Source organism: Alosa pseudoharengus, unplaced genomic scaffold (assembly GCF_046254945.1).
Source record: "Alosa pseudoharengus isolate Yale_2024_CS ecotype anadromous, Long Island Sound unplaced genomic scaffold, YU_APseudo_1.1 YU_APseudo_1.1_scf_24, whole genome shotgun sequence".
NCBI classification, from domain to species: Eukaryota; Metazoa; Chordata; class Actinopteri; order Clupeiformes; family Clupeidae; genus Alosa; species Alosa pseudoharengus.
Window position 1 is genome coordinate 5,806,835 of NW_027468689.1, and position 71,013 is coordinate 5,877,847.

The 71,013-nt window shown below is 42.4% G+C and overlaps 4 protein-coding genes across 7 annotated transcripts; 3 read left to right on the forward strand and 1 right to left on the reverse strand.

The window, feature by feature from the left end:
• The first annotated feature begins 289 nt into the window (after nucleotides 1-289).
• fhl2b (four and a half LIM domains 2b) lies at nucleotides 290-6,835 on the forward strand. Of its 2 annotated transcripts, none has more exons than XM_076302938.1 (7): nucleotides 290-376; nucleotides 2,223-2,285; nucleotides 2,522-2,713; nucleotides 4,285-4,459; nucleotides 5,103-5,272; nucleotides 5,727-5,913; nucleotides 6,199-6,835. In XM_076302938.1, the coding sequence occupies exons 3-7, from the start codon at nucleotides 2,558-2,560 to the stop codon at nucleotides 6,348-6,350; spliced, it is 840 nt and encodes a 279-aa protein (XP_076159053.1). In that variant the 5' UTR covers nucleotides 290-376; nucleotides 2,223-2,285; nucleotides 2,522-2,557; the 3' UTR covers nucleotides 6,351-6,835. The 2 variants fall into 2 exon arrangements, with proteins under 2 accessions (XP_076159053.1, XP_076159054.1); XM_076302939.1 differs by having other exon boundaries at nucleotides 2,526-2,713.
• A 1,150-nt stretch (nucleotides 6,836-7,985) lies between these two features.
• Nucleotides 7,986-27,692, forward strand: tgfbrap1 (transforming growth factor, beta receptor associated protein 1). Of its 2 annotated transcripts, none has more exons than XM_076302940.1 (12): nucleotides 7,986-8,070; nucleotides 9,272-9,981; nucleotides 10,592-10,786; nucleotides 12,219-12,373; nucleotides 12,882-12,964; nucleotides 13,369-13,710; nucleotides 15,116-15,173; nucleotides 15,597-15,740; nucleotides 16,557-16,706; nucleotides 19,256-19,415; nucleotides 23,426-23,862; nucleotides 25,247-27,692. In XM_076302940.1, the coding sequence occupies exons 2-12, from the start codon at nucleotides 9,294-9,296 to the stop codon at nucleotides 25,433-25,435; spliced, it is 2,601 nt and encodes an 866-aa protein (XP_076159055.1). In that variant the 5' UTR covers nucleotides 7,986-8,070; nucleotides 9,272-9,293; the 3' UTR covers nucleotides 25,436-27,692. The 2 variants fall into 2 exon arrangements, with proteins under 2 accessions (XP_076159055.1, XP_076159056.1); XM_076302941.1 differs by lacking the exon at nucleotides 7,986-8,070 and adding an exon at nucleotides 8,078-8,205.
• Nucleotides 27,693-35,011: 7,319 nt separating this feature from the next.
• Nucleotides 35,012-46,942, reverse strand: adh8a (alcohol dehydrogenase 8a). Of its 2 annotated transcripts, XM_076302943.1 has the most exons (9): nucleotides 46,880-46,942; nucleotides 44,844-44,945; nucleotides 44,316-44,457; nucleotides 37,312-37,399; nucleotides 37,007-37,226; nucleotides 36,579-36,839; nucleotides 36,072-36,204; nucleotides 35,541-35,679; nucleotides 35,012-35,449 (listed from the first exon to the last, which is right to left on the reverse strand). In XM_076302943.1, exons 1-9 carry the CDS (start codon nucleotides 46,895-46,897, stop codon nucleotides 35,416-35,418), a joined length of 1,137 nt encoding a protein of 378 aa, XP_076159058.1. In that variant the 5' UTR covers nucleotides 46,898-46,942; the 3' UTR covers nucleotides 35,012-35,415. The 2 variants fall into 2 exon arrangements, with proteins under 2 accessions (XP_076159058.1, XP_076159057.1); XM_076302942.1 differs by lacking the exon at nucleotides 46,880-46,942 and having other exon boundaries at nucleotides 44,844-46,186.
• A 14,190-nt stretch (nucleotides 46,943-61,132) lies between these two features.
• On the forward strand, nucleotides 61,133-62,442 carry LOC143142195 (thrombin inhibitor rhodniin-like). The gene is made up of 4 exons (XM_076302944.1): nucleotides 61,133-61,286; nucleotides 61,624-61,739; nucleotides 62,002-62,111; nucleotides 62,312-62,442. Exons 1-4 carry the CDS (start codon nucleotides 61,238-61,240, stop codon nucleotides 62,349-62,351), a joined length of 315 nt encoding a protein of 104 aa, XP_076159059.1. The 5' UTR covers nucleotides 61,133-61,237; the 3' UTR covers nucleotides 62,352-62,442.
• The last annotated feature ends 8,571 nt before the right edge of the window (nucleotides 62,443-71,013 follow it).

Sequence of the window (71,013 nt, forward strand, 5' to 3'; positions counted from 1 at the left end):
TGTGTGTGTGTGTGTGTGTGTGTGTGTGTGTGTGTGTGTGTGTGTCTATGTGTGTGGGCATCTATGTGTGTGTGTGTGTGTGTGTGTGTGTGTGTGTGTGTGTGTGTGTGTGTGTGTGTGTGTGTGTGTGTGAGAGTTCCACATAACAATGCAAGGCCATAAAAGGCCACTGACCATGTACCCGTGGAGCAAGGGGCCCCCAAGCACTTCAGAAGTGATTCTGTATTTATAGCGGTGATAAAGGGCCCAGCCCACCTATGGTCACCCCACCACACAAGCCTGAGGTGGACTAATCCAATAAAGAGAAAAAGGGCCGGCTCATCTGCCCCAGTCTCAGTCTGCGCTGACTCCTCTCAGGGACGCACACCACAACAAGGTAAGAGTGTGTGCTCTCCCCTTACACATCTCTACTGAGCATCTCTCTCACTCTCTCTTACTTGCTTTGATTGTCTCTCTCCCTGTCTCTCTCTCTCTCCCTATCTCTCTCTCTCTCTCTCTCACTCTCTCTCTCTCTCACTCTCTCTCTCACTCTCTCTCTCTTACTCGCTCTCTCTTACTTGCTGTAATTCTCTCTCTCTCTCTCTCTCTCTCTGTATCCGTCATTTCTTGAGTAACACTCAAGTAGGCCTGGCGGCACTAATTCAGACTCGAGACACTAGAAGTGCATCTTTGTTTTCAACTGTCGAGTGGGTTGCTCAAGTGCATATGACATACAAGTTGGAAAGTGGATTTAAAGTAAATCGTATTGAGTAATCACAAATGTCCTTGTATTATAGTAACATCATCTTATGAGATTGATTTAAAAATGCACAATAACATGCTGTTGAAAAGCAAGACAATTAATGTTTTCATTAAGTTTATCTCAAGCGTGCTAAATATCCGCTGATTTAACCAATGAAAAAGCCAGAAAAAAAGGTCATAACCTATTAGACCCTGTGACCCTACAGAATATCTTCCCTGCACGTATTAGTTCCTAACTGTAGAGCATGAATTTTGTCTTACTCGGAATTTAAACATAACATGTCACTTTCTAAATGTTTACTTTGCTTGTATCTGTATCTGAGAAATAAGACAGAAAAATTTCATAAAATATAATTTAAATTAGCTATTTATTTTCCTGCTTCTCGTGCCAACATAGTTGTCAGTTGTCAGTGTGATGATGTTTCCTGGTAGCCATTACCATGCTCAGATACCACTGCTGCAGATGTTATGTGCACTATATTCAAGCTTGGATGTGTTTTAGCAAAGATCCTTTAGAACACTTTCTCAACCGTCTCTGGTTGTAGTGTTGTAGTGTTTCATATCAATGCTTATGAATGGTAACTATAACAACCATAGTAGGACGATGTGTTGTAGTGTTCCATATCAATGCTTACGAATGGTAACTATAACAACCATAGTAGGACGATGTGTTGTAGTGTTGTAGTGTTCCATATCAATGCTTACGAATGGTAACTATAACAACCATAGTAGGACGATGTGTTGCAGTGTTGTAGTGTTGCATGCAGGACTGTAAGGTGGGCTGCGGCTCGGGATCACTGGGCCTTCCTATCTCCACGGCACTGGCCTGTTTAGACTCTACCCAGCGCTCAGGTTCCAACGCCATCCTCTCATTGTCTTTAATTAGCCTGGTGTGTCATCAGGACCCCCTGTGGCAGATGGGGAGGCTTGTGTCACAGTGCTGAGAGATGGCGAGGGCTGAGGAGACAGCTGGTCCTCTCTCGGCTCCCATCTCATCCCAGAAACACACGATGATGCCAGCATGAGACAAGATCAAACAGTGGCGGAGCTCAGACCAAACCATGCCACAGCACGGCCATATCGAGGGTCCACCCAACTGGCTCTAGATATAGAGATACTTTTACATAAAATGGCAGCTGTATTTAGTCTGGGGCGAGGAAGCTATTTAAGAAATGTTGAGCAGATTTCTAATTTTATCTAACCATTATCAGGCATCATTGCCAAATTGTTGACTTAGTTGTTAATTATTGTCCACAGTATTCTTTGAAACGCCCCTTTTATTTCCCTTCCTGTTTCTCTATTGGTCAAATTAAGTTGGGCATTGGGCTGTGGCTCACAGACTTCTTCACTGACCCTTCATTGGTACAGCGGTCACCTTCAGCACATCCAATATATCTGTAGATTCTTTTCCATACTGATATGATTTTTTATATGATTTTTATGTGCCGTACATCTGACAAGATTTGTCCTTTGTATTACAGGGACAACCTCTTTCTGAGAGGTTAGAAGGTCAGCACTTGGATCCGCAGTGGTGTTGGACAAAGGTAAGAGGGATGTTATGAGACCTCCCAAGGCTTTGGTCATCCTGGCCCAGTCATGCTGTGGGCTTAGAGTGGGTGTGGGAGCCAAGGGGATAGTGAGAGATTAGCCCTGGGACACATACAACAGCTGCATGTTGCCTGGGAGCCTAGCTAGCCTGCTTTTGGAAGCCTGCATCACCTCTCATGCCTCTCGTTCATGTATTAAATGCATTCACTTTGTCCCTCCATATCCATCGTAGAAAGGATATCAGCCAAGTCCACCAGACGGAAAGGAAATGGCGGAGCGCTACGACTGCCACTACTGCAAGGAGTCCCTGTTTGGGAAGAAGTATGTGTTGCGTGAAGAGAACCCATACTGCACCAAGTGCTACGAGAGCCTTTACTCCAACTCCTGTGAGGATTGCAAGAAGCCCATCGGCTGCAACAGCAGGGTAAACTCCTCCCACACCAACACCACATGAGGCGTCTGTGACGCTCCTGTTCTGAAGGCTGCCTCTAAACAGCATCCACACACAGAACAACCAAACCCAAATTCTGTGTGGTCATTTGTGACCAAATGACAGCGTCCTATCCCACACTGTAGTGTGTGTGTGTGTGTGTGTGGGGGGGGGGGGGTGGGGCAGCGGTATGTCCCCTGTGATTGCCAGTCCTGGGATAGATGGGAAGGGTTGTATCCAGGAAATACCTGTCGGGGACACACACGATCTAGAGACAAATGCAACCGCAGACAGGCTTCTATTTCAGGGCAATATCTCTTAATCCCGACCCTCAAGCTCTGGGGCACAAGGACCCCTGTACTTATACGCAAGGCAGACACCACATATGAACACTATATCTCACCAAACATTCGATGGATCAAAATACATATGCATAAAACTTTATGATGACACACTAGAGGTTGCAGAGGAAAAGCAGGGTATGCACATCTAACAACGTTACCAGGTGCTAGATCAAAACTCCAACTGAAGACAAAAATCAAAAGAAGGATCTGCACACTATTAGAAGCTTTAGGGGTTGCATGTGGTCATTGACTATATAACATAGACGAGAGAGACACTAATTGCCAGCAAACTCTTTACTTACAAACTCTTTACTAACAAAACCGCATGGATTACCTGGCTTCACTCAGTGTGCTCTTTAGTAACGACTTCATACATAAACTTCCCGTCTTACGATCACGAGAGCAAACTAACGTGTGCATGAACCTTTACACAAATCCCTATACAACATACACACTGTTATGAACCCAAGGCAGTGTTAACCCAATTAGTGTAAGTCAGTTTGCATAGGCTTCCTCTCAACAGCACGGTGGATTCCATTGAGGACACTTGAAGCATCTTCAAACTTTCTTCGCTCACCCGAACTACAAGGAAACCCGACTGTCCCTTTCAGTCATTTTAATTGGAGGCAACGTGTCTGCAAAACAGCTCTCTTCAATGAGCTCTGCATTTTTAAATTATTGCTTGTAGCAATAAGCATTTGTTTAATGTATGTGCAATATACATTCAAAGTAAGAGGGACTGGAGGGGACGTGACGTCAGGCAGAGAAGTTCAGTAGAATGCACAGTTATTAGTGTCATACTATATCATAATTAAGTCTGATCTAAGGGAGACTTCAGCCTTTAGTGAAAACCCCAGTGGAGGTTGAAACATAAACCTTATCCGTTCTCTCTCTCTTTCTTTCTCTCTCTCTCCCTCTCATTTCTCATCGTCTTCCATGGGTCATTTCCTGTTGTGCTGCACAGGCTCAGGGCAGGGTCTTAATCAGGGCTCGTGCTCATTTGCATGTTGAGCACTTCTTGAAAAAGAACTGATTTAGATCAGAGTCAATGGGAAACCATTTAATGGACAAAGACCATGTATGTAAACCAATTATTTTACCTAAGGATTCCTCAGCATTTACTTTTTTGTGAGAATTGGCAAAACAAAAAGCTTTATGCACTTTGAGTCAGCAAGGCATGTTGCATTTTTTTGTAGCAGATTTTCTCCTGCTTGTGTCCAGGATTTGTCCTACAAGGACCGCCACTGGCATGAGGACTGTTTCCACTGCTTCAAGTGCAACCGCTCCCTGATGGACAAGCCCTTCTCCACCAAAGACGAGCAGCTCTTATGCACAGAGTGCTACTCCAACGAGTACTCCTCCAAATGCCACGACTGCAAGAAGACCATCATGCCAGGTCAGTTCGGTTGAGCCTACTTTAAATGACTTTTATATCTATTTATTAATCTTATATATTTTTTATTTTGGTGACATTATCCATCTATCTATAGACATCAATCTATCTATAGAATATATATTTGTCTGTCTGTCTATCTATCTATCTATTTATCTATCTATCTATCTATCTATCTACAGTTGTGCTAGGTTTACACACCCTGTACATACAGTACACATGCTAAAGTTGACTTAAAAGAGGAATAAAAAGTCATCTTTTGGAAATTGATCTTAATGCCTTAATTAAAAAATGAGTAAAAATCCATAATTTAAGGACACCAATTTTCTTTGTTAATGAATAATGTATTGTAGATAAATAAATGTTCTTCCTTAAAATACAGGGTCCATAAGTGTACATACAACTATGTTTCCCATAGAGTCCTTAAAGGTTGGATTTTCCCTCATTTTTTAAATTAAGGCATTACTGTAAGATCAATTTCCAAAAGATGACATTTTTTATTCCTCTTTTTATTCAACTTTAGCATGTGTATGTACAGGGTATGTAAACTTATGAGCACAACTGTCAGTCTATCTATCATCTTTTTTACTCGAGTTCACTTTCTCTCTCTACTCTCGTGTTCACACACATTGTTTTCTTCACGCAGGCTCTCGGAAGATGGAGCATAAGGGCAACAGCTGGCATGAAACCTGCTTCACCTGCCAGCGCTGCCAGCAGCCGATTGGCACCAAGAGCTTCATCCCAAAGGAGAGCCACAACTACTGTGTCCCCTGCTACGAGAAGCAGTTCGCCATGCAGTGTGTGCAGTGCAAAAAGGTAGCGTTTCAGCACAGGCATGCAAAGGAATGTCAGAGCACATGCAATAACAAACTCCCTCTCTCATGTGACCTGAACAGCTCAGACACATTATTTTTATATGCATTAGAAATAATGTACATTCTGAAGAAGTTATCATTTCGAAGGCCACGCATTGATATCTATTTTATACGGTCTGGTTGATAGGCTACCTTTTGTGGTTTGAAACAATGCACTGCTATGGCACTCAGGCAGAGAATAATATATGGGATGCCCTGAAAACTGGACAGCAGACCTTAATGACACAGTCACATTATTCTTTTATAATGCATTAGAAATAATGTTTCTGAGGAAGGAATATCATTTTGGGGGTCAGCACTCAAGGCAGTGCATACATGGGAAGCCCAGAAACTCAGGCAGCAGATCTCATCAAAAAAAGTTAAAAGTTACATTATGTTGTCTTTGTCCTCCTCAGCCTATCACCACTGGTGGAGTGACCTATCGTGAGCAGCCATGGCATAAAGACTGCTTCCTGTGCACTGGCTGTAAGCAGCAGCTGTCGGGACAGCGGTTCACCTCCCGTGATGACTTTGCCTACTGCCTCAACTGCTTCTGCAGCCTGTATGCCAAGAAGTGTGCCTCCTGTACCACCCCCATCAGCGGTATGCAACTGACCATCCCCGACCACGCCTTAACACTAGAAGCGCCATCATTTCATAACTAGTAGAACTGCCGTAAGCGGTCATTTTGGTCTCAAATATGTGATTAGAATGTTTGCGAACCAAGAGTTCCACATTATGATGTTACAATTACCCTCAGAGATTTTCCCCATAGACTGTATAAGGAACACTGAAACTATAGATTGTTTGCGTAGAATTCTAGAAGGAACCAGGAAAATAATTCACTCCTCAACAGGTTAATATGAGGTGTATGTGGTCTTTTCACAGGTCTCGGTGGGAGTAAGTACATCTCCTTTGAGGAGCGACAGTGGCACAACGACTGCTTCAACTGCAAGAAGTGCTCAGTGTCCCTGGTTGGGCGCGGCTTTCTGACGGAGAGAGATGATATCCTGTGTCCAGAATGTGGCAAAGACATCTGATGACGGGCGGAGAGGTCCAGAGGGATGGATATATTCCAAAAAGCACCGACTGAATGCTTAGCACTCTCTGACAATCATGCTCGAAATGTTTAAAGCACATTTAAATGAAGGTTTTCAACAGCTTCTTTCAATTCACTAACAGGTTTATTGGGTGGATGAGTATTATTAAAATCGAATTTATGTTTGATGAGTTTTGATGATTAAGAGGGTTTTTCTGCATGCAAAGCCTCCGATGACTGAACTCTATGAAGAAATGTTACATTCACTGCACTATGCTGATAAAGATGTATTTGTCTGCTAAAATGTATACAATATTTTAAAGAGTGTATCTAATTGTGTGGTTTGCTTACTGGACTTGCCTGATTTAGTTGGGCTAATTTATTTGTTATGAGGTATATTACTAACACAACTTGTACTTGTAAGGAGTTGACACAAGTCAAATAGAAAATCAATGTGTGCTTTGTCAATAAATCATTTCCAAAATGCTCTTTTTTGTAGAAAAATATGTTGGACTAAATTAGCTATTCACAAACATGTATCATGAACAAAGCATATTGTGTCGTGACACAGTAAACTTTGACAATGCATTGTCCACTAAATTAACTGTAAAAAATCACAAACAACACCTTTATGGATCTTTTTCAGTCAGATAGAGGGAGCTTTAGGCCTCTAGAGAGAGAAATCAAGTCAATCAGCCAACTATTAAAAACTAGGTTGGTGTGCAGTTGTGAATTGTGTCCCTGTAAATGGGTTCCAACTAAAATTTGCACACAAAGAAAAGGATGAAGGCCTAAATTCTGGGTGTTCAATTGGGCTTCTATGATTGCTGATTTTGGTTTCATTGTGTAATCGCCATCATTCAAGAAAAAGCAGCTCATTTCCATCTTTCTATCTCAGCAAGATTGCAGCCTACTTAAGCTTTTACAACAACATATTTCAATCATTAGCAATAAACAGAACTGCAACTAATGGTTTAACTGGTTCGGTGTTTGTTTTAACTTCAAAGATTGAATGGTCTCGGCCTACTCAAACTACTTCAGCATCCCATTCCTGAAAAACAAACAAACAAACAAACAATTGGCTACATTAGTTGTCATTGTGTGTTTGTGTCACTCATTTGTTTAAGGTTACAGCTGAATATGAAAAAAGTTCACATACATAGATTAAATACTAGGGCTATAAGATTAACAAAGAACTGTTTCTGGAGTTGCAGGCTAGCTGCCTCTCAAAGCAAAAAACAACAACAATAACAAAAACATACATAGGCCTACATACAAACAAACAAACAAACAAACAAACAGTTGGTAGCCTAGGGCCTAGGCAAGATCTGTGAGCTACATTAAAAGGATAAAGCATTTGGCTCACTCGTGTGGTGTTTCAATGTAATTGCACATCATTGCCATACAGAAGAGTTTTTAGGCTTAGTTCTCCAATGGTTGGCTTGATTTCCCAATTTCTCAGGCCAGTAAACCCAAGCATAACTCGTTCACCATCATATGTTTTAAAGTATATCATGATTATTAGACTATTCTGTGGTTTTACCTGGTACCATAGAAATATTAAGCTGTTCATCCATGAGACCGGATGTACTTCCAATGTACCAGGAAACATTTGCTGTAGTGACTGGCAAGTGATAGGGGAGTGGAGAGAGAGTGAGGAAGCGGGGAGGCCGTGAAATGCTGCCGTCTCCTTAAACATAACCAATGTTTTCACGGATGGGGTATGGCATGTTCAACTTTACCAATTCACCAGTCGCACCACTTGACATGCCGCAAGATTTGCCATTATCATGAATGATGCGGCCTGGGTCACAGTCGCACACAGACAGCTAGCTAAATCAGCCGTCCATCAGAACGTAACCAAGTTATTTCATGTTGTGTGCTATGCTATGCTTTACTGTTCTGTGCAGTGATGTTAGGTGCTCACTCGAATACGTTGTCAATTACAGGAAAACTCATTAGATGTTGCCAATGAGCTGCAAGTAGTCCAGGAATCGTTTCGCAAGACTTGCTCTGTACCGAGAAGGATGAACTTAAGCTCGCTATATTCGCCATTCAGGGTTCTGTGTTATGCTAGCTTGTTAGCAAGGAATAACGTGCATGCTATCTTGACAGGGATAGTAGAATGTCTGATATAATGTTAAATTGTATCGCTGCAACAGTTAACTCAACAATGAATGTCATTATTTGCATGTGTGCCATACGACTGAACAGCAACGGGAATGATTTTAGCTTTTACCTACAGAGATACAACTGCTAACGTTGAGAGATAGCTAGTAGTTTGGTTCCAAATAGAAGGTTAGCTTAGTTGCTAGTGATGCACCTGCTGTTTCCTCAAATGATAATTCTGGCTAATACAGCTGATGACGTGTGCTCATAGAAATTTGAAGTATATGCAGTAGTCCTACCAACTATCAGATCACTTTAGTTCGGCTGCTCAGATGGCCTCATTTGGTTTCATTTCTCTGTTGTGATGTCACGAAGGCCAAAGGTTGACAAAATGAGATCTGAGTAACATCAGGAAAGTTTACACAGGAGGAAGATGACACTGTACACTATTAAACTGGATATTATCATTTTGGATAGAGGTTTGTCCTCAATGCTAGGAATACTTTCATCATAGGCTTCATTGACCACTGCTTTCTCAGCTCACTATTGTGTGGTTCTAACACAGAGTGCCCCTCGTGTGTGTGTGTGTGTCTGTCTGTCTGTCTGTCTGTGTGTGTGTGTGTGTGAATGTGCGTGCGCTTTGAGAAATGTGTGCTCTTGTGTGTTTTTATGCATGCTTGGTGCTTCTATTTCTTTGTGCTTCATTTCACTGTGCATTGATTCTAACAACTGTGTGCGTGCGTGTGTGTGCGTGCGTGCGTGCGTCTGTGTGTGTGTGTGTGCGTGTGTGTTGTGTTGTGTGCTGTCCTGTAGAGACCTGGAAGCGTGAGGCAGCATGAGTGTGAAGGCCTTTGAGCTGGTGCCGGTGGTGGAGCGCGAGCTCCTGATGGCAGACAAGGCGCGCATCAACATCGAGTGCCTGGAGTGCTGCGGCAAGTACCTGTACGTGGGCACCAACGACTGTTTCATCCACCACTTCCTGTTGGACGAGCAGACCAACGCCAAAGGCCACACGGTTTACTTGTCTCAGAAGCTTCAACAGAAACACCTGGGGCTGAAGAAGGCCGTGGCCGAGCTGAAGGCGGCGTCCGCCCTGGAGCGTCTCATCGTGCTCTGCGACGCCACGATCTACGTCCACGACATGCTCTCCCTGGAGGTGGTGCCGTCGGGCAGTGCCAAGATCAAGGGCGTGTTGTCCTTCTGCGTCAACGAGAACCCGGTGAGCGCCGACCCCTTCTGCGTGGAGCTGGGCGCCATCTCGTCGCGGCGGCGCGCCGTGCAGATCTACACGGTGCACGAGGACCGCGTGCAGCTGGTCAAGGAGCTGGGCACCACGCAGCAGCCGTGCGCCCTCAGCCTGGACGGCTACTTCCTGTGTCTGGCGCTCACCTCGCAGTACGTCATCCTCAACTACAGCACGGGCGCCTCGCAAGACCTGTTCCCCTACGACAGCGAGGAACGCAAGCCCATCATCAAGAGGATCGGGCGCGAGGAGTTCCTACTAGCTGCCCCTGGAGGACTGGGTGAGGCCATCAGGATGCTCTCCCGCTTAGTCAAATTAGTGGCCATCACAACACCAGCTTACATCGATATGGTCTATTTACATAAGCTATGGTCACCACTGTGAAATCACTAAAACTTTTCAACTTTTTAGCTGCAGCTCATTGAATCAGATTAGACCGTTAGCATCTCCTATAAGCTATTGGTCTAATCTGATTCAATGAGCTGGAGCTAAAAGTGTTACTGTCAGACTCAGAGAACGGCTGGATGAACTGGGGAAAGGTACAACTCAATTGTTTAACTCAAAGGGAGGTGGAACACGAGTGTATTTCCCCAAATGGTGGAATATCCCTTTAAACTTTTTTAAACTTATTTTTTTGTACATTTAGGTGTATTTACTGTATGGAACAGCGGTATATAATAGATTTTATTATTCTGCATTTATACAGATGTTTATGTGTTGAAAGCACAGCTAAAGCGAGATGCACCTTTTTAGGTTAAACAAGCGGACCGTTTAACCCCTAGAGTTAGTATCTTCATTACAGTCCATCCTGTCCTCAAACTAGGAAGTGATCTATCTTATCAAACCAGAGAATAACGCCACTGTAAACGATTTGCTGTTTTTGCTCTCAGGTATGTTTGCCAATGCGGAGGGCATGTCCCAGCGTGCCCCGGTGAACTGGTCGGAGAACGTCATCGGTGCGGCCGTGTGCTTTCCGTACGTGGTGGCGCTGGACGAAGGCTTTGTAACTGTTCATAGTATGCTGGACCAGCAGCTCAAGCAGACCCTTTCATTCAGGGATGGACACATACTGCAGGACTTTGAAGGTGATGGTTTAAAAAAAAAAAAGTTGATATCTTGGCCTTGGCTACTGGCCAGGAGTCTTATGTGCCGCTGGGTCCTATGCGAGTCCAGGTTTGATGCTCGTATGCTGGATGTAAACAGGCCCAGCTTATCCCTGTTTGGTTGTTGAAGATGACAGGCAAGGTTTGTCTGGTTCTTTCAGACCCCCAGTTTGGGTTTCACTCGAAGTTTGTAGCAAAGGTGTTTGGATCTATTGATTTATAAATAAATGAGTGAGTGAATGAATGAGAGACATCAGAAAGTCTCCTTTTATGCTGTTGATGATGATTCGGTCAGAGCTGCTATTTCAAAGATATGAGTGTGAACAAAAGTGTGAGGTGTAGATTCAAAGGAGTGATGCAGAGCTGTAAAGGGTTTGTATTTCTGTCTGGCCCTGCTAACCAAAGTCATCAACCGATTTTATCAGTCGTTTTCCAACAAATTAATGAACGAATGCAGATGAACAGGTCTTGTTATGGCGTGGTTGCATCGACCTCTAGACTGATACTGTTCAGATATGACTACTGTTTGAAAACAAGTATAGGTTGTTCTAGTAGTTTTGTGTTATGTTTTAAGCCAGATACCCATTCTGATTGTGTGAGACGTGAGGGTGCCCCTATAAGATAAGAAGAAATACTTTATTTATCCTGAGGGAAGTGTGACTGTCACAACAGCACTGTCTCATGCAAGTAAACAAACATTAACATAGAATATATATAAAATCTATAAATAAACAGCCACATCACTGTGGTAAAGAGGGGAAGAGTTATATAGTTTGAGGGTCATTGGAGCGGATAACCTTTAGAAGCTACAGTAGCTTTTGCTCAGAGTATTTTCGTATCGTTGAAGTGGCGCGTTTCTTCTCCCTCTGCATCTGTCTGGCATGTTGTGGTGCAGATGACTTCACTCCAGCTGAACGTCTGCTCTGTAGGAGGGGGGATCAGCTGAGTCATCCTCAGATTAGACACGGATGAGTCTGCCCATGATGGAGCCTGTTTCAATGGCTGTAAACAGAGACAATCTTAGGGTATCTTTCTTTATGTCCTACTGTTGCCTAACATTGTAGGAACAGAGCTCAAACTATGACGCTTTGTAAACACATCTCTCTCTCAGTGATGTTGGCTGTATACAGAGGCGATGTTGGGATGTCTTTCTTTATGTCCTACTGTTGCCTAACTGTAGAAGCAGAGCTCTTGAGAGATGAGAGCTCAAACTATGACGCTTTGTAAACACATCTCTCTCTCAGTGATGTTGGCTGTATACAGAGACGATGTTGGAATGTCTTTCTTTCTGTGCTGCTGTTGCCTAACTTTGTAGGAGCAGAGCCCTTTAGATGAGAGCTCAAACTATGGCTCTTAGTAAACACTTCTCTGTCAGTATCAGTGATGTAGCTTACACTCTTTCTCTGCTCTGAAGGCAAGCTGGTGTTGTCGTCCACGAAAGCTGTGTACATGTTGGTGCCGTTGCCCCTGGAGAGACAGATTCAGGGCCTGCTGGCGGGAAACCGAGTGGAGGAGGCGCTTACCCTGACAGAAGGAGCTCAGAGAAACATACCCAAAGACAGGTTCCAGGTACCCCTGTTTTTTTTTATAATTATCACTACCCATGAGAGAGGGGTTTCATCAACAAGTCAACTATTAAAATCACTATTTAAAAATCAACTATTAAAATCCGTGCTTTAAGCAGCAGTCAAGATAGATAGATAGATACTTTATTGATCCCCAGGGGAAATTCAACTAGCTGTGGACAAAATGACTAAAGGCTTAAACAGGCTGGACATTCCTATGTATGGAAGTGCTGTACTTAAGAGAAAATGAAACTTGTTCTATAGTGACATGTGCATTGTGTATAGCTTTATTAAAGTACAATAAAAACACGTCTGCTATGGATAACCATCTAATGAAATACCCGCTGCTAACAATTAGCACTAGCAGTAATGCTAACGACTAGTCAACAACTATTATGAAAAATGTGTCAACTAGTAAAAATCAGTAGTGGTGAAACCCTCCTCGATGAGACAGTCCCTGATTGCGACAAGAGCAGAGATATCTTTTTTATGGTCCCTCTCTTTTCTCTCAGATTTTGCACAAAAGAATTCTACAGCAAGCAGGATTCATCCAGTTTGGACAGCTTCAGTTTTTAGAAGCAAAAGAACATTTTAGGTAATGTGACCGCTGACCACCACTATTGACCCGTTTTTGTTACCGTTATGTTAAACTGAGCATTTCAGTAGAATAAGTAGTAAGTACATAGGATAATGCACAAGGATAACAGATATTCTCAGATTTCTCTGTTAAAGTGTATGTGTGTGTGTGTGTGCGTGCGTGCGTGCGTGCGCGTGTGTGTGTGTGTGTGTGTGCGTGTGTGTGTGTGTGTGTGTGCGTATGTGTGTGTGTGTGTGTGCAAGTCTGTGTGTGTGTGTGTGTGTGTGTGCGTGTGCGTGCGTGTGCGTGTGTGCGTGTGTGTGTGTGCGTGTGTGTGTGTGCGTGTGTGTGTGTGTGTGCGTGTGCGTGTGCGTGTGCGTGTGTGCGTGTGTGTGTGTGTGTGCGTGCGTGTGTGTCTGCAGAAAAGGTCAGCTGGACGTGCGGGAGCTCATCTCTCTGTACCCGATGCTGCTGCCCGCCTCGTCGTCCTTCACGCGCTGCCACCCGCCGCTGCACCCGTTCGCCGACCTCAACCAGCTGACGCAGGGCGACCAGGAGAAGGCGCATCGCTGCAAGCGCTTCCTCATCAGCTATCTGCACGAGGTGCGCAGCAGCGCCGGCACCAACGGCTTCCGCGAGGAGGTGGACACGGCGCTGCTCAAGCTCTACGCCGAGGCCGACCACGAGAGCCTCCTGGACCTACTGGCGTCCGACAACGCCTGTCTGCTCGCGGACAGCGCCCCCTGGCTAGAAAAACATCACAAGTGCGTAGCACGGCGTTTCATCTGAGGCACTACCCAGTGTTTCCCACAGAATTGAATTCCATTTGTGGTGGTTGGTTTGCAGAATTAACTTGAATTCAACAGTTTTTAACAATTAGCACACAGTGTGGTTATGATGCTAACCAGATTTAAGCACAATTTAGTACAACCTGGAAAATCATTGTGTGGTGGTCAAAGTTGATATTGTGGTGGGCCGCCAAAAATAAGTCAATGTATGGGAAACACTGCTACCTAATAACAGTACGGGTGTGTCTGGAGTTACGAGATGAGGGTTGCTCATTTAGACATACTGTCAGTCATGATCGATAGATAGATGGATAGATAGATAGAATACTTACTTACTTACTTACTTACTTACTTACTTACTTACTTACTTACTTACTTGCTTACTTACTTACTTACTTACTTACTTACTTACTTACTTGCTTGCTTGCTTGATCCCCAAGGGGTAAATTCAAGGTCTCAGTAGCATATAGACATCACACACAACATGCACTTACAGCAGAAAAAGTAATATAAGTAAAAGTAAGGACCAAGCACAGTGTTTCACTATGTTTTGTTTACACTATTGGAATTATCCTCCTTTTATCATTTACTGATCACATTGCACAGATTTTTTGCTTAGTGATATCGGGTTTGTTTGTCTTCAGGTAGCCGCTTACAGTGCTGGCTTAAAGCAATGCATGCTGGCTGGGACTCACACAATGCAAAAAATGCACTGATGCATTGTATCGTAACACCCCCAATTATCACCACTTTTGTTCGGAAATTCTAAAACAACAATGTTTTTTAACACTTCAAAATAACATTTGCTAAATGAACCTTACATTTTTCAGTAGCCATAGGTGTGTAGACTTGAACAAAATCTGGTTTGGTTCTTAACGGGAGCTTTTACTGCCTGAAATATCCGATTTTGTTTACCACGCTCGGAGTTATAGTGCTGGCCTGATGGGTCGCCTATTTACGCCGTGTCAACGGCACATTAACGCTTAGACCGAGAATTCTCGTCATGAAATTAAAATTCCACTGGAGCTCCAAGCGTATGTGTACACGCAGCCTTACAACATTGTTTACAGCTCTTCCGAGTCATGGTAAAATGCAATTTTTGGTACATAGATAATTTAGATACAGCTATGGTGTGGGTGCTTGCGTTTCTTTAGGAATCCGTCGTCTTGGTTTGTATAGAAATGGATATTAAGTGACACATACACGCAAGACGGCGGAAATACGGGACCGACGGTAATAGGGGGAGTTCCGATATGAAGTCCAGCATGCATTGCGTTAAAGTCATCCTTAGCTCTGTTCTTGAGGGCTAACATGGCTGACCTACAGTCCATATAATGTTTGCTGCTTTGTGATGTTAATGTCTCACTCTCTCCTTCCCCAGGTATTTTGCGTTGGGACTTCTGTATCACTACAATGGCCAGGACTCTTCAGCTGTACAGGTCAGACGGATTTCACTTTTACTTACTTTTTTTTGGCCACTTTATTTTTAATAGAGCAAAATATATATTTTATAGCATACACAATATGTTATAATACAGACTTAGATTTATATACAGTGCATTACTTTGTCCTACCGTAACCATTCACCTAGTAAAAGTGAGACCTTCACTTTTACTTACTTATTCATTATGCTTTTATCCCAAGTGACTTGCCTATGTCAATTATTACAAGGGCCAGTCAATGAATAAGTTCACATTTGTTCCTAGTTTGGTTGACCGTACACGGGTTAGACTTGAGTTATTCAGTTATGAGACTAAAGCAAACAGAACATGAAATGATCTAGTTTTCACTCCCACTGCTTGCTGAAGTATCTCTTTGTTAATGATGTAATCCTGAACCTTTCGGCTCCTGTGTGGGTCCAGTTGTGGGCGCGGGTGGTGGATGGCGACCTGCAGGACTCCACGCGGTCGGACCTGTTTGAGTATGTGGTGGACTTCCTCAGCTTCTGTCCCAACATGGACCTGGTGTGGAAGCATGCAGATTGGGCCTTGAAAAGAGACCAGACGGTGAGTGTGTGTGGCTCCCTCTCCAACTATTCAAGATTCAAGATTCAGTACTTTATTGCCTTACAACTTGGTTTCAAACTAACTTGGTGTTTCTGAAATTGTGAAAAAAACTGAGCAGTGTATAGATATCAGTATAGTATAGTATATAATATACTCTTTTGATCCCGGGAGGGAAATTTGATCTCTGCATTTATCCCAATCTGTGAATTAGTGAAACACACTCAGCACACAGTGAACACACAGTGAGGTGAAGCACACACTAATCCCGGCGCAGTGAGCTGCCTGCTACAACAGGGGAGCAGTGAGGGGTTAAAGCAACATGCACGCTATTTGTTTATCCAGCACCGGATTTGCAAATAACAATGTCCACAGACAAGGTAGAATATGTTGCATGATTTATGAAAGTACGATGTATTGCGACATCAAACGCAAGTCAAATTTGTAGTTTCTTATGTCTCATTCCATCGAACTACAGATACCGCTACCCGATCTGGCAAACTTACATAGTGTGGTTATAGCCGATAGAGGGCTGCGAAGCGAATGCAGAAGTGCCGTTCACCCTGTTACAAGTTGATGAACCACTGAACCAATTTTGGAAACATTATTTTAAGGTACAAAAAACTCTTTGGTGTGGCTTTAAGTGCCTTGCTCAAGGGCACTTCAGCCGTGCCTACTGGTCGGGGTTTGAACCGGCAACCCTCCGGTTACAAGTCTGAAGCGCTAACCAGTTGGCCACGGCTGCCCAAAACTATTCAGAAACATTAAACACTCATTAGGATGGTGTTGTGCGGCATCTGTGTGGTGTTTGCCCTGCAGATAGGGGTGCAGATCTTCACCAAGAGGCCGATGGAGGCACGGGACCAGGGGGCGCGGGTGAACCCGGAGGACGTGGTCGCGTACCTGCAGAAGCACAGCCATGCTCTCCTCCTCTACCTGGAGCACCTGGTGCTGGAGAAGCACGTACAGGTAGGAGCCCTCATACTTGGTGTGTGGGTGTGAGTGCGTGTGTGTGTGTGTGTGTTTGTGTGTGCAGTGTTTCCCACAGAATTGAATTCTATTTGTGGTAGTAGGTGACTATGATTTGGTTATGATTTAATCACGATTTAGCCAGTCGTCTTCTATGCCAACAACAATCCTTGCAGGATTTTTAATGTTTTCTTTAAACGTGCATGCAGGTTTGTTGAGGGACAGAGACTCAAGGAGAGGCTGTACAAAGGTGCACACAGCTCTACAATGAAAGGATTTCATTCAATTTAGTGGAATTGGTAACATGGAAAATCATTGTTGTGGTGGTCAGTGTTGATATTGTGGTGGGCCGCCACAAATAAGTAAATGAATGGGAAACACTGGTGTGTGTTGGGGGGGGGGGGGGGGGGAGAACCCAGAGGAAGTGGTCACATACCTGCAGAAGCACAGCCACTGTGAACGTCCCTGGTGTTAAGTCTACAAATGCTAGTGGTTAATTATTACTTTAAGATTTGTGCCATTTCCAGCTTGGCACTTGGCATACTTGGCATTCATTCATTATTTGCAGGGACAACAAATTGGAAGTTAAGCCATGTTTCTAACCTTGCAGTTTATTGTTAATGTCAATGTCAATTTTATTTATATAGCGCATTTACAGACCGCTTAGCCACACCAAAGTGCTCAATAAAGTGCAATAAATTTATTGCACATCAATCATCATTAATCATCAATCTTCGAATGGCATTGACACCAAAACCACTGCACCTCTATAGCCTTATCGCCCTGAGGTCACCCATTGATTTTTATCCATTCATCGGGTCCCTAGAGCATCAAAAGTTGATGTTTGAGAGAAGCAGACAGCAGTCCAGAGAACAAATTTACATACTTTTACTAATAATTATTTGCTTCATGTTTTTTGCCAGTATGGGCTTTAAATTTCATTTAGTTTGGGTCTTAAAGGGGTCTTAGAAAGTCTTTAAATTGGTCTTGCTGAAAGCCACAGAAACCCTGTCCTGTGTGCTCCAAAAAGAGAAGTGTGTGTGTGTGTTTGTGTGTGTGTTTGAGGAGTGTCCTGTGTGTTCCAGAAAGAGAAGTGTGTGTGTGTTTGTGTATGTGTGTGTGTTTGTGTGTGTATGTGTGTGTTTGTGTGTGTGGGTGTGTGTTTGTGTATGTGTGTGTGTTTGAGGGGTGTCCTGTGTGTTCCAGAAAGATAAGTGTGTCTGTGTTTGTGTATGTATGTGTGTGTGTTTGTGTATGTGTGTGTGTTTGTGTATGTGTGTGTTTGTGTGTGTGTGTGTGTGTGTGTTTGTGTATGTGTGTGTGTTTGAGGGGTGTCCTGTGTGTTCCAGGAAGAGAAGTGTGTGTGTGTGTATGTGTGTGTGTTTGTGTATGTGTGTGTGTTTGAGGGGTGTCCTGTGTGTTCCAGAAAGAGAAGTGTGTGTGTGTGTGTGTGTGTGTGTGTGTTTGTTTGTGTATGTGTGTGTGTTTGAGGGGTGTCCTGTGTGTTCCAGAAAGAGAAGTGTGTGTGTGTGTTTGTGTATGTGTGTGTGTTTGTGTGTGTATGTGTATTTGAGGGGTGTCCTGTGTGTTCCAGAAAGAGAAGTGTGTGTGTGTGTGTTAGGGGTGGGCGATATGGACAAAAAATAATATCTCTATTTTTTGTGTTTTTGACAATAACGATAATTACTCAATATCCTTTAAAAAACTGTTTTTAAAAGTCCGAGTTACTTTACAGCTCATTATTTATGAATAGCATCATTACAATAATAACCAATAACCTAACCTGTGACTTTTTAACCAAACCAATGCATTGTCACTCTGACACTTTTCCAATTCTGCCCCCACTTGTGTGTGTGGCAATGACATGGTCTAGCCAGCTACATTTCAGAGGATAGATAGGCCTGACAGTTTCCCAAGAGAAAGTCTGAAGCTGAAGTTCCTTCAAACCTGTTTCACTGTAAAACTAAGCAGACCTTACAGAATAGAAACTAATACATTAGCTTATGGCTAATTTATATGAGAAATCCCATAGAGATGCTAACGGTTAGCATAATCGATAAAAGTTGATATTTAGAGCGAACTTCAGTCCATTTACAAAAGGGTAACATAAGAAGATTTCTTTGTTTACAACTGACTATTAAAACACTCCAAAGCTAGCCTAATGGTTACATATAATACCGTGACTTTAACTCATCAATGCCACTTGAACCAAGTAGCCGCACAAAATAAACATTAGGCGTGCGTGACAACGTGGACCACTAGCAATCACGTGACTTGCTCTGCTGCAGCCAGGGGCTTCTCTCGCATACACCTCCTGGCTTAGTGAATGTATGGGGGTTCAATGCGTGATTTGGAATGTTTTCCCCCTAAGTAATTTAAATACTTGATAATGTCAATTTGCACATCGTTATAACAGCAATCACGATATTATCGCAGACGATAAATATCGCCCACCCCTAGTGTGTGTGTGTGTGTGTTTGAGGGGTGTCCTGTGTGTTCCAGAAAGAGAAGTGTGTGTGTGTGTTTGAGGGGTGTCCTGTGTGTTCCAGAAAGAGAAGTTCCACACGCACCTTGCGTTGCTGTACACAGAGCGCGTGTTGGCTCTGCTCTCTCAGCCGTGCTGCTCAGACGAGGTCCTGGCCCAGGCCCGCTCCAGACTCCAGCGCCTGCTCAAGGAGTCCGACCTCTACCGCGTCCAGCTCCTACTGGGTGAGTTCTTAGCCTCTAGTACCAGGTCCAGCTCTTACTGGGTGAGTTCTTAGCCTCTAGTACCGCCTCTAGTACCAGGTCCAGCTCTTACTGGGTGAGTTCTTAGCCTCTAGTACCAGGTCCAGCTCTTACTGGGCGAGTTCTTAGCCTCTAGTACCAGGTCCAGCTCTTACTGGGTGAGTTCTTAGCCTCTAGTACCGCGTCCAGCTCTTACTGGGTGAGTTCTTAGCCTCTAGTACCGCGTCCAGCTCTTACTGGGTGAGTTCTTAGCCTCTAGTACCGCGTCCAGCTCTTACTGGGTGAGTTCTTAGCCTCTAGTCTCTAGTACCGCGTCCAGCTCTTACTGGGCGAGTTCTTAGCCTCTAGTACCAGGTCCAGCTCTTACTGGGCGAGTTCTTAGCCTCTAGTACCAGGTCCAGCTCTTAGCTGCGTCCAGCCCTTACTGGGCGAGTTCTTAGCCTCTAGTACCAGGTCCAGCTCTTACTGGGTGAGTTCTTAGCCTCAAGTACCGCCTCTAGTACCAGGTCCAGCTCTTACTGGGTGAGTTCTTAGCCTCTAGTACCAGGTCCAGCTCTTACTGGGCGAGTTCTTAGCCTCTAGTACCAGGTCCAGCTCTTACTGGGTGAGTTCTTAGCCTCTAGTACCGCGTCCAGCTCTTACTGGGTGAGTTCTTAGCCTCTAGTACCGCGTCCAGCTCTTACTGGGTGAGTTCTTAGCCTCTAGTACCGCGTCCAGCTCTTACTGGGTGAGTTCTTAGCCTCTAGTCTCTAGTACCGCGTCCAGCTCTTACTGGGCGAGTTCTTAGCCTCTAGTACCAGGTCCAGCTCTTACTGGGCGAGTTCTTAGCCTCTAGTACCAGGTCCAGCTCTTAGCTGCGTCCAGCCCTTACTGGGCGAGTTCTTAGCCTCTAGTACCAGGTCCAGCTCTTACTGGGTGAGTTCTTAGCCTCAAGTACCAGGTCCAGCTCTTACTGGGTGAGTTCTTAGCCTCTAGTACCAGGTCCAGCTCTTACTGGGTGAGTTCTTAGCCTCTAGTACCGCCTCTAGTACCAGGTCCAGCTCTTACTGGGTGAGTTCTTAGCCTCTAGTACTGCGTCCAGCTCTTACTGGATGAGTTCTTAGCCTCTAGTACCAGGTCCAGCTCTTACTAGGTGAGTTCTTAGCCTCTAGTACCGCGTCCAGCTCTTACTGGGTGAGTTCTTAGCCTCAAGTACCAGGTCCAGCTCTTACTGGGTGAGTTCTTAGCCTCTAGTACCGCGTCCAGCTCTTACTGGGTGAGTTCTTAGCCTCTAGTCTCTAGTACCGCTTCCAGCTCTTACTGGGCGAGTTCTTAGCCTCTAGTACCAGGTCCAGCTCTTACTGGGCGAGTTCTTAGCCTCTAGTACCAGGTCCAGCTCTTAGCTGCGTCCAGCTCTTACTGGGCGAGTTCTTAGCCTCTAGGACCAGGTCCAGCTCTTACTGGGTGAGTTCTTAGCCTCTAGTACCAGGTCCAGCTCTTACTGGGCGAGTTCTTAGCCTCTAGTACCAGGTCCAGCTCTTACTGGGTGAGTTCTTAGCCTCTAGTACCAGGTCCAGCTCTTACTGGGTGAGTTCTTAGCCTCAAGTACCAGGTCCAGCTCTTACTGGGTGAGTTCTTAGCCTCAAGTACCAGGTCCAGCTCTTACTGGGTGAGTTCTTAGCCTCTAGTACCGCCTCTAGTACCAGGTCCAGCTCTTACTGGGTGAGTTCTTAGCCTCTAGTACTGCGTCCAGCTCTTACTGGATGAGTTCTTAGCCTCTAGTACCAGGTCCAGCTCTTACTGGGTGAGTTCTTAGCCTCTAGTACCGCGTCCAGCTCTTACTGGGTGAGTTCTTAGCCTCAAGTACCAGGTCCAGCTCTTACTGGGTGAGTTCTTAGCCTCTAGTACCGCGTCCAGCTCTTACTGGGTGAGTTCTTAGCCTCTAGTCTCTAGTACCGCTTCCAGCTCTTACTGGGCGAGTTCTTAGCCTCTAGTACCAGGTCCAGCTCTTACTGGGCGAGTTCTTAGCCTCTAGTACCAGGTCCAGCTCTTAGCTGCGTCCAGCTCTTACTGGGCGAGTTCTTAGCCTCTAGTACCAGGTCCAGCTCTTACTGGGTGAGTTCTTAGCCTCTAGTACCAGGTCCAGCTCTTACTGGGCGAGTTCTTAGCCTCTAGTACCAGGTCCAGCTCTTACTGGGTGAGTTCTTAGCCTCTAGTACCAGGTCCAGCTCTTACTGGGTGAGTTCTTGGCCTCTAGTACCAGGTCCAGCTCTTACTGGGTGAGTTCTTAGCCTCTAGTACCGCGTCCAGCTCTTACTGGGTGAGTTCTTAGCCTCTAGTACCGCGTCCAGCTCTTACTGGGTGAGTTCTTAGCCTCTAGTACCAGGTCCAGCTCTTACTGGGCGAGTTCTTAGCCTCTAGTACCAGGTCCAGCTCTTACTGGGTGAGTTCTTAGCCTCTAGTACCAGGTCCAGCTCTTACTGGGTGAGTTCTTGGCCTCTAGTACCAGGTCCAGCTCTTACTGGGTGAGTTCTTGGCCTCTAGTACCAGGTCCAGCTCTTACTGGGTGAGTTCTGCTAGACATCAGTTGGAGTGACACTTCTACTTACTTATTTGGTTTACGTTTGTATCCAAAGGGACTTACAACCAGTTCTTATATACATGGGCCAGTCTCCCCCAGAGTAACTCAGGGTTAAGTGCTTTGCTTAAGGGCAAAACAGTGGCTAGCCACTCCAAAGCCACTATGCTACCACCGCCCCGACTTCTACCCAAACACATAACTGACTGCGTGACCCTGTGACATGGCACATGACTAGAAGAAGGTCGGCACAGGGCTTTTGAAATGGAAGGATGTGATGATACTGATCGACATACACCAGCCATCTGTCCCAAGCGGATCATGTGACGACACTAATATGTGTTCTAACAAAAACTAAAAGAACTGACCACATTACTCCAATTCTTAAGTCCTTGCACTGGCTTCCAGTAAGTCACAGAATTGACTTTAAAGCACTATTGCTTGTTTATAAATCAGTAAATGGAGCAGGACCTAAATACCTGTCAGACATGCTTCAGCAGTACACACCTTCTGGTCCTCTCAGGTCCCAGGTGAAAAACCTGCTAGTAAAACCTACAGTTAGAACTAAACATGGTGAAGCAGCTTTTAGCTGCTATGCGGCTCAGCTGTGAAACCAACTGTAGCCAGTTTTAAATCTAGACTTAATAATAATAATTTTATTTTATATAGCGCCTTTCTCAAACCCAAGGTCGCTTTACATAGTAGGAAGGCAGGGAAACACAATAACAAACAAACAAACAATACAACAGAGACAAAGGCAGGGAAACACAGTAACAAACAAACAAACAATACAACAGAGACAAAGGCAGGTTCTGTTCAGATGTTTTCTGCTAACTGTGCCGAGTTACAAATTCTGAATCTGCCTTGATAATTATTCTACCTTGTCTTTTATTACTTTTTTTACTACTTTTGCCTTTGTTTTTGATTACTAATTATTCTTTATTTTTTAAATGATTTTACCTTGTGTTTTATGTTTTCTTTTTATTATGATCTTTACCATTTAACTATTATTTGACTATATTGCCCTTCTATGCTTTTATTTGTTATTATTGTTTGGTTTTGTTTATGTAAAGCATATTGAATGACCTCTGTGTATGAAATGCGCTATATAAATAAACTTGACTTGACTAAGGGCTACACTGACTATATCATTAATGCATTTTCGCCACCTACTGGCGAATGCATAGAACACAACAACTCTATGGTTTGTGTACCCTGTAGCCTCATTTTGATTTACAATGGCCGCCGTGTGAATAAGGCAAATTAGAGCTACTGAAACCGCTTCCTTGCTGCACCTAGTGTAAATGTGATTCCACCTTAACGGTAAAACAGTAGTGATGATGATGATGGTGGTGGTGATGATGATGATGATGATGGTGGTGATGATGGTGGTGGTGATGATGATGGTGGTGATGGTGATCATATTTGCCTGCAGGTAAGATGGAGGGCGTGGATCAGCTGCTGGTGGAGCAGGCCACACTGCGTGGGCGTCTGGGCGAGCATGAGCGGGCACTCCACATCCTGGTCCACCAGCTCCAAGACCGCGCAGCCGCCGAGGACTACTGCAGCTGGGCGGCGTCCCCCCAGGACCCTGCACTGGGCCAGCAGCTCTTCCACCTGCTGCTGGACACCTACCTGGATCCCGACGTGCCGGGCGGCGTGGACAACATGGCCGCCGTGGACCTGCTCAATCGCCACGGCAACATGTTTGACGCCGTGCGCGTCCTGGGCGTCCTGCCCGAGGGCTGGTCGCTGCAGCTGCTCCGCCCGTTCCTGACAACCGCCGTACGCAAGAGTGCCCACGCACAGCGTACGGCCCAAGTGGCCGCGGGACTGGCCCGCGCGGAGAACCTCCAGCTTCTGCACGACAGAGTGAGTGGTCAACTAGTATGTGTGTGTGTGTGTGGTGTGTTAGTATGTGTGTGTTGTATGTATGTATGTATGTGTGTGTGGGGGAGCTGGCACGCGCTAAAAACTTCTGTATGACCAGTGAGTGGACAACTAGATGGTGTGTGTGTGTGTGTGTGTTAGGGGTGGGCGTTATGGACAAAAAATAATATCTCGATATTTTTTGTGATTTTGACGATAACGATAATTAGTCGATATCCTTTAAAAGAAATTTGTAAAAGTCTGAGTTTCTTTACAGCTCATTATTTATGAATAGCATCAATACAATAATAACAAATAACCTAACCTGTGACTTTTTAACCAAATCAACCAATGCATAATCGATATTAGAGCGAACTTCAGTCCATTTACAAAAGGGTTAGGCCTACATGAGAAGAGTTCTTTGTTTACAACTGACTATTAAAATACTCAAAGGCTAATGTTTTCTCTCCATATAATAATACCACATAGGAAAAAACGTGACTCATCAATGCTACTTGAACAGAAGTAGCCGCACAAAATCCCAAGTAGCCTACCTCTCGCTGCACAAAATAAACATTAGGCGTGTGTGACAATGTGGACCCACTAGTGATCATGTGACACTTGCTCTGCAGCAGCCAGGGGCTTCTCTCGCATAGGCTACACCTCCTGGATTTAGTGAATGTATGGGGTTTCAATGCGTGTTTTCGAGTGTTTTTTCCCCATAAGTAATTTAAATAGGTGAATTCACCGTCGCTACTACAGGAGTGGGAAAATCAGAGGTCTGGAAAGTGTTTGGAGTGGTGCTGGATTCTGATGGAAATTCTACAGGTTATGTGCAATGCTCAAAATGCAAGGTGCTGATGAAATATGTGACCCTGCAAGGCGAAACCAGTCGCTTTGGTAAAATTTACAAAATTAAGTTATTGTGCTCACATGAACGGCCATAAACTAAGCTTTCCAACGACATGTAGCCTATATCGAGGGTGTTGCAAAAAGCATCGTTAAGATAACCGCATCCAAAGTTGGCATGGTTCTTCCGTCACCATAGCCTACGCCAGAAGAGGAGAAAATCACCGTTTTAAGTAAATTGTCACGCTAATGTATTGAATCTTCAGGGTTTAGCAGTCAAAACGTATTTTTTATGTCGGGCCGCGGGCCGGGTTCGGACAGATAATTCATGTTGATGTGTCGGGTTACATCGGTTCCGGGCTTTAAAAGCCACGGGCCGGGTCGGGTCGGGTTGTAATTTTCAGGACCGTTGAGAACTCTAGTGTGTGTGTGTGAAAATTGAGCCTTTGGCATAGTGAGTAATTCACTCTCATTCCATCAGCAAATGGTATCCTGTGACGTCCAAGCTCAGTGGTGTTTCTTTGTATTCTCTCTGCAGCTGAAGTGCCGCGGCGGCCCGGTGTTGGTGTCGGAGAAGAAGGGCTGCCAGCTGTGCCACAACACCTTCAGCGAGCCGGACTGCGTGTGCCTGCCCGGCGGGGTGCCCGTCCACACGCGCTGTGCCGCCCAGCGGCTGCGGGACTCGCCCACCAAGCGACGCTTGGAGAACGGCAGCAACCACACATGAGTGGACCAGGTGGCGCCTGGGTGCGTGAATGTGAACGCAGCGTGAGGGTGGGGGCAAGGAGGGGGGGGGGGGGGGAGCGCTGGCTGGCTGGACAGATGCATGAGTGGACCCACCTGGCCCAACTAGGCCCCCCCCGAGTCCTGGACAGAATGACCCAGCTGAGTCCACGCTCCCTCAGCAAATGCCTTGAAACTGTGCCCCTCCGACGCAAACCTAGTTGTTTTTGTTTTGTTTTTCTTGTGTGTGTGTGTGTGTGTGTGTTTGTGGCCGTGTCTGAGAATGCATGAGGGAGGAGTGAGCTGGAGCGAGTGTGTGAGCGAGTGAGTCTGAAAAAGTGTTGTTTGTGTGTTTTTATTTATTTCCATGTAGTTAACTGTGCACAGTAACACTTCATGCCGGAAAAGCAACAGCTGTCCTTTTTGTAAACAAAAGAACAAAACAAATGGTGAGCGTCACTTCACTGAAGAAAACCCATCTCCCCCATCCTTAAACCTTTGGCATGAACTGATTCTGGGTTGTTTAGATGTCTAGGTCAGTTGAAGTGTATGTCATAACAGTAGTTCCCTCAAGACAGAAGTTTCCCTACCAGAAAGACTACAAATACCAGACAACCCCTGGCACATGCCCTGCACTAAAGAAATCCCCATCCAGGTTTCATCGCTCTCTGTGTGATAGTCTGTGGGACTCATCAAGGACTGAATAAAGATGGAGGTATCATTGTACAATTCCAAAAGGACTGTCCAACTTAACGGCCATAATTGTGGATTTCACTGAAAGGGAAATGCAACGCTAAGTGTTGTTGGTTGCTCGTGGCGTATGCTCTATGTGCTTTGTTTGCTACATCTGACGTGTTCTTTTGAATAATGACCGTTACCACAGCTTCAAAAGTTTCTTTTGTAGTGTGACAAAAAAACAAACAAACGATAACATGCTTCGTCAAACTGCAGTGTTTTATGCAAGATTTAACTCTGATAGGAGCTGTGATGAGCACAAGCCAAGAACCCTGCGACTAAAACACCCTTAAATACGAGCTAGTCTTCTGGCTGTGCTCTCTCTCTCTCTCTCACTTTCTCGCTTTCTTTTTCTCTCTCTCTCTCACTTTCTCTTGCTTTCTTACTCTTTCTCACTCTCTCTCTCACTTTTTCTCTCTTGCTTTCTTACTCTCTCTCACTTTCTCACTCTCTCCAATGTTACATATCGGCAGTTTCTTTCTCTCAAGCTGCAAATGTGAGGACCCTGTGGGATATTTCAAATGAAGTGAGTGGTCTCACACTTTTCTGTGAAGGAAAATAGATCAGATTTCCCCCCTCTTTTAGAGCCTTGTGCAAAGCCTTATAATTGTCAAGATCATGTGGACATGATTAAAAAAAAAAAACATGTAAACATGATATGATGTAGGCAATTCCACTGGCCATTGAGTCTCGCTCATTTTGTTTAATTGTCTACCTGTGTGTGTCTTAAAATCTGCATTCATCAGCAAGGTACTTTGAGATCAGACTTGAAAGACGAGATGGAATGAAAGATGTTTGTTTACAGGCTCCACAGGGGGACTGTGTATGTGGGGAGCACAATTGATACACTGCCTAACGACCCGTTACCACTGAAGAACTGTAAGGCCACTGTAGCCATGACGACGTGTTCATATACTCCGCTACTGAAGCCGTATGGCAGCAATGTCTAATCTGTGTAAGCCATGTTAACATGACCTCATCAATTAATCAATCAAAATGGCATCATCCTTTGTAAACCATTTTAGTGATCGTTCAATCTGGCCAATCTTTATGTTCAGTCAGTCTGTGCATGAACTAATAACATCTCAGATTTATTTGAGGGATTACACTAAATTGGTGTAAGCAGCTCTTTCGAACGATGTCTGTGTTAAATTTTGAGAAGTGATTGCCTTGGATATTTCAGTTCCCTGAGTTGTGTAAAATACGACAAGCCTCAGTTTGAAGATTTTAGGTTTGACTTGTACACAGAGTACCGGTCAAGTCCTAAGGAGATGTGGCCCTGGTACTTACATATGAAATGGTTTTCAAATCCTTAATCAATTATGAAAAAAAATCTATGACCCCTTTAAACCCAATCCTCAAAAGTACCTACATTGCTATATCTTTATATCTTCAGAAGTATTTTAAATATAAATACTGCTATGTAAATATTGTATTTATAACTGTCGCTTTGTAACTCATTGCCAGCGTGGGTGGAATGTATAGACTGTACAAACGTCCATTGTAATAAACATAATGATGCTTAACCTGACTTTTTGCACTGGGTCCCACCGTGAAAACAATTAATCAGCCTGTTCACTCATTTCATTTCTACACGCCTACTTACGTCCGTACGTTTCTTAGCTAGTCTAAGGGGCGTTGTTAAAACCCCCCTTAGCGGTTGTAGAATTAGTGTAACCTACGGACACGAGTGGCTTATTGCTTTTCTAAAACTGTTACTGTAAATACCTGGCAAAGTTTCATAAAGTAAAGGCACAGCAACTAGAAATAACAAGTTATTCCTAGTTATTCCCAGAGGCGATTCTAGAGTCTGTGGGGGCCCCAAACAAAAATTCCAAGGGGGCCCTACCGACAAAATTTATAACCATTATGTTATATCATCCTTAGGTTTTTATATTAAATAATAAAAATACAAAAACCGTATTATAAAAATTCTTATATTTTGAAATGTATCTCACAAAATATAATTTTGAGTGCATGGTCTATGCACTCATAATGATTCTTTACATCTTTTTACTGCATTGCCATGAACAAAGTAGAAGCAAAAAAGGGGTGTCTTTGTTGATAAAATTGGGATGCAATGTGAGCCTTGAATTGGATGCCATGCAGGAATTTGCTAGGATTTCAAAACCGGATTATGAACATGCTTTGCCACAAAAACAGATAAAAAATCGTAAACGTGGGGTAAGTCCAGCTATATGAAGTTATTATTTTGCTGTCACTTTGTCTGTTTTATAACCCAGAAGGATGTAGTTTTATCTCGCTGCAATGAACAGTTCCGGAGCAATGTAACAAAGAAGAAAGGGTCTATTTTTTGACGCACTTTGCGTCAATCGGGTTCTAACAAATTAACGCACGCTTGGTCCTTACGGCTCCCACACACAGCTGCGTTCCGTCAACGCATGCCAGTGGGTGTTCCCGACGGTAGCTATGCAAATGACTTGAAGTAAAACCGTAATGTGATTGTTTGGTGCCGTCCATAGATTGGCTTGATTGGCCGGTGCCGTCTGTCGGTGCAGCAACAGCTGAACTCCTCAACGCGAGCGGCAGGAGAAACGCGACGCGACGGACCCACAATTCAGTTCGGCAACGGATCACGTGAGCCCATGTAAAGTGAATGGGATGCGTCTCCAGCAACGCGAAGCACGCAGCTGTGTGTGGGAGCCGTTACTGCATCGCGATTAACAAATATAACGTTAACCATCTCCTTGCTTAACTAGTTGTAACTGCTGCTAGCTAGCTGAAGTTTACTGTCGTATAGATGTAGCAAACCATGTTCAATCTTTCTGCCAATTAACATTAGCCTACTATAACGGCTCCCACACACAGCTGCGTTCCGTCAATGCATTCCAGTGGGTGTTCCCGACGGTAGCTATGCAAATGACTTGAAGTAAAACCGTAATGTGATTGGTTGGTGCCGTCCGTAGATTGGCTTGATTGGCCGGTGCCGTCTGTCGGTGCAGCAACAGCTGAACTCCTCAACGCAAACGGCGGGAGAAACGCGACGCGACAGACCCACAATTCAGTTCGGCAACGGATCACGTGAGCCCATTTAAAGTGAAAGGGATGCGTCTCCGCCAACGCGATGCACGCAGCTGTGTGTGGGAGCCGTAACTCTATTGAGTAAGCTAAATGCCAAAATCCGATGTTGATCCGTCATCACTGCACCCTCGATTGACGTTTACCACAGTTGCCTAAATATGTGTGGATTCTTTGAACTTTTTTGAACACAGATCCGCTGTTCCTAAGGCCATAGCATAGGGCCTACATATGCACGTACTGTTTGTACAACAGGGCAGGAGCACGCAAAATACATCATTCAATCTCTATGGACGAAATTCTCGCTTGACCCACAGACAAACGCGCTGAGACCAGGTCGGGGACCCCCTAGCGGCCTAGATGGATGACGGCAGGCTAAGTAAAAAGCGATGTTTCAAAGCTAAAGTTCATCAGAATCTTGGGATCATAGACAGTAGCAGCAACTGGAATCTATGCATTTCCACGGAATTATTTTTGGAATCTGATCCCTTATCATACCTGTTCATTCTTACTCGTCGCACGAGTTAATCACACGTGACTAAATTCAAAATGGCTGCAATCGCTAAACTTTGTGAAGATACTGTCTGTATAAATCGTCTTGTAAGTAAACTACCAGTGCTTTTTCAAAGTTCTCAATGTCTAGTTTTAAATGTCAGGGCCCTCGGAAGTCTACCAATGAAGTGTGGAGATACATTGAGCCTCGTAAATGGTGTAAAACAGTGATTTATTTGCATGGCTAGCCCGATGCCGAAGCACCACCGTTGAAAAAGCTGTTGGTAGCATCGGCTAACTAGCGCCAGATTTTGGAGTGCAGGGGACAAGCTTTCTATGGGGATATACGTTCACACTCGGTATCATGTTTCAACACACTTTAGGTCAATATCACACCGGAATTCTCCTTTCTGAAAAATTGATCTTCAATTTGATCATTTTTAGTCATATATTTATTAACTACAGGTAATAGACTATCAAAAAGTTTGATTCGTCAAGCTCAGGTATCGAAGCAGTTTTTTTACATTACATTAGATGCTTAAGTTGGTATGCAACTTACAGTAACAGGGTTGCGAGTAACAGGGTTGCAAATCTAGGCTAAGTTGTGGTTTACCCCAGGAACAGATGTAAAATTTAGCTATCAAGGACAAACATGGTTATATAAGTATATAAAGTAAATTTTTACTCTACTCAATATTAGTCGTACAATATGAGTAACAGAGTTGCGTTCACTGAGTGACACATGCAACTTGGACAAACATATTTGGAAAAAAAACTGAAAATTGTTAGAGCACTTACCTTTGGTCTTGCCATGTGGGCAGAAAATGTCCTTGTGTTGTAACTTCTTTTGTGCCAGTAGACAAATAGTTTTAACTCTTTCTCTGCCAGGTAAAATTCCTTATGGTAACAGGGTTGCGCGCATGTTGTGGGACACAACTTATTAGCATAAAAACTGTAACATGCAATACAATGTAGATCAAAGAAATTGTTTTCATAAGTAAAGGAGATGAATATCAACAATATACAAGAGGAAGTAATTTATTTAGAGCTTATTTTAATTGTTAAATTTGGCAAAGAAGTTGGTCACCCAATGTGTGGGACAAGAGAAAATGGCCATTTTTTGAGGTGGTCCAAAGGTATTCGGTCTTTTGAATAATATCTAAGGAGCTTATTTTTCCACCAAATGTTACAGTTTGTCTTATAACAAGTACATTATTCACAAAAAATAGTCATTTAGATATTTTGGATATGTACATTTGAGATTTAAGTGGTGGGACAGAAAATGTACCAAAATCCTGGAATGTCCCAAGATATAAAAAAAATATGTACAACTTCAACTTTACTGTTACACATTTATGACTTTAGTGTGCACATGCAAAATCTGCAGTTAAATGTGCTCGCCACTTTTGCACCCAATATACCTTCATATTTTACAACCTCGACCGTGCATTAACTTCTGTGAACAGACCACCGTGTCGTCCATTATCCCTTACATAATCATTCTTCCACCAATACATATTTCCTCTATCTGGATGGTTGCCAAGCAACGTCGAGACGCAGCAGAGCCACATTCTCTGGATGCAGCTATTTTAACGTTTGCATCAAGTTATGGTAGCGCAGTAATATAGAACGAAATGCGGTCAAGGTGTATGTTTATGCTGCATTTGATTTTACAACGGCATCGAACGTGATTCAGCCAATCACAATCAAGGACCGGAACTATCAGTTTTAGAACTATCTATCTATCTTGAAGCCTGGCCCAAAATAAGAGATGGAAATGTTTATTGCAGGAACTCCAAAGGGTGGATGCGGGAAACACACTTGATGCACTACCTAACAAATCAGTGCAAAACCACTGTGGGACAACAACAAGGCCATAACAAAGTGATCAAATGCTGCCCTCATTGTCCCTGCACGGCACCAGTGTCTAACGTAGGCCTAAAGCGAGGCACTGAAACGTCCGCTGTAATAAACATGATAATGCGTAATCTGACTTTTGCACTGGATCACACCCTGTGAAACAGAACGATAGATCAGTTTATTCACTCATTTCATGTCCACAAGCTAACTCAATGCATGAATCAATGCATAACTACTGCAAGACAAAAAGGCTGTTGTAGCCATCACTAAGTGATCATATCTGTTGTTACAACAGACTGGTAGAACATCCTGAGGATGTGGAGCGCAGACTCCTCAGGAAGTACAGCCTGCTCTGCCCTTTCTTGTAGAGTGCATCAGTGTTAGCTTACCAGTCCAGTTTATTGTCCAGGTGGAGACCCAGGTACTTGTAGGTGCTTACCACCTCGACATTGACCCCATCAATGGAGACTGGTAGCAGAGTGGGCTTAGACCTGCGGAAATCCACCACCATCTCCTTGGTCTTTGAAGTGTTGAGTTGGAGATGATTGAGTTTGCACCATTGCACAAAGTCCTCCACCAGGCTCCTATACTCCTCCTCCTGCCCGTTCCTGATACACCCCACAATTGCAGTATCTTCAGAAAAATTCTGCATCAGTCTGTTGTTGCCAGCGTCCTGTTCTATGCAGTGGTGTGTTGGGGAGGAAGCACAAAGAAGAAGGATGCGGGGCGACTTGACAGGCTGGTAAGGAAAGCTGTCTCTGTATTGGGAGCTGAACTGGAGTGCATCACTTCGCTCACTGCCTTGCACAACAGACAGACTGAGGAAGTCATTCATCCCCAGGGCCATTGAACTGTTCAATGCATCACTTAAGGGAAGAGGAGAAATAGACTTCTCTGCATAGTCTGTCTGCCTCTTCACCACCTCCATGTCTTGAACTGTCTGTCCACAAGCCACTTTACCATTGTCTTCTGCCTCACTGTTTGCGCGCTTTATTAGCACATATGCACAACCCCTCCCTCCATGCCACAGCCGAACTGTAACCTTATACCTTTCTTAATATAGTTATTTATACATAGATATATAGACTTTATTCTTGCACTGTTGCACTGTTTGACTTACTCTTTGACTTACTCATTTGCACCATCACCATGACACTCATTCACAAAGAGCACCTTACCTTACCTTATGCACAGAGGACCACAGGCTCAGTCCCTGCTTCAGTCATTGCAAGCGCACCTGATTGATTAATCACCCACTATGTGGATACTGTTTTTTAGAATTGATTTAGATTAAGTTTTATTTAGTATAATTTGTATTTTAGTATATTTAGTATATTCTTTATCTTCTACAGTCCTTATTGTTTAGTTGTGTTTTTTATATTATATACTTTTAATTACTTTTTCTGCTGTTAGTGAATGTGTGTGTGTATGTTGTCTGTATGCTACTGTGACCTTGAATTTCCCCTAGGGATCAATAAAGTATCTATCTATCTATATACTGCGCCTGCATGGTAGTGTCTAAAGCAGGCAAGGCACCCGTATTCACCCAGTTCATGACCACAAGCCTACTTCCACCCGTCCCCTCAGTGCTAAGCGTTTAGTAAATGTCCTCTTTTCCCCACATGGCCATACATGAAACGGAAAACTAACAACTGACACCCACATAGGCCTACACAATTTAGACACACACAACACGCATTGGCCCATGCTTACTTATACAGGGAAAGCCTTGGTTCACACATGCACACACGCGCATATAGGCCTACACACACGCACACACGCAAACAGAAGGAAGTGTCCATTTTTTGATACACAAACATGCATATATGTACTGTGTGTAGAGTTTAAAGCCGGTGCACACAAATCTTTTCAAACTATGTATATTGAAACAAAGTCCTGTTCTCAGTCACATAACCTGCACACACTGTAAATTCGACAGAACACCATACTGACGCTCCACAGTGCCGATTATCTTTGATTTTACACAAGGGGCTCCCTCACCCACTCCGACTCTGATAAGAGGAGAGGAGATAGAGTTGGTTACGGAATACAAACACCTCGGTCTTATCATTGACCATAAATTATCCTGGGATCAGTGTGTTGATGCTGTTTTTAAAAAGGGGCAACAACGTCTGTATTTTCTTAGGAAACTTAATTATTTTAATGTTGATAACACCATTTTGACTCTTTTTTACAAGTCCTTTATCGATAGTATTCTCTCCTATTGTATTGTATGCTGGTATGGACATTCAAAAATTACACATAGGAACAAATTGGAGAAGATTGTTAAAACCTGTGGAAAAATCATTGGTAAGCAACAGGTAGACCTGTATCAACTATATTTGACCAGATTGGCACAGAAGGCAGACAAAGTTTGCATGGATACAACCCATCCACTTTCAGTGGAGTTCAAGCCGCTCCCTTCTGGGCGTAGATATAGATACCCTAACGTCAGAACCAACCGAGCAAAAAACTCATTAATTCCCATGGCAACAACTCAATTAAATAAGATGTGGGGAGGGGTATGACAGAAGGAATATATGTGAAGTACTGTGCAGCAGTTTTAGTTTTATTTATTTATGACATTAGGCCTTTTAGGGAAGTGCAATATACTCCTTTTTACTGTATTCTATTTATTGATGTGTGTATGTTATGTGTTAAATAAATAGTGCTGTAGAGGTCTGGTTCAATGTTTGTGTTGTGGATTATATGTCAACATGCCTGTACTGTAAAACAAATTGCCTCTCAGAGACATTAAAGTTGTCTAAGTCTAAGATCATTTGAAGTATCCTGGTTCCACCCACCTCTTAATCTCAGTTGGACACTTAATTTCAGATTTTGATTTGATTAGAGTCATTTTGATGATTTGACAAGGGTGTCATACCACCCTAGTAGGTCAATACTTTTGAGACAGAAATCATGGGAATCATGGGACATTTTGGAAATATTTTGGAGGGATTTGTTCAGGTTTGTGTTTAAAGATTCCATGAAGCCCTCTGTGCTTCAACTTTAAATTCCCTTGAAGAGAGACGCAAGAGTAACACACAAAAAAATATAACTCATGTATTATCATTTGGATCTCACTGATCCGTGTCAGCAATAATTTTTTTTAATTTCTTTACTTGTGGTTTAATGTAGTTGACGACATGTTGACCACACTCAGCGGTACCTTTAAAACGTTTTTAATCGCCTCAAGGACACTTTGGCCTAGATGCCTCTCTTCGGTGTGCATCAGCCAGATCTTGAATTTTGTTGAATCTTGAATTTTTGTTGCCACCATGAAACTATTATATTTTACCTATGTAATAGTCAATGTCCTCTGATTCTGCACTTGCCAGATATTTCTGTGGAGTGTAATTCTCTTTAACCCATGCCCTTGTGTGTTAGGCGTTGAACAATCCCAGTCTCAGATACATTCATCTCTTACATAACAGATGTTGCTGAGAGTGTAGTCTACTGGGAGAGTAATTTAATATGTTAGTGTTCAAATGTTAGTAATAGCAAAAACAGTTGGAGCACCTTAGGCTGCTTAAAATGTAACTCTAAAGGCAGCACATACATTACATACTTGGTGAAATATAATTCAGTGGATTTGGTTTGCAACTGTGAACTGTGAATTAGAATGCAGAAAATATGATTTATATAACTCATAATCAGTCGATTCGGTTTGCAACTGTGAACTGTGAATTATTTACTTAGTATGACAGCAAGTTTTACTACTATATAGGGTATCATGAATGAAGATATCTATTTGCAGGCTTTGATTGGCCAGACCTAAACATTAAATGTAGTCATATTTGAGCAAGATAGTTGTCTGGCAGTTCACACGGGAGTTGTATCCATCTGGTCATTGGCCTTTTACTTTGGCGACACGTCCAAGATAGTGCGGATGCTGAAACAGAACAGAGCAGAGGTTAGTGGTAGTTCATGAGAGTTTCTGGTCCTAATGATAGAATTACTACATAAACAATATGTGCAGTTACCATCCTCCTGTTTTCATGAGCTCAATGGCATCGTTGACTTTTTCCAATGGCATGTTGTGGGTCACAAACTCATCCAGATTGATCTTCCCAGACTTGTAGTCGAGAACAAGTTTAGGAACTGAGTCTTTGCTTTTGAACCCTAGACGCCCAAAACCACATAAACACACAGTGAACATAAAAGGTGAGAAGTCTAAGTCGTTAGCCTTAATTGTCAGACTATTACAACAATGAGTGCACAGATATTATGTTTATCCAAACTCAATGTGCAAACTTAAACAGAACAGGGAAGAGCATGCAAGACAACAACAGGCAGACATATTAGACAGACAAGAAAATAGGTATAGGCCTATAGCCAGCTAAGATTGCATGTTATTTTCACAGTGGTTACATTATTGAACAGTGTAACAAGAAATGCAAACAAACTTCATACTCCTAAATATAAGAGTGATTAAGTTCTCAAGTGATGAGAAACAGTGAATTATTGCACAACAAAAAGCTGAAACAACAATGGCTGCCAGTCCAACGTCTCACCTCCGAAGAGAGAGCCCTTCCAAGTTTTCCCAGCAATGAGCTGAATAGGCCGGGCCGAGAAGTCGGCCATGTCGGTCCAGCCCACCACAACGCTCACACCCCAGCCCTTCGCACACGATTCCAGAGCGCTGCGCTGCAGGACAGAGAACACACACACACACACACACACACACACACACACACAATGTTTTAAGGAACACACACTCATGTTCTAAGGAACACAGACACCCATGTTCTCGGTAACATAGACTCATGTTATAGTCTTCACAAGCTCTAATATAAGTCCCATAAACTCCCACTGTCAGGCATTCATATTATTCACTGTTGCACAGAAGTACGTTCTACTCCAACAACAACAACAACAACTTGCATTTATATAGCGCTATATCAAGGCACACAATTTGCTGTACAGTGAAGGGGGAACCTCACTAAACATCAACAATGTGTGTGTGTGAGCAACTGATCATAACTGCCACTTTGCCCACCATGTCTGTGTTAACAACCTACCATAACTGCCACGTTGCCCACACACTCCAGGGAGAAGTCCACCCCTCCATTGGTCATGTCAGACAAGACTTCACTGATGGGTTTTGAGTGCTTCTTTGGATTCACAAAATCAGTGGCTCCCAGTGCCCGGGCCTTAGCAAACTTGTCCTCGTTGATGTCCACGGCAATGATTCTGGACGCTCCAGCATTTCTACAGCCCATGACCGCGGCCAGACCTACTGCACCCAGACCAAACACTGCACACACAGATCCTGGAGTAACCTAAACACACACACACACACACACAGAGTTTCAGAGTTTCCTCTTGAATATTCCTTCATGAACAAACTACACTAAGTAACCAATTGGCTCACTAGACTTAAAACCCACAGGAGGGGTTCTTTAGCTTCTATGACAAAGTCAGTAGAAACACTGTAACACACACATACCTGGGCAGTGTTAATGGCGGCTCCATACCCCGTTGAGATGCCACAGCCCAGCAGACACACTCTGTCCAGCCGAGCATCGTCGCTGATCTTGGCCACAGCGATCTGGTTGAGAACCGTGTACTCGGAGAACGTGCTGGTCCCCATGAACTGCAGGATCACTTTTCCTCTGCAGGTGAAACGGGAATCCGCCTCTGACATGATGCCATATCGCACACTCGTCCTAACAGAGACAACAAGATGTGACGTTCTGCAGCATATTAACATGTGTGTGGGTATTTGTTGTGTTATGTTATGTGTTTAATCACCAGCTGCGTTCACACAAGTTAGTTTTTGGACACTTGCAAAACACGCAGTCCCCACACTGGGAGATGAACAGAGGGATGACTTTGTCACCTACAGAAAAACAAATAGAAATTATTTAACTATTTATCATCCCCCCAACCCAAACACACAACATACCCCTCCCCCAACACACAGGTACGCCCCCCCCCTACACACACACACACACACAACATACCCGGGGGGGGGGGGGCACATGACCGGGCCCTTTATTAAACTCATCATAACATAATTTTACAACATAGGCTACACATGCCCGCAACAGCGGGTCTTACAAGCGTCAGCACCACGGAGAGCAACTATGTAATTTTGAAGTCCATCGAACGTACATGAAGTGTAACCAAGAGAACAACAAAAACATTAGGCTACATGACCCCTAATAATAAAACAACAATAATACGCAGCACTATTTGAAGGGCATACGACGAGCCTTGCGCTCGGCGAACTCGTCCACGATGCTCTGTGTATGTCCATTTTCTTTGCTCTCTCATTCTCTATGGACAACATGGCAAGTCCACTCAGTCTCTCCTGTCCCACTGTGCTCCTCAAGTGGTTTTTAATGATCTTTAACTTGAAGAATAAGCGCTCAGAGGTTGCAACGGTGACGGGAAGAGTCAAAAATAAAATTAGGGCGGTGCAAATCTCACTGAATGCAGAAGTTACTGCTGGGTGGTTGCATTGGCGGAGCGAGGGGGTGGCTTCGGGGGGCTCAAGCCCCGAATCTCTTTTTAAAAGCCCCGAATCTTTTTTTGTATGTGTTTTCAATTTCCAACGATTTCTAATTTAACTTCCCCTCGGTTTCTCTATAAATGTTACAAAATGTAGCCTAGGCCTACTATTACTGAGCAAATATCCCTTACTTTCAAAGCCCAATATTGACAGATAATCTGATTTCCCACACGATGAGTTTAGGCAATGCCAGAGCCGAGATGTAGCGGTTTACGTCATAAACCTGGCAGGAAAGTTCAGAGCGGCGCAGTCAGTTTAAACAGCAAGCCGGTAAGAAAAACTATTGTCAAGACATTAGGCAATTAGGCTACTGTACCCCAGAATACAAAAATAAACTTCAGAAAGACAGAAAGTTTGTTGTACTGTATTCTGTATTCTGTAGTCTCAATGACCGAATCAGTAGATATAGTTGTCAGTTGAGTTCGTTCAATTCATTTATTGTAGGCTAGTAGGCTAGCCTAGGCAAATATGAAACGGAGATGTAACGTGGCTACCGGCGGGATTTTGAACTTGCATGTTTCATGCATTTTAGGGCAAAAAATACCATGGGATTGATGTGTTCTCCATTTGAGGAACGTAATCAATTGCGGACGTGCACAGACAGCTCAGACGCATAGGCCTAGGTAGCTACTTTCACTTTCTAGAGCGCATTCATTAGGCTACGTAAAAGATGCTTCATACCAAAACAACGATCATGTAAGTGTAAGTGTTCTCTCATTGACGCCTGTAGGAGACAATATCGTTGATCCAATTTTGTAAATTTGCACGTCGTAAAGTTCAATATGAGAGTTAAAATAAAGCCAGTCATACAGCAGAACATTTTATTCAATATTTTACACCTATTAAATCATCAAAGTAAATTTCAAAACTTTTCAGCAACCGTGAGTCATAACTCGTCCCACTCTGATGAAAATGATTGAAAAGAAACCGTTTGCATGATCTTAGCTCCTCCGGCCTTGTGCCGTGGGAGAGGCCCGTCCCACCTTACCCGGAGGTGGGGGAGGGGCGCCCTCGCACCGGGCCCCTGCGGGTCCCGGGCCGGGGGCGTGCCACACCCCCTCAAGCTCCGCCCCTGGCCCCGCTCCTCCATACACCCCATTACCCCCCCACACACACACACACACACATCATACCCCCAATACACACACGATATATACTTTTTAAATTACTATTTTTAGTTTATTCTTTAAAGTTAAGCTGGCACTTGAGCACAATAATTTCATTACTTATAATTCCTTTTACATGACAATAAACTACTTCTATACTGTCCTGCTTGAATTTGAATATATACTGTATATGTAAGCACCTTGTCTAAGGTGCCTTGTCAAATGTCTTTGTTTGTTTGCTTTTATTTGAATTTTATACTCAGCCAATGATTATTTGTTATTTGTTTATGCCCGCGAAATCGCGGGGAATGTGAACATTCCATCTCCTCAGAAAGGTGATGGCTCGTCAGTCCGTGCCTACAGTGTAAAGAGAGAAGGTGTGCTTTGCGGTAGTAGCTGGTTTTGGGGAGACCATTGAACGGTTGTTCATAGGCCCTCAACTCCTTAGCTCCACGCCTGTTATCTCCTGCTGTGGAGAGGGACTCAATTGTTTGCCTCCGGTGCTGGACCCACCAGAGCTACCCGACCTGCGACCTCCCAAGGAGCTGAGTTTACCTCCGGTGCTGAGCCCACCGGCGGACCGTCCGCACTGTTGTAGCGTCACATAGCTAGCAGCTACGTTAGCTAGCTCAAGGCGCCTGGACAACGGTCGTCGGCTTGGCTGAGTGGAGTGAACCCGTTTCGTTCGTGAGTACACTTACACTGACACACACACACACACTCGGTCTCCGCCACGAGCGACCGGGAGTTCGGACGGGCATTGTAGCGGTTGCTACCCTGCCTTCAGCTCACAGAGCTCAAAGTGCACCAAACGAGCTCCAACAGAAAGCGCTTGGGGGTTATTCTATCTTGCTCATTGTATATTGTCTCCATATGGGGGTTTATATGTGTTACCGTTACCTTTTACACAGTGCATTACTGTCTGTATATATTGTATTGTTGTTTTCTCCACACTGGTGTTTAGCCTAAGCTAACAGGGTAACAGCTAGAACCGTTAGTGCTACTGTCTGTTAAGGTTAACGTAACGTTCAGTTGTAGGCTCCCTTCAGAGTGAATTGTTCGCTCGCAAGTCTTAACCAGGTTCTGTATAACTTTGTCTTCTTATTGAAGCTCTTTATTAAATAAATAGTCTGTATTGTTACATTTAATTATACTTCTGGGTGTATTGGCAATTCATTTAACTGCATTCACCACTAACTACCTATGTGTGGAGTGTGGAGTAACACGCTCTGGAAATTCACAATTTCGTCGCCGTTTTTTTTTTTTAAAACATAGTCCAGTATTTCTTTCGAAATTGAAATGAAGTTGTATGGACTGGACTCTGTTTTAAAAAAAAAAAAAAAAAAAACGGCGACGAAATTGTGAATTTCCAGAGCATGTTACTCCACACTCAGCAATCGACTCCTACGGACTTTCCCCTGAAGTTGGCAGCAAAGATGGCAACATTTCCGGAAAGGTACTGGCTTGTTGAAATTCATTCTGGACTCTCTATCCGACCACATAAAGACCTCGGGATACTTCGGTTTGGCTTTAGGGACCCTCTACTCACTACCACGTAAGTGTAATGTTGTTTGGAACTGTAGAAGAGGTATAAAATTGCGTTTTTGTAGCGGCGAAATGACATGCCCGCGTCACTTCTAGGCTAACGAGTTTTGACTAAAAACGGTAACATCGAACTTTCTCAAAACACATCCGAATGACTAGCCTAGAAATCTAGACGCGCCCCTAGCGGCAGCAAATTACATTTGCTGCCAGGGCTAGTCTAGCAACTCTCCGTTGGCTTGTGAGCTCCAGAAATCGAAACTTAATCAGGACATTGAAATCGTGTATAGAGTCATTTGGTGGGCTTAACATAATTATTGATGGCAGAGTTGCAACGGTTTGGCTTGAATTCCCTGCTACTTGAAAACAAATATCCTAACGCGTCCTATTGCGTGCAGAGGGAATTTGAAAGACAACTGATTATCCCGCCCCTCGGACTGAGCACTGCGAACGGTGAGTGCCCAGACCCTACATTTTAATGTGGGTCTGGCTCGCCAGGCTACCGAATGAAATGATTTGGATGTCAACTCAACGTATGTACTCCCAATCATCCGTAAATTGATCTAAAGTGCATTTTACTCTGGATAATTCCTTTAAGAAGGGGTTACATATACTATATCTCAATCAGAGGAGGCTCCTTCATTGAGGAAAGGGAGGAACACCCTCCCTAAAATTTCAGAGAAAAATAAAAAATATATAAAGTGAATTACTAATCTGATAAATTACTGTTAATATTACTATTTTTAACACTTTGAATGAACAAAATCGTTCCCCTAGGTCAAAATGCCAACAGCACCCCCTATCGCAATTGAAAATTACTGTATGGAGGAGCTTCCTCCTCAAGCCCCTCATTGAAGTCCATTATAAACGCCTCGGACCCCAGCGGCTCGTGAATCACGTCGTTTTCAATCATAGATATATACACTAGATGTCGCCTTGACTACTGCTGTTCATTGGAACGAATGCGTCAATCGAGACGCCATCTTGCTTCAGTGATCCACTCCTCTATAATGCATTAGCGTCAATCTGGGCAAAGATCTAGCGAAAATAAAATCACTATAAATCGTCAAAATCTCAAGCAATTATCTAGTTTTTTGGGTTGTTCCAACTGACAGGCATGTTTTTATGGTTGAGTCTAGAGAAAACTAAGCTTAAGACGATAATAAAGATACATTTTACCCGTCTAGCCCCATAGACTCCTATTCATTCTGCACTAGCTAGCGGCGGCCCCTAGAGGAACAATGAGTAAACTGCAACCAGGTTCGATACAATGAAAGTAAACAGGCTCTGCTCTGGTTGAGGCCACATACCCCTCGTCTCGTTTACTCATGTAAGTTGTAATCTCACCAGAAGTTGCTGTAGATCTGTAGAACATTTACCTCTGCTACTACATAGGCTATGCCAGTCGTTACTTTTATAATCATGGGTCAGTGCCATGGGCAAACGAGATGTAGCTGAATTCATAAATGACAAAGCCATGAGAAAGGTGATTTTCTTACGTTTCAACAACAAAGAAGCCGATCTGCCATCATTGTGAGAAGTTCCCAAATGTGTCGCTAATCGCTAAAAAGGTTTTCTATCGCTGGGGATGGCCAAACGTCGCTAAATAGGTAACGCTGACAATACAGGAGAACTAGTTTAGCGCTTCAGATCCCTGTACAAAGATGGCGGCGGTGTTGACGCATGCTGAGAAGCAGAAGGCGACATCTAGTGTATATATCTATGGTTTTCAATGGCCAAGGGAGGAAGCTCCTCCGTACAGTAATTTTCAATTGCGATAGGGGGTGCTGTTTTTAGCGGCAACGGTTCAAGAAGGTTATCTGCAGTCAAACTACGAATCTTATGTTGAACGGAAAGCTTGTTTTTTGCTCGTGAAATAAACAGTACAATGGAATCAGAGGACAATCTCAAATCTTTTATACATTCAAATACACTGATAATGTTTATCAAAGCAGGAAGACAAAAGGAAGCAAACATTCATATTCCAAAACAAGATGGTAAGTGTAGGCTACTGAATGCTAGTCAGACAAATAGGCTACTCATGGCTAACTGGTAACGTTAGCACAGAAAACAATCAGCCATAGCCTACTGCTGGCCTGTCACATACGTGGACAGTTCACTTGGTGATAAAACAGTTTTGGATATTTATGCGTTGTTATAATCATCCAAGTTATGCCTTAACTAAACAATTGTTAAATAAGGTTCTTGTTGTTATGTTCTTGTTTTCACCGTTCTAAATGTATCTTTGGATGGTAACATTGTTAATGAATGTTTCAGACCATGATGCATTCCTTTAATGACGTCTTCAATAACATTTGCCTTTCGAGTATGCTTTCATAAATTCCCACTTAGCTACTACAACCTGTCTTTAAATTATAGCGATTTGGCTTTAAAAACAATAGCATGTTACAAATAACCACATTTAAGGTCTATTTTTAATGGTAAATAGTTACATGGTTTTATAAAACAAGTGTCTATTTTTATTATTATAGACTTTTCTGCCAATGTATTACACTGAGCAAAACCTCCAGACTTTCCGTAATTTTGCACATCTGGAAAACAGTATTTCATAACTAGACCTACATATCTTCCCTGACTTCCCAGACCTAAATTTACATGTCAATGTCAGAACAGCATTTATTGCACAACATTGTAGCATTTTAACTGGCATAGTACATACTGCTGCTATAAATGTGTCTGGGTAGGCGGCCTACATACTCTATTGTTCACATATGCCACCAAACACCATCACAACCTCACATTTGCCACTAACGCCAATCAAGCAGACATTCCTTCCTCCGTTATTTTTTTAACCACCAGCCGCCACTGATCTCAATATATATTCATATGGGATATGAAGATGACATTTTATGTGTAATTTGTGTGTGTGTCTAATATGGTATGGCCTGAAGTGCACTCTAAAACACACATCGCATGTCATCGTCACATCCCATATTATGTTCTGAGAGAAAGTGGAATAGAACATTATGTCCAATATTCCAATATATGGTTTAATGTTCTGCATTATGACCAATGTTCCAATATGTGGTTTAATGTTCTGCATTTCTCATTAGTGGGTCACTTTGATACTAAAAGTATGATTCTATGTAATGACTGTATGATATCTGTACTGTCCCTGTGTATATCTGTATGTGACTGTGTTTAGAGATAAGCAGGAATATTATGACTTTGCACTGTTTCACTGCATGGCTGCATCAGTAGCTATCTGCTCCGGATTGCCAGGTTGCCACTAATCAGAGTCTGATTCAGTGTAGTCCACGTGAGATGGGATGACCAACGCCGTCAGCCTGGAAGGATACTTAAACCCTAACTATTTCCTTGTCTAGTTAGAGCAGCTGATGGATCTTTAGGTGAAGTCTCTCCCTTGATGCGCATCATTGTAAATAAACTCTGCTCCTGATTTTTCATACTATTGGTCTGACTGGATCTCTATTAAATCTATAGTATCAAAATTACCATCAGTTCCTGAGATCCTGGACAGGGATGTTCAGTGGCACTTTCTATTATAATCTGATCTAATCTCATCAACTCTGTGAAAGAGGACAGGGGGTAATGCTGAGAACGTTTCTAACCTGGCTTAAAGTCTGTGACTCCGGGGCCCACGCTCTCCACAATCCCGGCCCCCTCGTGGCCTAGCACGGCAGGAAACCCCTCCTCATGCTTCCCCTCGAACAGGTGGTACAGGTCAGTGTGACACACACCTGTGGCGATCACCTGCAATCAACAAGGGGGGGATTAAACAATGTTACGCCGCCAGGGGTCATTTGACAAAATGACAAAAAAATGAAATATCGAGTTAAAATCTAAGAGTCAAAATGATCACTACAGCAGTTCTAGTAGTTCTGAAATTATTGGTGTTTCTAGTGTTAAGCATGTTTTAGGGTTTGTTTTAAACATGTTTTAGGGTATGTTTTAAACATGTTTTAGGGTTTGTTTTAAACATGTTTTAGGGTATGTTTTAAGCATGTTTTAGGGTATGTGTTTTAGGGTATGTTTTAAGCATGTTTTAGGGTATGTTTTAAACATGTTTTGAGAGTCTGGGTGTATCATCTAAACAATGACGATAATAAGTTGATCATTTATCTGTATTGAGATCTCACCTTGATTCGTATTTCATTTTCCTGGGGAGGGGCCACTTCAATCTCTTCGATCACAAGAGGAGCGTTAGGCTTCCATGCCACCGCAGCGCGACACTTAATCACCTGAGAAAACAGCATTTCAGCCATCACTCAAGCTGTTATCCTCTCTATTAACAAGACTTTCCTTCTGGATGAACATGAGCCATATTTTGTCTTCTGACAAACATGTTCCCATACTGTATGTGAAACTTGCAAAACGCCATATTTTAGTTTAGCTCAAATCTGTATGTACATAAAGACTGAAATTAGTTTACATATCCTAGTGGCCTATTATACAAGAGTACTGAGAGCACTTTCTTATTGCTGAAGACTGACCATCTGTGGAGCCTTCACTGCAGTAGTGCAGTGGATAGATAGCCATAGTCTGTCCGTGGTGTTTTGAAATATGCATTTGGCAGCATATCTGATATTACCCAGCAGCAAACTCTGACAGCATTTCACACACCACTAATCTCTCAACTACATGGCTCTGAGCCCAAACCAGCCCCTCGGTGAAAGCTCTTGGCCCTCATGTGCAGAGGGAATGGGAGGGAATATCTGAGTATCGGAGCCAAAACTATTTCTCAGAATTAGCCAGATAGCCCTTAAATGTCCGGTCGTGAACTTTATGTGTGTGTTTGTGTCTAACTGAGTGAGTTTAAACAATCCACTTCTTGTTGTTTGCATGTGGTGAGTCAAACATTATGCTGCAGTTGAAGGCATGGCCAAACAAATATTTGGCTAATATTTTGCTTGAATTTAAACCGATTGAAGATGAAGAGTGAACAGAAAATCAGTATGCATGTCAAATCTGTATAACTTTGTGGTAAACAAAGGATATATCCTGTCAGAAAGGACAGTAGTAGATTGTGACTGAAACACAGCACGATTGGAACATAGCGAGGGTAAAAAGTACATAATGGATCTAGCAGCTGAGGGCCCCTGGTCTGTTTGGCTCTCATTCTGAAACAGACTCTCCCAGTTGGCTGCGTTTCATTTGGCTGTGTGTACTATGCACTTTCCAGAATCACAAATATATGTTGTTTTTCTTTTCTGCATATTTATTTTACTGAGGTGACTGATTAACCACCTTGGTGCACTTTATCTGTCATGCTCTGTAAATGCCAAAGTTCAAAACCCACAATCTCTTTTGATTTTATTTTAAATCATATGAAAGCCTCCAGGTTTGTATTTTATTCTTGCAAACTCAATTTTTCACATCTAATATATATACTGTGCATCTTCAAAAATGAAAGATGCTTAAAATGCTCTCTAGTCGGTGTTTATTTAATGTTGTTAATTCCGGTGTATTTCATAGAATTATAGAATTATACTTCTTAAAATTATTCAGTGAAAACAACTTAAACAACCTAAACTACCACTCAAGGGCAAGGGGGACCGCTTACTATAGCTCAGCATAGGAAAGATGAGAAGAGCAACTAGAGAGAGAGAGAAAGTCAAGTCAAGGCAAGTCAACTTTATTCAGCACATTTCATACACAGAGGTCATTCAATGTTGCATAAACAAAAGCAAACATAAATAGCTAATAAAAGCATATAGTCAAAGAAAAGTTAAGAAAAAGTAAAGAATAATAATAAGAAAAAAATAATAAGAAAAAATAAAACACACAAGAGAATAGTACATAAAAGCATAAAAGGGCAATAATTTAAAAGTGTTTAAAAGGTAACTTTTAAAACATAAAAAACAAAATGGAATGATTATACTAGTAAAGAACCCAGTGTACAGCAGCACTCTATGGAGATTCTTGAAGTAGTTCCAAACTGTGCACGCACACGTTTCCTTTCAGGGCCAAAATGCCTGACCACAGGGCTCGATAGTCGATACTTTGACTATGCCCAATCTGTCTATTCTGTTAGAATGACAGGACAACTACACAGAATCCCCCTTTGCCCAACTAAGGACAGCAATAGTACTACAAGGAACAATATACTGTACTCACCCAAAGAGTGCTCTGTGAACTGGGCAATGAAAGAGAGAGAGAGAGAGAGATGACTTACCTTTCCCGCAGTTGCCATGTTTTGTGAGGTGGAGAGTGGATAAGTGTATAGTTTTGGGCTCTGGGAGAGAAGAGAGGAGGGAGGCTGGACATCTCGACTTTAAGTGCTGTTATAGTGCGGTGGGAGGGTCAGACATGGACGTGCACTAATATCAGCCCACGTTCCTGTCCTTCTCTAACTCCCATTTTCAAGCATTTTTTTCATACTTATTTAGTGTTCCACAGTTGAACTATGTGTGTGTGTGTGTGTGTTGTGGTACCCCAAACTGCTTTTGGGGTCCCACTAGGGCTAACCTATTGACTAGGCTGCTATTTGTGTGTGTGTGTGTGTGTGTGTGTGTGTGTGTGTGTGTGTGTGTGTGTGTGTGTGTGTGTGTGTGTGTGTGTGTGTGTGTGTGTGTGTATGTGTGTGTGTGTGTGTGCGTGTGTGTATACAGTATGCGTGCGTGTGTGTGTGTGTGTGTGTGTGTGTGTGTGTGTGTGTATGTTGTGGTAGCCCAAGCTAACCGTCACCAGATCCACTTGGATAAGGTTGTGGATGGCATATACCGGTACTCCACCAGGGCTATGCTGGGAGGGATCTAGGACCCTGGGGAGGTGCTCTGAGGACAAGGGAGGTCGGCACATTCACTAATTGGAAGGTGGAAATGGTTAGATTGGAACTGAACTGAACAGCACCTAAGCAGAATCTGTTTGAGAAGACTAAGGGAAGCAGGCCTTGGGAAGTGAGAAGATAAAGCCTTTGTGCAAGCCTGTCATTTTTCCCGTTTGACTTTTGCAAGTGATATTGTTTTGTACCTAGCAAGTCTGAGGAGCGGAGTGAATTACAGATCAGCATTCTTCTAACATTTTGAAAAACTAGGCTATTCAACTAGCCTGCCTGCTTACGAAACTCAGTGGCTGTGCAGTGTGCACCCGCTTCCTTATTTGGGTTTTGGGTTGCCAGGTTTTATGACAAAAGGGTTGAAATTGAAAGTAAGTCATTGTGTAGGCTATGTGTAGGATGTATATCATAATCATACCCAATCTGGCAACCTGGGAAAACTGGGACTAACAGAAAAAATGAATTGATCCGTGATTTTAAAATTAAGTTTGATGGTCATACAAATTCCGGGAGTCTCCCGGGAGAAATAACAAAACGGGAGGGCGCCGGAAGATGACCTTAAAATACGGGAGAAAAACAGGAGCGTTGGCAGGTATGATGTGTGTGTGTGTGTGTGTAAAATACAGGCAAACTGCATCATTGTGTGCTGTGGTAAACCATGTGGCTATTTACCAGAGCCTATATACGGCTCTGCTATTTACAACCCACTAGTGCCCCCCTGTGGCTGATACAGAGCCTATTGCCCAGAGTGCAGGGCAGCATGGACTGCAAACAGTACTCCACACAGGGCCAATCATGCTGGACCCGTGTGATGGCTTTCCAGAGAGGACAGGAAAGGGAAGGAGAAGAGGAGAGTAGAGGAGAAGAAGAGAAAAGAGAGGAGGAGAGGAGAAGGGTAGAGAGGAGAAGAGGGGAGGAGAGGAAAGGGAAAAAGGTGATTAGAGAGGATGGGAAAGGAGAAGATGGGAGCAGAGGAGAGAAGATCACGAGAGGAGGAGAGTAAAGAAGAAAAGACGGAGTGCAGAGGAGAGAGGAGAGGAGACTAAGGGAGAGGAGGAGATGAGAGGAGAGAGGAGACGAAAGGAGAGGAGATGAGAGGAGAGTTAGTAAATATAATAGTGTGGATATGTCCAAACTGACTGGTGGATCACACCTCCGTAACAACATCAGCTGATAAAAACCTATTTTTTACAGTCTATGATAAAAACGCGTCACACCATAGGCGTGCATACATAGACACTAGGTGGTGCTAAAGCACTAGGAAGTTTGCCCTTTATCAACGAAAATGCCCTTTTGAAACTTGTTTTTTTCTTCTTTTTTTATTATTAATATTATTAAGATTTTACTGAGGTCGGTTTTGAAATGATCTTTTGAAAGCCTGAGCCATTAAAAACGACTGAAACAATGTCCCGAAATGAGCCACCTCCTTGCGCACGCACACCCGACCTATCTCTCTTCCTTTGTCACGTGAACTCGCGCGGTCGCGCGCAGGGCACGTAAGCGTCTTCAGATAGCAGGCATGGTCGCTGACAGACTGCTTCTCCCGTGCCCCATCAGCCAGGTAACATACAGATCAAGCAAAATCTTACAGTTTGCCCTCTAAGCCCAACATGTAATAATTTTGTTGTGCAGTAAAATGTCTCATTCAGCACCAAACAAGCATTTTTGCGACTGGTCACCTGATAAAATAGTTAGATGAAGCTAGATAAAGTTTTACGCTGTAGCCCAATGACAGATAACGTGACGACCACATACAAATAATTTCGGTAGATTTTGCAAATGTATGTGTTAAGAAGAACGTTTTCTGTTGTATATGTTTTGTTAGGCAACAATTCATTTGTGACAGAAGAAACGGGAAGTTCCCCATTACTGCCCATCTGCATTCATGTAATGTCAGTCAGTAGCCCACTATAACTCCTCGTAGCCTACTGTTTGGTCTCTTTATTTTCTTACAGATCAAGTAAAATCGTACAGTTTGCCCTCTAAGCCCAACGTGTAATCATTTTACTGTGCAGTAAAATGTCTCATACAGCATTGGTTCCCAAAGACTAGGTCGCGACCCACGGGTAATAGGCCTAGCTTATACCATTTAACCTGGAAAGCTATCAGTTTTCTATTAGGATATAGTTTGTTTACCACAGTGACGGCTCTAGAATAGCTCTGAAACTGGGGGCGAACGCGTCGCAGAGGGGGCAGCGTTCATCTCACTCGCGAATGGAAACATTTCTGTGGGGCGCCTGCTATGGACCTCGCAGTTGCAAAATGCAAGGGACATGAATCAGCAATGAGCATGAACATTAACGGACAGCTTCCGTTGACCGATTAAAATCTAGTTACCATGCTGTCAACTAAAGCAGACATCCGTATACCGGGCATGGCTATTCAATTTGCGTCATAGGCTGATAGTTTCGATTGTAGATGCACTCTTTAAAGTTAATAGCAGCCTCCTCACATTCCTTATTATTTCGGATTTAAAATGCACACCAATGCATTATATAAGGCTACAATTTAAATGGACATTTTAAAAGCTATTATTTCCTCTTGTTTTCCACCTCGCAAACTCTATTATCTTTTGGCTATTGCGTATTCCTCTTATTCTGAAATGTATTCATTTCACAGTCTTACAACATAGCTTGTCCCAACACCAATACACAGCCTTAGTATAGGCCTATAAACAAGCAAACGTTTAACATGCGGATTCAACTTTCCAAAGAAACCTCCAGTAATAGGGTGCAATATAACGACTTGAGTTATTTGCTATGTTTACATCGGAATTAACGCTGTTATGGATCGATCCATTTGTCTGCAACGCAACGCAGCCTAGTACAACATCTCTCTTTAGATATACAGGAACAGCTTACTATGTTGAAGATTGACGATTGCGTAGAACGCAAGAATATCCCCAAACTCTCGGTTGCGCATTAAAACGTTATCTTTTAGGTAACTTTCCACGCTGATGGTGCTCAAAATGCAACACAACTGTGTTCAAAGCAGTTGGACGCACTTTCTTTCTTGCCGTGCGCTGTCACATTCTCCACTGTGTAAAAGACATAGGCTAGATTAATTTGCGTTGTGAATGCTAAGCTTAATCAGGCCATAGGCTAAATAAAAATCGCTAGTCGGATGCAAAGCAGAATATAGAAAGAAATGGGCACCAAAGGCCACAGTGGCCTGTGAACCTCCGATTTTCAAAGGGACATCACGGCCAACGCAAGGGGCAACGACGTGGCCGCCGTAAAGTTCCCACCCTGCTTATAACTATGTTGATCTCAAAGGGCCATGTCAACCCATTCCATAACCACTAATTTCATGTATAGCGCCACCTAAACACAAAAAAGTAAAAACGAGGTGTTGTAATCGCAGGTATCTGTGACCTAACATAGTCAAAACTGCACGAAATTGGCAGTGTGGGATCATTATGACACCCTCTGAATGCACGCCAAGTTTCGTGGAATTCCGTTCATGGGGGGCCACACAATAAATTAATTTATGTTACTATACACCAACTGGCCTGTAGGTGGCCGGAGACAGTTTTCTGTGAATATCTCGAGAACCGTAGGGCCTAGGAGGTCCACCTTTTTTTGTATGTTGGTCTTAAGGGGGCATGTCAACCTAACCCATTACCACTTATTTAATGTATAGCGCCACCTAGTTAAAAATTAAAAAGCAAAACATTAGGTGTTTTCATCACAATATCTCTGGCTGACATGGTCAAAACTGCACGAAATTGAAAATGTACGATCATTATGACACCCTCCGAATGCATGCCAAGTTTCGTGGACTTTCGTTCATGGGGGGCCTTACAATAAAATCATTTATGTGTACATTTAGTGACCGTACACCAACAAGGATTCCCAGGACACTGAAAGACCGGGGTACACGAAACTTGGTGGGCATGTAACCCCACATGGATAGCATGGAACCATCGCTTTTCGTTTTGATCTGTAGCCCCCCCGCTGGACTGGACCCCCTGAAAGGAGGGTAGGGCAGACACAGTTTTCTGTGAATATCTTGAGAACCGTAGGGCCTAGGATGACCAATTTATGCGTATGTTTGCCTCCAGGGGTCATGTAAACCCATATATACGCATACATGCACATGCACACACACAGGCACATAAACAGGCAAACACACAAGCACATGCACATGCACGCACACACACACACACCCACACACCCACACACACATAAACATAAACATGTACATGCACACATGCACACAATTCAAGAATTTCTCAGAATTATGAACAGGCAAGATGGGGTTGGGGTTGTATAAAATGTATATTACATGTGAAATCTATGAACTAATCATGTTTTGGTACTTGTTGTCTAGCAGATACCAATGAGAATTGAGTGTGCATAATGCAATTCAGTGGGACCGTTAGAATCATATATGCCTTTCAGCGTGACTTATTTTTGTGGAAAACATGTGCTGGACTGGGCGGCAGTCATATTTTGTACCGCTCTGCGGTACATCTAGTTATTTTAACTCGCGTCTTCAGCTTCTTTACTGTTGACTTTACTGTATTGATGCTTTACTGTATTGATGCTAGCCTTCTCGTGATATTTTAAGTAGGCCTATTTGTAGAAAATATATATTTAATTAATTTTAACTGACCCGCCCGCAAATGACCCGAATATCATTAAAATATTTTGTTTATGACTCATAACCGTGGGTGACCGCGGTCATCCGCAGGCGACCGCTTAATTTCGGGCAGACCGCGCAACACTGACACACACACACACAGTACACATGCATGCCCACCCACAAATAGGCACACACACACACACACACACACATTTACATACACATAAGTTGCAAGAGTAGGGGATGGGAGATGGAGACAAAATGACAAGCATTATTTATTTTCACGGAGAATGTGCAGGACTGAGCGGCAGTCATATTAGTTTATAAATATGTTGGCACTCATATAGGTGTCTTACATCCACCAAGACTCCTGTTGTCATTGATTTAGCATTCACTTATTATGCTCTGCAAAGGGTGGTCAGCGCAGCACAGCACATTACAAGGACTGAGTTGCCTACTATTCAGGACCTTACAGCCAGCGCTGCAAGAGAAAGACCAAGCGGATCCTCGCTGACCCCAGTCATCCCAGCCATAGTCTCTTCACCTACCAACTGGTAGAAGGTACAAGAGCAGGCGAACCTGTACCAGCAGATACAGAGCCAGTTTCTATCCACAAGCTATCAGGATTGTGAACTGTGATACTCTTCCTCATACCTAATCTCATCAACCTCACACCTCCTCAGGGTTTTTCTTGTTTGCCACTTCTTCACTTCTTAAATGTCAATTGAGTCAATGGCCTCTTTGCCAGACTGATGACAGGTTCTTGGTTCTCCAGCTAGGAAGTGACATACGATGAGTAAACAAATTAGGATGAAAGACAGTTGTTGAAGCTAACTGAAGTGTACACTCTTCCTACTCAGATGCACACACAAGTACACATCCACCTACATGCATTTATTCACACCTTCATATGTACTATACTGTGTATGCTGTATATATATATGCACATCACGTGTGCCCGTGTGTATGTGTGTGTGATAGAGGGATCAGTGCTGTGAAAAAGCATGATGGCCCCTTCCTCAACCTCAAGAAATTGCTACATAGAGGGATGGATGTGTGAATGTATCCATCTGAATGTATGAATATGAGCTTTGTCAAAATGCATCACAATTTGAAACCTGTTGTGACCAGCGTAAGTATGAATACACTGGATTAATATGAATAACTAAAATGTATTTGATGGACTTGTTTTCTTAGATGGTCAGATCAGTGGTCTAAAAGTGTGTCTCTACTCACAGAAACGGTGTGTGAAGATGATTGTGACATGAGCCCAGAGCTCTTTCACAATTGTCAAACGTTTGATCTGTCATCATGAGGCTTGCAAACTTTCAGATGCTTACAGAGTTTCAGTCTATCATCCCCTTTACTTGATTTTCCATTAGAGATGTGCATGCCATGTTAATAGATAAGGTTATTGTGTAATTCCCAAACCAGCAGAACAAAGAATTGAACTTGCATTATTGAAATAACTTGTCACCTGAAAAAGGAAATACTGTATGTTGATTAATCTTTGAATACCGTCGACAATATCTAAACACTTATTTGGTTCCGATGTCCGGAGGGTAACTGACTTACTTTGGTGAAAGAAAATTCTACAAGAGATTACTGTGTTGCACTGAAAAACATGTGAAAAATTGACAAATTAAACCACATCATATTTGTACAAACTGGTCATGCTGTCATTGTGTTGAGCTAAGAAATGTAATGATAGCTACAGTATTTGAATGAATGATATGAACGAATGTAAGATATTTGGGGTATGGTATAACAATATGATCCAAAACCCAAAATCACATCAGCTGGCAATTGACTGAGTAATGTTGACATCAAGCTTAGCTGTAGTGTTCCCAACTGGTTTTCTATGTTACACTTTGTCCTAGATTCCAATAGAGCTTGGGGCCCTGGAACATGTTTTATGTTGATGGTATTGTGGACAAGGGACCTCTATGCTGTGTCTTATTCCCACTATGAGAGGTGCACCATCGAGAGCATCCTCAGCAACTGTGTCACAGTATGATATGGCAACTTCTCTCTCTCTCTCTCTCTCTCTCTCATACACAAGATGTCCACTGAGGGGTGTGAGCAGAAAGTAAGAGATGAGGAGGCTATTTAAGGGCAGCTGGGGGACAAAGTTTCCATACTGTTGAGACGACACTGCTGTTCCTTCTGAAGGCACCATGAAGCTCAGCATCACCATCACTATCACCCTCTGCACTCTACTTTACTTCTCTGGTAAATACTCTTGCACTCTCTCTCTCTCTTATTTTTTTTCACCTTTTTTTTCTTTTTGCTAGCTGTGATTTTAAATATATAATGTAATATACAACCCAAGTTCCGAAAAAGTTAGGTCACTTTGTAAAATATTTTATTAGATATGTTGTCTTTGAAATATTCTCAATTAAATACTTTAGTAACGAACCCAACACTGACTATAACTAGATGTACCGCAGACAGTAGAAAATATGACCGCCGCCCAGTCCTGCACATTCTCTCCGCAAAAATAAATCACGCTTGTCAATTTGTCTCCATCCATCTCCTATCCATCCTTTACTCTTGCAACTTTTTTGTATGTAAATGAGTGTGTGTTTGCTTGTGACTGTGTGTGTGTGTGTGTGTGTGTGTGTGTACCTCGCCTTCGACTAAAACTTCCCTCCAACATCAACATGCTCTGGCTAGAGCAGCAACTGTAAACACAGCGACTTCATCTGCATGAGCGGCTGGGTTATATTTAACATTTTAGAGTGTGCACACCCGATTACCCCTACATACACACTCACAAGCAAACACACACACACACACACTCACACACACACACACACACACAGAAGCACACATATGCACAAAACAAACACTCATTTACATACACAAAAGCTGCAAGAGATGCTGGAGTAGGAGATTGAGACAAATTGACAAGCGTGATTTATTTTTTTTCGGAGAGAATGTGCATGACTGAGCGGTGGTCATATTGTGTACCACAGAGCCGTTTCGGAGAGTGGTACATCCAAAGTAAGGTTTTCTGCAGGTGCCAGACAATACTGTCAGACAGTAGAAAAAGTGTGGTCTGCACACTGCAACTGCTCCAAAATATAAAGTTTATTAATTTAAAGCAACGCTTCGATCCCCTTGGATCTTCGTCAGGCATGTGGGTAACAGGAAGAGTGTATCACATGACCATTCATTCAGCACCCACCTAGGCAGGGCATAATATTTGATTGATACAGCTTTTTTCTTTATTATTGACACATAGGCCGAGCTGCCTGTCAGTCATGATGATTGGCATCCTTGGGTGCCCTGCCTAGTCATGTGATATATACACTCTTCCTGTTACCCACATGCCTGATGAAGATCCAAGGGGATCGAAACGTTGCTTTTAAATTAATAAACTTTATATTTTGGAGCAGTTGCAGTGTGCAGACCACACTTTTTCTACATTTACAGAGCCGGACAGTAACGGAGTACATTTACTTGAGTACAGTACTTTTGAGAGATCTGTACTTTACTTGAGTATGATTTTTGGGGAGTACTCATGACTTTACTCAAGTACATTTGAGAGGCCAATATTGTTTACTCCAATACATTTCTATCCATAACCATGAGTACCCGTTATTTCTTCTAAAAAAAAAAAAAGGAATCACCTTTAGCTTTCCGCCAAAGTCAACTCCATGGTCAGATTTAGATAAGAGACGAAACCATGGACGAAACAATGGATGAAGACGCAGCAGGTCCATCCCGGGAATGTGCCAACCCGTGACCCCACCTCACCAGACTATTTAAATTTTCTGTTAATGATAGTGTTCGCTTCAAGTGTTTCAATTACATGTATTAGAAATACTGCCCATCCCTGGCAACATGGTAAAAAGACGAAAATGACTTGATTTTACTTTCAATTCCTTTTACATTCTCCAAGGTATTAACATAGCTCCATGTAGGACGTTTCTGTACATAAATGTAAGCACTGTGGCAGCAGAAATGCAATATTTAGAAAATGTACTCTTGTACTCTTGATACTCAAGTACTTTTAAGGGTATCTGTACTTTTACTCAAGTAATGAAGCTGTGTGCTCTGTCCACCTCTGTACATTTTAGTGTTCTCACATCTCCCTCACCCCCACTCCTCCTTTTCCCCTTTTTTCTCTCTCATTGCCAATCAGGCCTTGGTTTCACCCGCAAAGGCAGACAGAAAGACAGAGTCCGACAGAGACCTCCATGGTGGTTTGACTGTTCTTGCGAGAATGCCACTGTAATTAATGGAAATTTCAGCAATATGAGCTTCTATGGTCGACTGAAGCGTGCGACTCTGCCAAGATCGACGGAATCAACCCGAATCAACCCAAAAGTAAATTTAGATTTTTTTTTCTCTAAATACCTTGTCATCTGCACTATTCTGTAGCATTCTCCATGTTAATGTGTGTTAAGAACTACATCAGAATGGGGAATGAAAAATGGCAGTTCTTTGAATTTTCCAATTTTCATTCGTAAGCAACGGGTCGTAATCCGCCTTTCATTAATATTGTTATAACAAAAAATGGATAAAGGGCTGTTTATTGTTTTTCGATTTTTCGATTTTTGGCATTACATGGACCCCTTTGCCTGATGTGGTCATGGGCCTGTGTAGGCTACATGTTTGTATGTGTTTATACTGTATGTGTGTATGTGTTTATACTGTATACTGTATGTGTGTAAAAGTGTTTGTATGTGTGTGTGACGTGTGTGTGATTATATTATCGTTGCGTACATTTCTTTATTTATGTGTTTGTATGTGTGTGTATGTGTGTATGTGTATAACGGTAGCCAGTGGGTAAAGTAGCAGTGTAAAAAGTAGATAAACCTTCCTCCCTTCTCCTTGAGGTACGTGCGACGCTAGCCTAGTTGTTGCAGGTTCGAGCCAGAGCAGATGCCAGGCTAAACCATGGCGTCCAAACAAACTGCAGGTTACATACGTGCAGTATAATATTCTCTTCTCTCTGTTCAGACTGTCTGTGAGGCGTACTTCGCAGGCTTGTTGGAGTGCGACTACCAACCTCTCTGTGCCACTGATGGCAGAACCTACGACAATGCTTGCGCTCTCTGCGAGAAAATAAAGTAAGTCAGTCCATAGAGCAGGCTTGGCCTAGCAGCCTCCTCTTCTCTCCTAGCATCCTCCTATCAGGGGGAGAGATGTATCTTGAGTATGCTGGCGGTGGAGATTTTATCAGTTCTGAGGAGGTCAGAGTTCCGTGGGCTCTATCAGGAAGGGACACAACACATGCACTGACACATTTCCCTTTTCACTCTCATCCACAGAAGCAACTCCCCTGAGATCCGTCATGATGGGAAATGTTGAAGGAGCTGAGAGAAGAGCTGCAGAGCTGCAGTCTAGTCGGTCAGGAAGACTCCAGAGTCAGTTTGACACAATAAAGAATTTCAGCATCACTTCCCCTGCGTTTTTATTGCTTTCTTATTCATTTGGCTGCCAATTTGAGCCAAAGTGACTTACATTTGTCCTTTGGAATTAAAATAGCCCCACATCATCACATACCCTTCACCATATCTCAAACCAGCTATAAAGGCTATCTGAAATAAAACCATGGCAATTATAGGTATGGTGAAGGGTATGTGGTGATGTGGGCCTATTTTAATTCCAAAGGCCAAGGGAACTTTATCAGGATGCATAGTATCCTGAATCCATGAAATAACTGGCCTTTAAAAATACAAATCTGCCTGCCTCTATGGGAATTTAAGATATGTAGGCTATACTTACGAGCCCCTGTACATTATTCATTCACAAAGAAGATTGGTGTTCTTAAAGGTTGGATTTTCCCTCATTTTTTTAAATTAACGCATTAATATCAATTTTCCAAAAGATGATTTTTTATTCCTCCTTTTAGTCAACTTTGGCATGTGTATGTATGGGGGAGTAAACCTATGAGCACAACTGTATCAATTCTCTGACAACACCGAACATTTGCATAAACAACTATCATTCACTTACAGTACATGGCGAAGAACAGTCACTTGGTGTGAGAAAGACATTCATAACGATCTTAGTCTAATTAAGGGGCCCGACAGGCTTCAGGCATCTAACCTCCTACTCTAAAATCCTGGACCCAGTGTCTGTTTCGCTTTTTGAGTGGATGATTGAAATGTCCTTTATGTCCCAGAGCTTAATGCTTCATCAAAAGTTATATACTGCCATTTCTCCTCTCCTTTGGAAAGAATAAACACTTTTGTCTAAGAAAACAAATATACATTTTATTGAAACATTTGAAGCATAGCTGAGAGCATTAACACATGTGGTAATATAATCATCTGAAGAGTATGGATGGGATGCACTGGGAGTTTCTGGATGCATTGTGTGGTCACCCATAGTGGTGTCCACAACAGAGCGGGGAAAATAAGTATTGAACATGTCCACATTTTTTTGAGTAAGTATACTTCCAATGAGGCTATTTGCACGAAATTTTCACCGGACATTAGTATAAACTCAGATAATCCACCCATATAAGAAAATCCAAACATTAAAGTCCATAGGTAGAATTATGTGTAATTAAGTGGAATGACACACAGGAAAAAAGTATTGAACTCGCCTGCTGAAATTTCTTAAATACTTTGTGAAAAAGCCTTTATTCGTAATGACAGCTTCAAGGCATTTCCTGTATGACGAAACTAATCAGTCACAGTATTCTGGTGTGAGTTTGGTCCATTCTTTTAAACAGATAGTCCTTTAATATTGAAGATTCAGGGGTCCCTCTTGTGAATCCTGATCTTTAGTTAACTTCCAAAACTGTTCAATTGGATTGAAGTCAGGACCTTGATTTCCTTTCTCTGAAACCAATTGAGAGTTTCCTTTGCTGATTGGTTTGGATCATTGTCCTGCTGGAAGGTATATCTCATCCTCATCATCCTGGTGGATGTAAAGATTCTCCCAGAACAAAATGGCTCCATTCATCATTCCTTCAACTGTATGAAGTCTGCTAGTACCATGAGATGAAACATAGCCCACACCATGATGCCACCACCTCTAAACCTCACTGTTGGTAGAGTATTTTTAGGGTGATGCACAGTGCCATTTCTCCTCCAAATATGGTGTGTAGTATGACATCCGAAGAGTTCAATTTTGATCTTGCCTGACCAGAATACATTCTGTCAGCAATAGAGTCATGCGGGATGAGCGTGCATAGAGGCCATGGCGGTGGAGTACATTACCTATGATTTTCTCTGTAACAATTGTACCTGCTGCCTCATGTTTCTTGTGTGACACCTTGGTAACAAAAAACCTTTTTATAGCCCACCCAGTATGTACTAACCCAGCTTATATCAATTTGCATAGATAGGAGGGATAATTTCTCTAGTTTGTTTCTTATAGTCAGGTTGTTCCTTGCCATTCCTTGCCTTGTGGAACAAATTGTTCATGACAGAGCCCATGTACTGTATATACAGTCTATGACAGAGCCTTAATCCATGTTGTGATTGCGGTTGGAAAAATGACACCAAGAGCATAGAAGTTTTGAAAGCAAGAGCGAGCAGAAGACAGAGGCGATTAGCAGCCCGACGAAAACGTCATTTCTGTGCTCTGAATCATAATTGAGACTGAATGTATGCTAGTTTCTATCCACAAGCTACCAGGATTCTGAACTGTGATACTCTTCCTCATACCTAATCTCATCAACCTCACACCTCCTCAGGGTTTTTCTTGTTGGCCACTTCTTCACTTCTTAAATGTCAATTGAGTCAATGGCCTCCTTGCCAGACTGACGACAGGTTCTTGGTTCTCCAGCTAGGAAGTGACATACGATGAGTAAACAAATTAGGATGAAAGACAGTTGTTGAAGCTAACTGAAGTGTACACTCTTCCTACTCAGATGCACACACAAGTACACATCCACCTACATGCATTTATTCACACCTTCATATGTACTATACTGTGTATGCTGTATATATATATGCACATCACATGTGCCCGTGTGTATGTGTGTGTGATAGAGGGATCAGTGCTGTGAAAAAGCATGATGGCCCCTTCCTCAACCTCAAGATATTGCTACATAGAGGGATGGATGTGTGAATGTATCCATCTGAATGTATGAATATGAGCTTTGTCAAAATGCATCACAATTTGAAACCTGTTGTGACCAAGTATGAATACACTGGATTAATATGAATAACTAAAATGTATTTGATGGACTTGTTTTCTTAGATGGTCAGATCAGTGGTCTAAAAGTGTGTCTCTACTCACAGAAACGGTGTGTGAAGATGATTGTGACATGAGCCCAGAGCTCTTTCACAATTGTCAAACGTTTGATCTGTCATCATGAGGCTTGCAGACTTTCAGATGCTTACAGAGTTTCAGTCTATCATCCCCTTTACTTGATTTTCCATTAGAGATGTGCATGCCATGTTAATAAGGTTATTGTGTAATTCCCAAACCAGCAGAACAAAGAATTGAACTTGCATTATTGAAATAACTTGTCACCTGAAAAAGGAAATACTGTATGTTGATTAATCTTTGAATACCGTCGACAATATCTAAACACTTATTTGGTTCCGATGTCCGGAGGGTAACTGACTTACTTTGGTGAAAGAAAATTCTACAAGAGATTACTGTGTTGCACTGAAAAACATGTGAAAAATTCACAAATTAAACCACATCATATTTGTACAAACTGGTCATGCTGTCATTGTGTTGAGCTAAGAAATTTAATGATAGCTACAGTATTTGAATGAATGATATGAACGAATGTAAGATATTTGGGGTATGGTATAACAATATGATCCAAAACCCATGAAAAAATCAGCTGGCAATTGACTGAGTAATGTTGACATCAAGCTTAGCTGTAGTGTTCCCAACTGGTTTTCTATGTTACACTTTGTCCTAGATTCCAATAGAGCTCAGGGCCCTGGAACATGTTTTATGTTGATGGTATTGTGGACAAGGGACCTCTATGCTGTGTCTTATTCCCACTATGAGAGGTGCACCACCGAGAGCATCCTCACCAACTGTGTCACAGTATGATATGGCAACTTCTCTCTCACTCTCACTCTCTCTCTCTCTCTCTCTCTCTCTCTCTCATACACAAGATGTCCACTGAGGGGTGTGAGCAGAAAGTAAGAGATGAGGAGGCTATTTAAGGGCAGCTGGGGGACAAAGTTTCCATACTGTTGAGACGACACTGCTGTTCCTTCTGAAGGCACCATGAAGCTCAGCATCACCATCACCCTCTGTGGTCTACTTTACTTCGCTGGTAAATACTCTTGCACTCTCTTTCTCTCTCTCACCCTCTACGCTCTACTTCTCTGGTAAATACTCTTGCGCTCTCTTTCTCTCTCTCTCTTTCTGTCTATGCTCTACTTTACTTCTCAATACTCTTCCACTCTCTATCTCTGTCTATTTTCTTTCACCTTTTTTTTCTTTTTGCTAGCTGTGATTTTAAATATGTAATGTAATACACAGCCCGAATTCAGAAAAAGTTGGGACACTTTGTAAAACGTGTTGTATAAAATGTGTTGTATAAAGTACTGACCCATTCTCTCTCTCTCTCTCTTCTCCCTCACCCCAACTCCTCTCTCATTGCAAATCAGCTCCTGCGTTCTCCAACTGTGTGAATATAGGTGCCGGACATTTCTCCAACTCAAATTTCTTCGGTCGACTGAGGCGTGCGTCTTCAGAACCAACCGAAAAGGAAATCGACCTAAAAGTAAATGTCCAATTTAGATTTTATTCTCTTACCACCTTGTCATCTGCATTCTGTACGTATATGTGTTATGTGTATAACGGTAGCCAGCGGGTAAACCTCCCTCTCTACGCATTGAGGGACGTGCGGGTGACAGACGCTAGCCTAGTTGTTGCAGGTTCGAGCCAGAGCAGATGCTAGGCTAAACCATGGCGTCCAAACAAACTGCAGGTTATATACGAGCATATGTACAGTGTGTGTATAATATTCTCTTCTCTCTGTTCAGACTGTCTGTGAGTCGTACTTCGCAGGCTTGTTGGAGTGCGACTACCAACCTCTCTGTGCCACTGATGACAACACCTACGACAATGTTTGCGCTCTCTGCGAGAAAATAAAGTAAGTCAGTCCATAGAGCAGGCTTGGCCTATAGCCTTCTCTTCCCCGCTAGCATCCTCCTATCAGGGGGAGAGATGTATCTTGAGTATGCTGGCGGTGGAGATTTTATCAGTTCTGAGGAGGTCAGAGTTCCGTGGGCTCTATCAGGAAGGGACACAACACATGCACTGACACATTTCCCTTTTCACTCTCATCCACAGAAGCAACACCCCTGAGATCCGTCATGATGGGAAATGTTGAAGGAGCTGAGAGAAGAGCTGCAGAGCTGCAGTCTACAGTCGGTCAGGAAGACTCCAGAGTCAGTTTGACACAATAAAGAATTTCAGCATCACTTCCCCTGCGTTTTTATTGCTTTCTTATTCATTTGGCTGCCAATTTGAGCCAAAGTGACTTACATTTGTCCTTTGGAATTAAAATAGCCCCACATCATCACATACCCTTCACCATATCTCAAACCAGCTATAAAGGCTATCTGAAATAAAACCATGGCAATTATAGGTATGGTGAAGGGTATGTGGTGATGTGGGCCTATTTTAATTCCAAAGGCCAAGGGAACTTTATCAGGATGCATAGTATCCTGAATCCATGAAATAACTGGCCTTTAAAAATACAAATCTGCCTGCCTCTATGGGAATTTAAGATATGTAGGCTATACTTACGAGCCCCTGTACATTATTCATTCACAAAGAAGATTGGTGTTCTTAAAGGTTGGATTTTCCCTCATTTTTTTAAATTAACGCATTAATATCAATTTTCCAAAAGATGATTTTTTATTCCTCCTTTTAGTCAACTTTGGCATGTGTATGTATGGGGGAGTAAACCTATGAGCACAACTGTATCAATTCTCTGACAACACCGAACATTTGCATAAACAACTATCATTCACTTACAGTACATGGCGAAGAACAGTCACTTGGTGTGAGAAAGACATTCATAACGATCTTAGTCTAATTAAGGGGCCCGACAGGCTTCAGGCATCTAACCTCCTACTCTAAAATCCTGGACCCAGTGTCTGTTTCGCTTTTTGAGTGGATGATTGAAATGTCCTTTATGTCCCAGAGCTTAATGCTTCATCAAAAGTTATATACTGCCATTTCTCCTCTCCTTTGGAAAGAATAAACACTTTTGTCTAAGAAAACAAATATACATTTTATTGAAACATTTGAAGCATAGCTGAGAGCATTAACACATGTGGTAATATAATCATCTGAAGAGTATGGATGGGATGCACTGGGAGTTTCTGGATGCATTGTGTGGTCACCCATAGTGGTGTCCACAACAGAGCGGGGAAAATAAGTATTGAACATGTCCACATTTTTTTGAGTAAGTATACTTCCAATGAGGCTATTTGCACGAAATTTTCACCGGACATTAGTATAAACTCAGATAATCCACCCATATAAGAAAATCCAAACATTAAAGTCCATAGGTAGAATTATGTGTAATTAAGTGGAATGACACACAGGAAAAAAGTATTGAACTCGCCTGCTGAAATTTCTTAAATACTTTGTGAAAAAGCCTTTATTCGTAATGACAGCTTCAAGGCATTTCCTGTATGACGAAACTAATCAGTCACAGTATTCTGGTGTGAGTTTGGTCCATTCTTTTAAACAGATAGTCCTTTAATATTGAAGATTCAGGGGTCCCTCTTGTGAATCCTGATCTTTAGTTAACTTCCAAAACTGTTCAATTGGATTGAAGTCAGGACCTTGATTTCCTTTCTCTGAAACCAATTGAGAGTTTCCTTTGCTGATTGGTTTGGATCATTGTCCTGCTGGAAGGTATATCTCATCCTCATCATCCTGGTGGATGTAAAGATTCTCCCAGAACAAAATGGCTCCATTCATCATTCCTTCAACTGTATGAAGTCTGCTAGTACCATGAGATGAAACATAGCCCACACCATGATGCCACCACCTCTAAACCTCACTGTTGGTAGAGTATTTTTAGGGTGATGCACAGTGCCATTTCTCCTCCAAATATGGTGTGTAGTATGACATCCGAAGAGTTCAATTTTGATCTTGCCTGACCAGAATACATTCTGTCAGCAATAGAGTCATGCGGGATGAGCGTGCATAGAGGCCATGGCGGTGGAGTACATTACCTATGATTTTCTCTGTAACAATTGTACCTGCTGCCTCATGTTTCTTGTGTGACACCTTGGTAACAAAAAAACTTTTTATAGCCCACCCAGTATGTACTAACCCAGCTTATATCAATTTGCATAGATAGGAGGGATAATTTCTCTAGTTTGTTTCTTATAGTCAGGTTGTTATGGTTATGGTTATGGTTATGGATTTAGCAGACGCCTTTGTCCAAAGCGACATATAAATACAAAACAACATAATAATATTTAAAAATGAACAGGGAACAGATTAAAATTTAGGTCAAATATAGTAAGGAGAATAGTTGTAGTACACAATAATATCAATTCAATCAATAGCCTAATAAAAAAGCAATGTAAAAAAGGGGAAAGGCAATAATAAAAACAATAATGTCAATTCAATCAATAATATAAAACAATAACATGCTAAGACTACATTAAGGAGAATATCAATAATAAACAATAATGTCAAATTAATTAACAGCCCAATTAAAATAAAACAACATTATATAAACCATAACACATAAGCGCTTAAACAACTAAGTATATGTTGAATAGGAATGTCTTTAGACCCCTCTTAAACGACCCAAAACTACCACAGGAACGGAGACCACTGGGCAGTTCATTCCACCAACATGGAACCACTGAAGAAAAGAGTCTGGAATTAGACCCAGTTTTTATGACTGGTCGACACAACATACGCTCACCAGAAGACCGCAGTGGGCGGTTGGGGATGTAAGGCTTGATTATTGAATTAAAATAACTAGGAGCAGATCTAGTTAGTGTCCTATAGGCCAAAGTGAGAGATTTAAATTTAATTCTGGCTACTATAGGGAGCCAATGGAGAGTAACTAGGAGAGGAGTTACATGTGTCCTCTTTGGCTGATTGAAGACCAGGCGTGCTCCAGCATTTTGAATCAGCTGTAATGATCTTGTTACACAAGCGGGTAAGCCAGCTAACAGTGAATTACAATAGTCCAGCTTAGAGATGACCATGGTCTGAACAAGAAGTTGTGTGGAATCTTGTGTCAGATAAGGTCTGATCTTCCTAATGTTGTAAAGCATAAACCGGCATGATTTTGCAATAGAAGCTATATGCTCAGAGAAGTTAAGTCGGTCATCAATTACAACGCCCAAGTTTCGTGCCGATCTAGTTGGGGTCAGTGAAGTTGAGTCAAGCTGGATGTTAATCTGTTGGGGAATAGCTGTTTTAGCTGGAAACACCAAAAACTCTGTTTTTGAGAGATTAAGCTGAAGGTGCCGATCTTTCATCCAGGCTGAAATATCCTTAAGGCATGCAGAAATCCGGTGGGAAACACTAGAGTCATCAGGTGGGAAAGACAGGTAAAGTTGAGTGTCGTCTGCATAACAGTGATGGTCAAATCCATGGGAGCGAATAGTATCACCTAAGGAAGTGGTGTAAATAGAGAAAAGCAAGGTCTCCCTTCTTCCTTTCTTGTCAAAGGTTTTGGAGAAAGTGGTCTTCAAGCAAGTTTGTGACTTTCTTCATCAGAATAATCTACTAGACCCTATGCAGTCTGGTTTCAAGAGTGGTCATTCTACTGAAACTGCTCTTCTGTCTGTGACTGAAGCATTGAGAGTAGCTAAGTCCTCTGCTCAGTCATCAGTAGTAATTCTACTAGATTTATCTGCAGCCTTTGATACTGTTAACCATGACATTCTCCTATCTATACTATCTGAACTGGGAATTTCTGGAAAAGCTCTTGACTGGTTTGAATCTTACCTTAAAGGGCGTTCTTTCAACGTGTCTTGGCAGGGACAAGTATCTAAGTCTCATGCCCTCACCACAGGTGTGCCTCAGGGATCAGTATTAGGACCCTTGCTTTTCTCTATTTACACCACTTCCTTAGGTGATACTATTCCTTGCCATTCCTTGCCTTGTGGAACAAATTGTTCATGACAGAGCCCATATACTGTATATACAGTCTATGACAGAGCCTTAATCCATGTTGTGATTGCGGTTGGAAAAATGACACCAAGAGCATAGAAGTTTTGAAAGCAAGAGCGAGCAGAAGACAGAGGCGATTAGCAGCCCGACGAAAACGTCATTTCTGTGCTCTGAATCATAATTGAGACTGAATGTATGCTAGTTTCTATCCACAAGCTACCAGGATTCTGAACTGTGATACTCTTCCTCATACCTAATCTCATCAACCTCACACCTCCTCAGGGTTTTTCTTGTTGGCCACTTCTTCACTTCTTAAATGTCAATTGAGTCAATGGCCTCCTTGCCAGACTGACGACAGGTTCTTGGTTCTCCAGCTAGGAAGTGACATACGATGAGTAAACAAATTAGGATGAAAGACAGTTGTTGAAGCTAACTGAAGTGTACACTCTTCCTACTCAGATGCACACACAAGTACACATCCACCTACATGCATTTATTCACACCTTCATATGTACTATACTGTGTATGCTGTATATATATATGCACATCACATGTGCCCGTGTGTATGTGTGTGTGATAGAGGGATCAGTGCTGTGAAAAAGCATGATGGCCCCTTCCTCAACCTCAAGATATTGCTACATAGAGGGATGGATGTGTGAATGTATCCATCTGAATGTATGAATATGAGCTTTGTCAAAATGCATCACAATTTGAAACCTGTTGTGACCAAGTATGAATACACTGGATTAATATGAATAACTAAAATGTATTTGATGGACTTGTTTTCTTAGATGGTCAGATCAGTGGTCTAAAAGTGTGTCTCTACTCACAGAAACGGTGTGTGAAGATGATTGTGACATGAGCCCAGAGCTCTTTCACAATTGTCAAACGTTTGATCTGTCATCATGAGGCTTGCAGACTTTCAGATGCTTACAGAGTTTCAGTCTATCATCCCCTTTACTTGATTTTCCATTAGAGATGTGCATGCCATGTTAATAAGGTTATTGTGTAATTCCCAAACCAGCAGAACAAAGAATTGAACTTGCATTATTGAAATAACTTGTCACCTGAAAAAGGAAATACTGTATGTTGATTAATCTTTGAATACCGTCGACAATATCTAAACACTTATTTGGTTCCGATGTCCGGAGGGTAACTGACTTACTTTGGTGAAAGAAAATTCTACAAGAGATTACTGTGTTGCACTGAAAAACATGTGAAAAATTCACAAATTAAACCACATCATATACAAACTGGTCATGCTGTCATTGTGTTGAGCTAAGAAATTTAATGATAGCTACAGTATTTGAATGAATGATATGAACGAATGTAAGATATTTGGGGTATGGTATAACAATATGATCCAAAACCCATGAAAAAATCAGCTGGCAATTGACTGAGTAATGTTGACATCAAGCTTAGCTGTAGTGTTCCCAACTGGTTTTCTATGTTACACTTTGTCCTAGATTCCAATAGAGCTCAGGGCCCTGGAACATGTTTTATGTTGATGGTATTGTGGACAAGGGACCTCTATGCTGTGTCTTATTCCCACTATGAGAGGTGCACCACCGAGAGCATCCTCACCAACTGTGTCACAGTATGATATGGCAACTTCTCTCTCACTCTCACTCTCTCTCTCTCTCTCTCTCTCTCTCTCCCCCCTATAAAATAATCCTGGCTACGCCCCTGCCTCCTTGCCAGACTGACGACAGGTTCGTCTGGTTTCTCCCAGGCTAGGAAATGACATGCGATGAAGAAACAAATTAGGAAGAAAGACAGTTGTTGAAGCAAAAAACTTGAACAAACAATATCATACCAAAGTGATCTAGACAACCCTATACAATTATCTGAATTAAGCGAAAAAATTAAGTCATTAAAAACAGGAAAAGCTTATGGAATTGATAACATCTCAACAGAAATGCTAAAACATAGTACATCCCTAACACGCCAAGCAATCCTCAAACTGTTAACAACCTTGTTATGAGTTCAGGATACTTTCCCATGATATGGAACCAAGGATTGATCACACCAGTGCATAAAAGTGGCGACAAAATGAACCCAAATAATTATCGTGGGATCTGTCTGACCAGCATTCTTGGTAACATATTCTGTGGTATCTTAAAAACAAGAATACTTACCTTTTTACAGAATAAAAACGAAAGATAAAGATTTAAGAAAAAGAAAGATTTATGCATGTTTTGTTGATTTCCAAAAAGGCTTTCGACTCTATCTGGCACAAAGGCATGTTATTGAAAATCCTTGAGAGCGATATAAGAGGCAATGTCTACTCCATTATAAAAGACATATACAAACATAATAAAGTTTTATAAAAATCAACAACTCGAGAACAGAGTTTTTTAAACAAAGCAGAGGCGTCAGGCAAGGATGCAGCCTATAAGCCCGATACTGTTCAACATATTCATTAATGAACTGGCTAAAGAAATAGACGGTTAGGTTCTGGACTTGTACTTGACAGCACAAATATAAAGTGTCTTCTTTTTGCAGATGATTTTGTGCTTCTATCAAGAGAAAGCAAGAGAACATCCTCCAACCTAGCTATTCGTGCAGAGTTGGGGAGTTTCCCTTTACTCCTTGACATCGACAAAAGGGCCTCTACATTTTTGTTCCATCTGGCAAAAAGCAACACTGAGACCTTCCATCATAAAGCTTTCAAGAACAAGTCCTTTACCCATCATGGTGACCCTCTATTCAATCTTGCAAACAAAAATAATATTAATAACCTAAATGTCTTACCAAAATCTGTATTAAGAGAAATTGATGCCACAAATCAGATGCATTTTATTGAATTCTGGAAGGAAGAAATACAAAGCAATAAAAAATTGGAGATCTATCGATCACTGAAAAGAAATTATTGTCTAGCTCCATACTTCGATAACATCAAAGACAGGAAAAAAAGAAGCCTAATGACAAAATATTGAATCAGTGACCACAACCTACATATTGAAACAGGCAGACATAAACAAACATGGCTGCCTCGAGATATGAGAAGCTGTGGTTTCTGTATAAATGAGGTTGAAAATGAAGAACACTTCCTACTTTATTGCTGTAAATATACGTCTATAAGAGCATTTATTTTTGCAGAATTAACAAAACATATAGATGATTTTGAAAATCTTACACCCCAGTCCAAAATATGTATACTACTGGGTGAGAACAAAAATTGCTCAAATATAGCTGCAGATTACATAATGACCTGCCACAAAACCAGAGCAACATTTCAAAATATTACCCTCATGTTAGTGTTTTATGTACTAGTGTGCATTTTGATAAAATCAATATTTCAAGTATAAGGTTAGAGGTTTCCCTTTTTTCCTATGGTTAACTTTCTTTTAGTTTTGTTCCAGAAATATAAGTTTCATAAAATATAATATAAGATCAAATCCACTAATAAATAAATAAAGTAAACTTAAGAAGAACAATAGTGGGCTTGCTGGATCAAACCCACTAATAAATAAATAAAGTAAACTTAAGAAGAACAATAGGGCTTGCTGGATCAAACCCACTAATAAGAAAACTTAAGAAGAACAATAGTGGGCTTGCTGGATCAAACCCACTAATAATAAGACAACTTAAGAAGAACAATAGTGGGCTTGCTGGATCAAACCCACTAAAAAGATGATGTGAGCCCAAGTTAAATATAAGAGTTTCCCTTTAAAGTGTGTATAGAGCCAGATATGCTAGTCCCATAGCATGGTATGATGCCCACAGTGACCCAATGGCTAATGTTCTTATCTCCAAAAACAAATTCTTGATGGTTATCTGTAAAGCAGTTGCTATACCCTGACATTTCAACATGTGTGCTGGTGTTGCATAATACTGTTGCTTAATGCTGATCATATCTAATACACGTTAAGGATGACACAGTACCATTGTTTTTCATTTTGATCCGTCGCCCACCTGCCGCACCCGGTCCCCCGAAAGGAGGGTAGGGCCGACAGTTTTCTGTGAATATCTCGAAAACTGTAGGATCTAGGTTGACCACATTTTTTGTTGGTCTCAAGGGGCAATCTCACCCCACCCCATAACTCCTTTATGGTATAGCGCCACCTCATTAGAAATGTAAAAGCAAAAAATAAGGCATTGTAATCCTAAGTATCTATGGCTGACAGGTTCAAAACTGTACAAAATTTGAAGTGTAGGATCATTATGACACCCTTTAAATGCATGCCAAGTTTCGTGGAATTCTGTTGGGGGGGGGGGGGGCATACAATAAATTCATTTATGTGTACATTTGTTTTTTTTTAAGTTTGGAAGTTTGGTATGGATGGTGAAATACTGACCAACTTCTACCGCAGTACCATTGAGAGTATCCTGACTGACAACATCACAGCATGGTATGGTAACAGCACCGCCCATGACCGCAAAGCTCTGCAAAGGGTGGTCAGCGCAGCGCATTTTAAGGCCAGATTTACCTACAGTACTAGGCTATTCAGGACCTTTATAGCCAGCGCTGCAAGAGAAAGACCAAGCAGATCCTCGCTGACCCCAGCCATCCCAGCCATAGTCTCTTCACCTACCTACTATCTGGTAGAACGCACAAGAGCCTGAACCAGCAGATACAGACGCAGATTCTATCCACAAGCTACCAGGATTCTGAACTGTGATACTCCTCCTCATACCTAATCTCATCAACCTCTCAATACCGCCTCAGGGTTTTTTCTTGTACTTGCACTTGCCACTTCTTCACTTCTTAAATGTCAATTGAGTCAATGGCCTCCTTGCCAGACTGACGATAGGTTCGTCTGCGTTCTCCCAGGCTAGGATATGCCATGCGATGAAGAAATAGATTAGGGAGAAAGACAGTAGAAACTAACTGAAGTGTACTCACATACAAACAGAAGCACACATCCACCTACACACATGCATTT

Excerpts from the sequence above, each read along its gene's own strand:
- fhl2b (XM_076302938.1), top strand. The coding sequence starts at position 2,558 with ATGGCGGAGCGCTACGACTGCCACTACTGCAAGGAGTCCCTGTTTGGG. Across the intron at positions 2,714-4,284 it reads CCATCGGCTGCAACAGCAGG|GATTTGTCCTACAAGGACCG; the intron begins GTAAACTCCTCC and ends GCTTGTGTCCAG. Across the intron at positions 4,460-5,102 it reads CAAGAAGACCATCATGCCAG|GCTCTCGGAAGATGGAGCAT; the intron begins GTCAGTTCGGTT and ends TTCTTCACGCAG.
- tgfbrap1 (XM_076302940.1), top strand. The coding sequence starts at position 9,294 with ATGAGTGTGAAGGCCTTTGAGCTGGTGCCGGTGGTGGAGCGCGAGCTC. Across the intron at positions 15,174-15,596 it reads AGGACTCTTCAGCTGTACAG|TTGTGGGCGCGGGTGGTGGA; the intron begins GTCAGACGGATT and ends GTGTGGGTCCAG. Across the intron at positions 15,741-16,556 it reads CCTTGAAAAGAGACCAGACG|ATAGGGGTGCAGATCTTCAC; the intron begins GTGAGTGTGTGT and ends TTTGCCCTGCAG.
- adh8a (XM_076302942.1), bottom strand. The coding sequence starts at position 44,969 with ATGGCTGAAATGCTGTTTTCTCAGGTGATTAAGTGTCGCGCTGCGGTG. Across the intron at positions 37,400-44,315 it reads AGTCACAGACTTTAAGCCAG|GTGACAAAGTCATCCCTCTG; the intron begins GTTAGAAACGTT and ends GTTTTTCTGTAG. Across the intron at positions 35,450-35,540 it reads CTCATGAAAACAGGAGGATG|CATCCGCACTATCTTGGACG; the intron begins GTAACTGCACAT and ends GTTCTGTTTCAG.
- LOC143142195 (XM_076302944.1), top strand. The coding sequence starts at position 61,238 with ATGAAGCTCAGCATCACCATCACCCTCTGTGGTCTACTTTACTTCGCT. Across the intron at positions 61,740-62,001 it reads AAAAGGAAATCGACCTAAAA|ACTGTCTGTGAGTCGTACTT; the intron begins GTAAATGTCCAA and ends CTCTCTGTTCAG. Across the intron at positions 62,112-62,311 it reads GCTCTCTGCGAGAAAATAAA|AAGCAACACCCCTGAGATCC; the intron begins GTAAGTCAGTCC and ends TCTCATCCACAG.